The following is a 72,089-nucleotide window of genomic DNA, read 5'->3' on the forward strand; positions in this document are numbered from 1 at the left end:
ATCATATGAGCTGCCACCTATGTTCTGTTCATTATACCCTTAATTTTTTTGTTTTGAGACAACTGTAGATTCACATGCAATTGTAGAAAATAATACAAACAGATCACGTAGGCTTTTTCTCCATTTTCCCTCAAAATAACATTTTTTTCAAAATTCAGTACGATGTCACAACCAAGGGACTGACATTGGTCTTGTTCATGTTTCCGCTCTGATTTTTGAATATTAAATCAACCTTGCTTTCTTTATTCATGAAATATTATTTATTATTATATATTGCTAGATTCAATAAACTAATATTTTGTGAATGATTTTGCGTCTATATTCATGAGAGATACTGGCCTTTAATTTTCTTTTCCTGAAATGATGTTGCCAGCTTTTGATATTAGGATTATAGTGACCCCACAGAGTACTTTGGAAGTTGTTTTTTTCTCCATTCTCTCAAAGATTTTATGTATGTTTGATATTATGTCTTTCTGAAATGTTTGGAAAAATTCACCAGTAAAGCAAGCCAGCTGGCTTTGAAAAAATTTAAAATATAGATTTGATTTGTTAAAACAGATCAAGGCCTACTCAGAATTTTTATTTTGTCCTGTTTTTCAACAAATGTTTTCATTTAATGTAAATTGTCAAATTTATTGGGAAAGTTTTTTTTTCCATAATGTCTGTAATCCTGTAGTGATGTCTCTTTTTTTCCATTTATTTTCTCTATTTTTTGGTTAGTCTTACTGGTGGTTATCAATTTTAATTAACCCTTTTGGCTTTGTTAATTTTCTCTTTTATACATCCAATTTCTATATAATTAATTTCTGCCCTTTATTTCCTTTCTTCTACTTTCTTTAAGTTTATTGTTGCTGCTTTTTTTTTTTAAGATTTTTGAAATAGAGGATTCAAAGATTGAACTTTCAACCTTTCTTATTTTTAATATATAAACTTAAGCTCCAGGAGTTGGTGATAGACAGGGAAGCCTGGCGAGCTGCAGTCCATGGGGTTGCAAAGAGTCGGACATGACCGAGCGACTGAACTGACCTAAGGTTATAAATTTCCCTTTAAACAACACTTACCTGGTGTTACAAGTTTTGATGTCATATTTTTCATTATAATGAAAAGTATTTTTCCTTGTGATTTCTTCTTTAACCTATAGCTTTTTCAGAAGTATCTTGCTTACTTGAAAATTATAGTGTTTTGTTATTGTTGTTGTGTTATTTTCTACCGTGGTCAGAGAACTGTTCACGCATTTCAACTTTTTGAATATTTGTTGCCACTTACTTTATTTCCCAGGATACAGTCTATTTTTGTAAATATTTTATGTACATTTGAAAAATATGTGCATTCTACAGTTGTTCAACTTTTTACATCCTTCATGATTTAGGTGTTTTTTTATTTTGTTTTGTTTTTGTCTATTAGTTACTGAGAGAGGTGTGGTAAGATCTTCAAGTCTGACTTGGGATTTGTTTCTGCCTTTTTTGTTTTTTTTTATTTTGGTAAAATATACATAGCATAAGGTTTACCATATTGCTTTTTAGTTTGGTAAATTTGGCTTTATATATTTTGAGATTATGTTATTATTTAGAACTGTTATGTCATCCTGATAAATTAATCTGCTTATTATCATGACATATTTTGCTTCATTTTCTCTTTTTCTTAACACTTCTTACCTTAAAGTCTACTTTAATAGTTTAGTCATATGGCCTTCCTTTTGGTTAATGTTTGGTCAATCTATCTGTGGCCTTATATTTAAAATGTGTTTCTTGTAAAAAGTTTTACAAGTAGAACTAGCTTTAAAATGAAATGCCAGTGTCAAATTCAGGTACAGTCAGAGTGTCCTTGCCTTGTGGTACCAGTAACAGGGAAGTAATGATGGCCTTGGAAGGGGACTCAGAAGTTTAGATTTGATATCGCTGATGGGAGATGGACCTCTCTATTTTTTTAAATCCTTTTTTCTCTTTCTGTTTATTTTTGGCTGCATTGGTCTTGGTTGCTGGCTTTTCTTGGCTGGGGGCTGCTCTCTCGTGGCGGCGTGTTGGGCTTCTCGCTGCAGTGTCTTCTCGTTGCAGAGCACCGGCTCAGGCACACGGGCTTCAGTAGTTCTGGTCCAGGGCTCGAGAGCGCAAGCTCAGTGGTTGTGGCACACGGGCCCAATAGCTCCGCAGCCTGTGGGATCCTCCCCAGCCAAGGATCGAACTTGTGTCCCCTGCATTGTGAGGCAGATTCCTAACCACTGGACTACCAGGGAAGCCCTGGACCTCCCTACTGATGGACTATTTCTACAAAACAAACTACCACCCTCAAATGGGTTTCTAAAATGTTTGATATTCATTATAAATCGTGTCAGGGTAAAGAAGAGTGGACTTGAATTGTGGACTGGCTATCATCTAGCACCCTCAAAGGGAAAGATATATAGTCAGCGCTATGCAAACCTCTGAATTTTCCTCAGAAAATCTGTAAATGAACTATTTCATATGGGTATCCTAGATCAATTGGTAAATGTCTAAATGGTAAGCACCCTAGGGGACCACTGTTATGCTCCTGACACTTGAAATATGAAGTGTACTTTCATTTTTGTTTCTCGGGCCATGCAAGTAAATGAATAGCTGAATACTCAGAATTTTGATTTTAACTGTAAGTATGACCTTTAGAAATATTCACTGCTTTAAAAATGGACCAAAGTGTAAATAAAATGGGCAACTGATACATCTCAGTTCCCCAAAGAAAAGTACAGGAAGTTGTTTTTCACTTTTCAGTTTTAGAGAAAAGACTTCATCATTTTATACGTGATGTGGCTTTCTGGGCTCCTGACATCTTCATAGAATTTGACTGGAGTTTCCTTCTCTTGGAAGTGGATGGGCATTTTCTTGCTCTCCACAGTCATGAGCTTCACTTCCAGGGGGCCCAGGTTTACATAATCCTGCAGTGAACAGACACAGAGGAGACAGGAGAGGTTAGTTAGCAAGTTACCAGCCTTTGGGGGTCAGGTTTTATTTATTATAGTTGGCCTTTATCTGGCAGATTACACTGTATCCTAATTGTCTGAATGCTGTATAACACGTGAAAAATAGGAGCTACTGTAAATAAAAAACTCAGTAAACGCATACACCCACTGGGTCATGGTAGGCAAGATCCCCCAAAGAGCAGGCAGCAAGGCTGGCAGGCTTGTGTCTTGGGAACTTGGGCCGTGGGTCGGGGTGGCAGGGTGGGGGGAGTTGGGAGGCATCAATAGAGTAGGGAGATATATCCTCTGCAAGCTCTTTAATCGGTAAAATAAAGTATTGGCTGCATTTATATAGCCCTCTGCTGGCCAGGATATAACCACAGCAGAGTTTTATATATTATTCGCGATCAAAGGGAAAGATCTGCTAACATTTTTGACAATGAATATCTTAATACTGAGCAAATCCACATGAGTTTTACACATTTCACAGGATCTACTATAGCTATAAAGCTTACCACATTCTGCCAAACTAAATATAGTTTAACATATCAACAAACAGAATGGGAAGTCTAATTGATATGAAATCCCACAGCTAACCCCAAACTGGGTTGAAACAGCTCCAGCCCTGTTCAGTGCACACCTTCCTTTTGAAAGCTTCTCCAAGTCATACCTCCTCCTTTTGAACTCCTTCAACACTTCAGCAAACCTTTCCCAAGTGCCCACTATGTGCCAGGATGTGTACCAAGTGTTGGGGCACAAGACTGGTCACAGAGACAGATAACAGGTATACGTTCCTCCTGAACAGTAGTCAGTGATTGTCTTACCTGCTTTCTACTAGCAACACGTGATTTCGAGTAGGGCCTGCCACACGGGCATCTTGAGACTATACTTCTTCCTGTTCTCCCCCCTTTAAATTCTCAAGCATCTAACAAGTACCTGGCATGTTGTGAGGTTATCAATAGACATTTATAAGAATTTAGGAGAATCAAAGAATGGAAAAGGAAGGCGATGTTTTATTTCTCAAAAATGCATATAACTATATTTAACTTTTAAAATACACAATTCTAGAGCTGCAATAAATGCATGAGAGAAGAAAAGCAAATTAATGGAAATGTACCATATATTTCAGAACCATCTAGAGCAGGATTCTGAAGTGAAACCCTATATTAGTCTGCCTGAGCTGCCACAGCAAAATACCATAGGCTGACCGGCTGAAACAGCAGGACTTTATTTCTCACAGTCCTGGAGGCTGGAAGTCCAAGGTCAGGGGGCCAGCACGATTGGGTTCTGGTGAGAGCCCCTTTGCAGACGTCTGCCTTCTCACAGTGTCTCACAGAGCAAAGCCTCTTCTTATAAGGTCACAGTCCTATCAAATTAGGACCTTTATGACCTCACATAACCTTAATTACCTCCTAAAGCCCCAATCTCCAGATATAGTCACAATAGGTGTTAGGGTTTTCAACATATGAAATGGAGTGGGAGGCAGGAACACAGTTGAGTCCATAGCAATACAATGCCATTTCCACCACATCAAAAACTTCCATGGAAAGTAAGAAGGTCTTAGAAGAGAACATAAGCAAAACATTCCCTGACATAAATTGTACCACTGTTTTCTTAGGTCAGTCTCCCAAGGCAATAGAAATAAAGATGAAAATAAACAAATGGGACTTCAACTTACAAGCTTCTGCACAGCAAAGGAAGCCATAAACAAAACAAAGAGCCTGCAGAATGGGAGAAAATATTTGCAAATGATGTGACTGACAGGGGCTTAATTTCCAAAATATACAAACAGCTCATACAACACGACAACAAAAAAATGAAACAACCCAATCAAAAAGTGGGCAGAAGACCTAAAGAGACATTTCTCCAAAGAAAAAATACAGATGGTCAATAGACACACGAAAAGATACTCAACAATGTGAATTATTAGAGAAATGCAAATCAAAACTATAACAAGGTACCACCTCATACCAGTCAGAATGGCCATCGTTAAAAAGTCTACAAATAGCAAATGCTGGAGAAGGTGTGGAGAAAAGGGAACCCTCCTACACTGTTGGTAGGAATGCAAATTGGTGCAGCCAATGTGGAAAACAGTATGGAGGTTCCCCAGAAAACTAAAAATAGAATTATCATATGATCTAGCAAATCCCACTCCTGGGCATATATCCAGACAAAACTATAATTCAGAAAGATACATGCACCCCTATGTTCATGGCAGCAATATTAACAATAGTGGAAGACATGGAATCATCCTAAATGTCCATCAACAGAGAAATAGATATAGAAGATGTGGTACATGTATACAATGAAATACTACTCAGCCATGAAAAAGAACAAAATAATACCATTTGCAGCAACATGGATGCAACTAGAGATTATCACATTAACACTAAGTGAAGTAAGTCAGAAAGAGAAAGACAAGTAGCTTATGATGTCACTTATACATGGAATCTAAAATAGGACCCAAATGAACCCGCCTATGAAACAGAAACAAAACAAAATCAGGGACATAGAGAATAGACCGGTGGCTGCCAAGCGGGTGAGGGGTGGCAGAGAGGGCAGGAAGGGGAGTTTGGGGTTAGCACATGCAAACTGGTATGTATATATAGAATGAATAAAGAACAAGGTCCTACTGTATAGCAAAGGGAACTATATTAATATCCTGTGATAAGCCATAATGGAAAAGAATATGCAAAAGAACATATGTTGCAATTCAACTTTGCTTAAATAAAAAGTGAATTTAGAAAAATAAATTCAATGGATAAAGGCAAAAATAAAAGTAAAAAGGTCTTTCGCTCAACCAAATGGTGTGGAATTTTGGAATTTTGGAATTTTGGAATTTTGTAGACAGTTGTCCCCTAGCGTGAGGTCACTGTAGCATGCCAGGTGTTCTGATACCAAGATACGCATGTGGGTTTAAGTGCTATAGAGTCTGGAACCTTAGTCTTTAAATTGCCACTTGATGGCAGCAGGACTGAGTTGTACTTAGTTACAATGGTTTTTATTGACTTATTCAGTTTCTGCTGCTTTCTTAATCACTCTTTTCTCTTATCAGACTTTAAGTTCTAGGAGAACTTTTAAGGTTATCAGTAGTACCAAGAAGGAAAACAGCAAGAGGTGGATATGAAAGTGACTGGAAGGTACCAAGAAGGTTTTAAAATTCAAAGGCTTGTTAATCCAGGTTTTGCCTAATGGTATTATATGGCCATTTGCACTTTCCAAATGGTGACACTGATATACATCCTATCCCATGCTTTTCTTAAAATATGATGCTGACCACCTTCTTTCAAGATGCAGGAGCTATGTTATTTACCCTTTGGGTGGAAATTTGTAGCTACACCAACAGATGGAAAATGATGGACGTGCTGGCGTAAGCTTTCCATGTCATAGGAAACATTTGGTCTCTGGGACTGATGGCTTGGGGGAAGCCAGATACCGGAACAAAGGGACGATCAAGGAGACCCGCGTCTGTGAGGAGACCCGTGTGGAGAGGAACTGAGGCCTAAGCTCCGCCAGCATCACCTGGCCAGCCAGGTTGGTGAGCCTCCTCAGAGGTGGGTCTCCCTGCCCAAACCCAGCCTTCAGCTGACACGCGGGTGTGCCTGCTACGGAACTCAAGTGAAGACGGTCCATGGAAGACCTGGCCAAATTCCTAACCAACAGAAGCCTTGAAAGAGAATAAATGGTTATTGTTGTAAACCACTAAGTCTTGAGGTAGTTTATCACGTGGCCCTAGATGTTCTGCCTTATACCATATACTAGTGATGGAGTTCTATCAATACATAGATGTAGCAAGCTGGGCAAAGAGTGAAAATAGTATCTAGCGACTGGCGTGGATGGCGGGCCGCTTTAACTAATAACTTGCAAATAGAATTTTTCAGTATCAGTATTTTCGATTAATTTTCTCCACTAATTAATCAAACAACATTTTCTCTAGCAGTCAAGATGTCTTCTCATGAATCTTACCTTGAAATCCTGCTCATCCTCATACAGTAAGTATTTCATATCAGAGGCCCCAAACTCTATGCTTGAACTCTCTTCATCTATCTTCAGAAGCTGGCCAAATCTGCTGTCCTTATGACTAAGACGAAAACCACTGCTCCCAAATGAGATGCTTGACACGTCTCTGCTTTTTATGTCTACAGGTTGCGAGTCTGACTTTTCTGGGATGACTGCAAAGAAATTAATTATGTACAGCTTTTGGACAGATAAGAATATGGCGTATACTTTGTGACATTTTGAATTTGAAAGTCCTTTGAGAATCTCCAGGAGGAGACGAATTTGAGAATTAGAAATGTAGAATCAAAGTATCAGAGTGAGAGTGAGTCCCATTGTTTGCAACCATGTCTAAGGTGCATTTCCCTGTGTCAGCTAATAAGTTAACATGATCGTACGGGCTCTGTGGGTATGTTGGCATTTTGGTTGGTTGGCTGAACTGAACTGCAAATCGTGCTGGTGTAGACATCATCCTGTCCCTCTTCACCAGCTTCCAGTTCATTCACTGTGACACACGGTGACTTCGATTTGAAAACAGGGCTAGGGAAAGGAGATGGGTTGGGTCAGCTCTGCAAGGACAAGAGGAAAGTGGAGGAGCTGGCAGGTATCTACCCCCTGAATCACTCTCGGCTATGAGGTGCCTGTCCGTAATAAGAAGCTCAATAAGTGTTTGCCAAATTAAAAAAAAAAAAATCACCATAACAATAAAATAATACCTTTATGTGTTTCTGACAACTCCAAAGGCACTTCAGGTGGTACTTCCTGCCCAACAGCCTGGGTAAGATACAGTCGCCTAAAAACAAATAAGAAAAGTAGTCTATCAGCCAACAAATGTTGTAGCCCCTGCTCAGGAGTGTCTATCTCTCTGCTGGGAGCTGGAGATGCACAGATGAAAAAGGGGCATTGGGCCCAGTCGGGTGGCAGGCAAGACGACAGCGTTTTATGATGATGGTTGTACCAGGACGGTGATCAGCACAGTGTCAGGAGTGCTGTGGTCTTCCCACGTGGTACAGAAGTGAAGAATCTGCCTACAGATGCAGGAGGTGCAAGAGTGTGGGCTCGATCCCTGGGTCGGGAAGATCCCCTGGAGGAAGAAATGGCTACTGACTCCAGTACTCTTGCCTGGGAATTCCCATGGACAGAGGAACCCAGTGGGCTACAGTCCACGGGGTCAAAAAGACAAGACTGAGCACCTGCACGTGTGTGTGCGCGTGCACACACACACACCCACACACCCACAAGAAGTGAGAGAAGAAGCACCGGATTTAGTCTTAGGAGGTAAGGAAAGGTTTCCAGGAGGAGATGACACCTGAGTCGAGTCCTGAAACACCAAGAGATATTTGCCAAGGAAGAGCTTGGGGTAGGGGGTGCATCCCATGATAAGGGAATAAGAGACAAAGTCCAAGAAACGAGAGTGATCACAACAGCAGTTACATCACTGTTGCAGGAATCCAGATGAGGAATGACAGTGGCCAGCATGGGATGGATTTGAAAAAAAAAAAAAAAGGAAAAGACTCGACAGCGAGCAGTAGGAATCCAAGATGGCATCACGGTCCTGGCTTTCACTGGGTGGCGTGCTCCAGCTACAAGCTGGTGAGTTACACGTGTGCAGTCGCAGCTCTCTGTGCTGCAGAGGCCCGTGGAGTTTTCTGTCAGAAGACACGATACCTTGAAAGCTGTGTGTGGCATTTCCATGAAGTTTGCCTGAAGACAGCATGAACCAAGTGACCCTTGCAGATACGCTAACAACCTTTCATGCTCAGCCAGCCAGCATCCTGAGTGAATCCCCTGGATTACAGGCTGTTAGTTTCTTAAAGCACACAAAGTGTCATCCGAGATGCTTACAGCTCCAACAAATCATGTCACTACATATACTAGTTATCTCTTAAAACCTCCTTAAGACTTGGTGAAGGTGTGTCTCGGTGAAGCTCTGGTCTACAGGTGGTCAAGTCTGAGGCCACAGAGTTCTCTTCTTCCCTGGCTTTGGCCTCCTGCATGACTAAGATCTTACTAAACACTGTGACCTTCACGAGTCTGGCTTCTCTCTTAATCACGGGTTTCTCGTCACCTTTGGAACACCGCAGCGCAGCAGCGCTTGGTATTTGACGGTGTGGAAAACATTTTAAAGAAGGCCATCATATGAGACTGGTGTTAGATAGATTTGAGGTACTGGTTCCCCTAGACTCAGCTCTGTGGCACTGAGGTCCCTGGGCAGTCACCTCTAGCTTACTCATCTCATCTAATGTTGCAAACAAATCCTGCAATGCCTTATTGGAGTCATGAAGGAAAGCATTGAGGGAGGTCTGATGGGAAATAGAGGATTAATAACTCTATTAGCTAGAATACCCGATTCTTCATACAAATAGGAAAGAAGACAACTTTTTACACGTTCACTGGGTAGAGTTCATGTCTATTTCTCAACTAGAATAGACAGGACTCAATTCTCAACAAAGAAGTGGAATGGACAGTTGTCATAAATTACATGCTATTTATTATTTTGACTTGAAAACGGGTACAGTAAAAGTTCCTGAGGAACTCAACACTTTGCCTTCTGGATTAGCAGCGTAACAGATAACTAAGGGTTTGCACATATCTCTGTTTCTGTATGTGGTCTTTCTAAAATGTCCTAAACACTTGTCTAAAAGGAATTTACAGTCTAGGAGGGAAGCAGGTGTTAAGTAAGTAATCACTAGTGTGATAAATGCTGGTTACAAAGGAGAAGTTCAGGGTGTCCTGGAGGCATATACCAGGCACGTTTTAAAAACACAGTCTGTGTTGTTTCTTTCCCCTCAGATGGATTTTGACTTCATCTCTCCCAGCTCTGAAGCAAGACTAAGCGTTCATGTCTCCCACTAAAGAAAGCCAGCCCACAAAGCTTGGATGAACACTGTGGGTTTTACCGAAGATTTCCGTGAGGGAAGCTAGAGGACACGGCTAAATGACATCACAGCAAAGCACACAACTCCATGAAAGCCCTCTTTACAACTTTCTCTTCTCCCTTCCTGCCCTTGCCAAACTCTCTGTATCCCGGGAGGGAATTCCCTTTTATTATAATGAGCATTTCACCTGCACATCAGCACTGAATCAGGAACAACAGACCAAGCTGACCGAAGCAGGAAGTGAGGTCAGCAGTTTACAGGGTAGCTCTTTTTGGAGGTTTGTGTGGTTTGGAAGAGAGAAAAAGAGCACAGCGGGCAACAGGTGGAGCGGTGGTTAGAAGACCTGGCTGGCAGAGATGCGTGATTACAAAGAGATGAGGCAGCAGGTGCTATGCGGCAGAGGCCGTCTGGGTGTGGAACTGGAGAGGTGTCATTGGGAGGGATGCTGGCAAAAGACAGCATTGCCCCTGGGGGGACAGTGAGGCCCCCCCCCCCGCCCCCTAGGGACTCTTAAGGGCATCAGCTCAAGAGATGGATGTGCAAGAGTCCTGTAGGAAGCCAGTTCATTCAGCCCAATGGCCCACTTAGCCTACTGGTACCTGCTGCCCGGGGGCAGCACACAGATTGTGGAAGGGAGCAGGTGACTCTTCCTCTGTCCTGCCCACCCAGAGTTCAGGCTATAAAGTCAGCCTACTGTCTCCCAACTTCTCCAGTCTTGTATCTTGACACCCATCATTTAGCTCAGCAAAAACAAAACCAAAATCCCACAACTTACCCATATCCACCCTTCCTGGAACACATTAGGAAGTTTGCCATCAATAAATACTTTACTGGGGCTCAAACAGTACTTTTTCCATGCCACACAAACAACAGAACCACTTGGATGTAAATGTTTTCCTGGGCCTTCCACCGTGTTGAACTTCTCTGCCCAGACCCAGATATTTTTCTCCCATCTTGCACATATACACCCTACATTTGAGTGGTTTAATTCCTCTATCTTTCTAAGCATGTTTTTGTTCAAATTATGAATGCCACTTTGCTTTAATTCCATATTGTATGTGTGCTCAGTCACTCAGTTATGTCCGACTCCTTGAGGCCCCACAGGCTGTAGACTGCCAGGCTCCTCTGCCCATGGAATTTTTCAGGCAAGAATACTGGAGTGCGTTGCCATTTCCTCCTCCAGGGGATCTTCCCAATTCAGGGACTGAACCCACATCTCTTGCGTCTCCTGCATTGGCAGGTGGAGTCTTGACCACAAACACCACCTGGGAAGTCCAATTCCATATTCCAGGGCTCTGATTTTCCATCAAGATTGGTATATTAAGACTTACTTTGTCAGATAAGAAAAAGCGGTAATCTAAAATGCAAAGCCATATATATACACATTTGATTTCACTTATGCAGGAATAAATGTGACTTGGAATGCCAGGCTATTTTCTACACCCAGAAAGTAGTTTGGCTCTTTCACTAACTGTCAGAGGAAACCGTTCTATAGTCTACAAGGTAACCTGAAGTCCCAGACACCTCCAGAAAGCGCCCACAAGCTTGATCACTCCCTCCTCCTGTGCTCCGGCTTTGCACCCGTACTTCTTCTGCTGCATTATTATGCATTTATTTTTATGCCCAATTCCCCTGCTGGCCCAGAGGTTTCTGAAGGACAGCAGTTGTGATATTCATATTAAGTGTTTGCTATTATGAACACAGTGCAGTGTTAGAAAAAGCAAGTCAAAGTTTGCCTTGTAGCAACGGTCAATTGTGATAAACTTATAGTTTCCCCATGGCCATTTTGTGAGTGTCTTTCTTTTCAACTGTTAAAGAACTGTCATCTTAAAAAAAATAACTTTTTACAGATCCAGATGTTTAAAAAAATATTTCTAGCTACGTAATGACTCTCACCTGGGTATCTTGAGATCCACAAGTCTGCAGTTGAATAGCTGATCAATAAGCACCAAATTTTCTTCTTCCAGCTCATGAATAGCATTTTCCAGTTCTTCCACTTCCTTCCTGTGATTTGCAATCTATTCTCAGGAAAAGGAGAATGGATGTTAGTTTTCCACAAGAAATTTAACTTTAAAAAATGTTGATGGAGAGGAAGATCTATCCTGTATTATTTATTACTGTGTTTGCTCTAAGAAGGAAGGGATGGGACGGACTTCATTCCAAGTCATTTTAGGCAGAACTTGGTTTCCTGGTTAGGCAGTTATTAGTGAATGGCAAGAATTTCCTTTCCTACTCTTCAGGAACATCACTGGATTTATGTGCACTGGAGGCAGAGATAAATAAGAAAATAAGACTAATTTATCAGTCTTGCATTAGTACTTAAATGAGGCTCTATCAAAGGTTAATGATAAACAACAGAATGAAAATTAATAGCACTGGAAAGAAATATTATGGCATTTAAAAAAGAGAAGTACAAGCCAAGGAGTCCTTTCTATCAACCTCTGTATGACAACTATATTCTCTCTGAATGTGCTGGAGTCATTCTGAGAAATATCAGATAGCTGAGATGTTAATCATTCACTCATGAAATTGTACTGTATACCTACAATGCATCAAAACTATAGTGCACTTTGGGAACAAAGGATCAACAAGACACAATAACCTTCAGGGGTCTCTTAGCTTAATGGGAAGGAGAGTGACAGCAACAGAAGACAGCATGATGAAATCTAATAATGGAAGCCATCCAGGTGCGGTGGGAGGAGGGCAAGTTTCACCCTACGTCTGCCAGGTGTCGGGGGGTGAAGGAGAATTAATGGAAGAGATGACCTCCATTCTGGATCTTGAAGGCAAAGAAGGGATTCTCTAGCCAGACGAGAGAGGATATATTCTAGGCAGAAGGAACCACACGTATTAGGCACCACTGTTTTGCTGTGAATAGAAACAAAATGGGTATGGGGACAAGTAGGAGAGGAACTGCACAAATACGGGAGCCAAATAATGTGAAGAGGTCTGATTTTTATCTTGCAGGTTAGACAGTAGGTCCATTCACAGACATAGCAGGGTTAATTAACTTTAACTGCAGAAATGTGGCCAACTCAAACACGAACACAACTTGCTGGTTCTGTTGATAGAGTTCCCATCAATCTTTAGGAAATGTATTTTGATAATTTTTTGTCTAAAGAAGGCTTGATCATGGGGAGAATATATAGAAGAATGTTACTAGATAGAACCCCCAACTTACCTCTCTGCCCCCCAAAACTTCATGAGCTATGCAGGTGCTGGATTGAGTGGTGCTAATGGGTAGAAGTCAGGGTAATACCAGAATTAAGAGTATAAAATATAAAGTGATCAGCTGGTAAGAATGATAGAAAGATAGCTGGGAAAGGTACTGTGTCTCTTGAGGGAACATGATGAAATAAGAAAGGCACAGGGGAGGGATATGCATTATCTCTTATTAGGAGTTGCCAAGAGTGTAACTGAGATGAATACTTAGAAAGAGATGACTAACACATTTTTGATTTGCAGTTGAAGTTACTATATTTTGGAAGCATTCAGTATATTACCACATGCATATCTCTTTCACATAAGTCATTTATTAAATGCCTGAATTCTTACTAGGGGTAAATTCTTGCTTGAGGTAGATGGATACAAAATTCAATAAAGCATGGTTTCTTCCCTCAAAATAGGAAAGAAATCTACAAATCCAGTGAACAAATACATAAACAATTATAAAACAATACCAGTGTCATAGAAAAGGCTTAAAGTGAAAAGAACAGCATCCTGACCAATTTCACGAGACAATTTAAGTCCATAACTCTACATTACCAAGTTAGCGGTTGGTGTTTTAGGATCTCATATTTTATGAGATTATCAGCTTGATTACAAGCCTGAATGCCTTAAGGAAAAATTTATAATTTTCAAATGTCAAAGGATGAGAAAGAAATTAGAGGTTGTAAAAGAAGGAATGAATAGAATGTTTGGAAAAATTTGACCTCAGGGCTTGGCATAGCTGGGAGGCAGCATGCAGTTCTCGGTCTTCTGGCAAGCAGGGAATGAGGGCCCTCTGGGGGAGTTAAGTCCAATCTTTCAAGCTACAGATAACCTGTGATATCCCTTATGCCTTTAGAGTACTAAGTAAGTTTCTCAATTGTTGTCTCCCTCTCAATCTTCTGAAATGTTAGGGAAATGAAAACAAATTCCCTTTTTACAGCCATGTCAATACCTTTAGATTCGGCAGTAAGGGTCTTAACTGGTGGCTCAGATGGTAAAGAATCCACCTGCAAAGCAGGAGAGCCAGGTTTCATTCCTGGGTTGGAAAGATTCTCTGGAGAAGGAAATGGCAACCCACTCCAGTACTCTTGCCTGCAGAATCCCATGGATGGAGGAGCCTGGTGGGCTACAGTCCATGGGGTGGCAAAGAGTAAGACACAACTGAACGACTAACACTATCACACTTTTTCTGGGGTAAGAAGCCCCTGCTTCTCCCCAGATACCCAAGAAATGTACTTAAGAAATCGGAAAGGAATAACTCAGGCGCCTAGGATCCTGATTAAAATGTCTGCTCTTAAAATTTTCCCCTGCAAGAACCAAGTTAGCTTTACGCCTCCTCACATTTGAAACTTCGATTACTAACCTCTTTGAATCTGTCTAGTGTTTCCAGCTTTCCATTTGTTAAGTTAGTTCAAGTTATTTGGAAATTTGAATTTTCTTCATTTTTCTAATAAGCATGCTAAATAAACCTGGATAATAAAAGCCATTTAATGAGACCTAATATCCCTCCCAGAGATCTAAGCTTTTTGGTTATTGTTGAAGAATAACATGTTGAAATAATAATATATTTCAACAATAATATTGTTGAAAATGGAGAAATATTTGGGGGAGTTCCAGTGTTAAATATCCCTTGTTATTCATTCTTAACTTTCTTCAAAGTAATTAGCATACATTGTTCTATTTCCAGGCAATTTTTAATTCCTGTGATAGTACTTATAATCAGAAATGGTTTTAATTAATTTTGTGAGTAAATTTAATAACAGTATAATGAATATTTATTGAGATAAGGAGAAATTAAATATATTGAATTTCTTTAAAATGATTTTGTTCTTGATTAATGAGCTCTTTTTGCTCATGATTAAATTAAACTTGACATCTTTCTGTCTTTTATTTCCACTGAATTATGAAAATTAAAAAATAAAACAAAACAAAATGTAATTTGTGGCTTTAGTAGAAAGGACCAAGGCACCAGTCTTTCTTATCAGTCATATATAAATTTTTGTAGTCATTTTCTCTGAACCTAATGTCTATGGTATCTTAACAGAATTTAAGATCTGAATTGTTAAATTATTATTACTGGGATCATACTGTTATATTTAATAAAAGTATAAGAACTAAGTTCCTCTATAATATTCTTTAACTGTTGAGCTCACCTTGAGTTTGTTTAAATTAATACTTATTTTTTTTAAATTGAGGATTCATCTTGATTAGTTTTGGAAATAGTATGAATTCCTACTCACCATGACTTTATAAAGGCAACTTTAAGATAATTGTCAATATCACAGAAAGCATATTTATTTAAAAATTTTTTGTTTGTTAGACTCACCAACTCTATTCAGTCAAATTAGAGCAAGGAAAATAGAAATGAAGCTGATGGTGACAATTTTACCTTGGGTGTCTGAGCAGATGGTGAAAAAGGAAATGCAGGAAAAGACGATCTAAGAAGAAATTTAATAAATTTCAGGTGCGTTGAGTTTGAAGTACCTATGTGACATCCATGTGGAAATATTCGGTTATTGAATTGTATGAACTATTTGTATATTTTGGAAATTAAGTCCTTGATGTTTGTATCATTTGCAAATACTTTTCTCTCAGTCCATAGGTTGTTCTTTCATTTTGTTTGTGGTTTCCTTTACTGTGTGAAAGTTTTTAGGTTTGATTAGATCTCATTTGTTCATTTTTGCTTTAATTTTTATTGTCTTGGCAGACTGACCTAAGAAAATATTGCTATGATTTATGTCAGAGAACATTTCATCTGTGTTCTCTCCTAGGAGTTTTAGGGCATCATATTTAGTCTTACATTTAGCTATTTTGAGTTTAATTTTGTGTATGGTATGAGGGAGTGTTCTAACTTCATTGATTCACGTGCAGCTGCCCAGCTTTTACAACACCGCTTGAAGAGACTCTCTTTTCCCCAATGTATATCTTGCCTTTGTTGAAGATTAATTGACCATAGGTATGCAGGTTTATTTCTGGGCTCTCTACTCTGCTGCATCAATTCACATGTCTGATTTTGCCCTAGCCATGCTATTTTGATTACTGTAGCTTTGTAGAATTCTCTGAAGTCTGGGAGGGTTATGCCTCCTGCTTTGCTCTTTTTCCTCAGGACTGTTTTGGCAAGTCTGGGTCTCTTATATAATTTTAGGATTATTTGTTCCAGTTGTGTGAAAAATGTCATGGGTAAGTTGATAGGGATGGCATTAAGTTTGTAGATTGCTTTGGGTACTATGGCCATTTTAACAATATTAATTCTTCTAATCCAAGAGCATATAGGACATCTTTCCATTTCTCTGAATCATCTTCAGTTTCCTTTATCAATGTTTTGTAGTTCTCAGCATGTCTTCCACCTCCTTTATGAAGTTTATTCCTATGAGCTATTTTAAAAATGTGATTCTAAAAGACATTGACTGTTTGCGTTCCCTTTCTGATATTTCATTGCTAGTGTAAAGAAATACAACTTTGTTATAAAGAAATACAACATTGTTGTAAAGAAATACAACATTGTTAGTGTAAAGAAATCCCTGTGTGTTAATTCTTGTATCCCACTACCTTGTTGAATTAGTCTATCAATTCTAGCAGTTTCTGTGTGTAGTCTTTAGGGTTTTCTATATACAGTGTCATGTCATCTGCATATAATGACAGTTTTACCTCTTCCATACCAGTTTGAATACCTGAAGAGAGAATTTAAAACCGGAGAGAATGAGGTTAGAATGATCCTTCAGCCTTGCTTCCATCAGTTGGGAGCAAATAGGGTTCAGAGGAAGGCCGGGTCAGTTTTAGAATGTCAAGAAGTTTTAGACACTTGAGTGTATTGTATGAAAATTGTGACACCAAAAATGACTTCTGGTTATTACTGAAAACATTTATGGTGTTCATTGAGTGACAGCTTGTAATAAGATTAGGGCTCCACTTGAATTTCACTTTACCTCGGTGACTCACATATCCATGATTTCCCCATGACTTCAGCTTATAAATAAAAGTCATTTCCGGTTCAGAAAAATGAGAAAGAAGAAATTGTTTTCCTTTTTTAAAATTCCACTTACCTCTTTTTTGAGCCAGTCATTCTCCCAGATCTCTCGATAGCTGCCCTTGTCAATGAACCTTAGAGCATTCTAAAAAAAAAAAAGATTTTTTTCCCTGTATTAAAGAAGTGCTGCCACAAAGCATTTCACATTTTTTTTAGCAATGATGATATGCAATCAACTTATCTGAACATTTAAAATCATGGTTTACAGTAACTTTGGAAATATGCCTAAAAACATTGGGTCCCATTGTTCTTTATTATCCTATTGTGCTATTTTTCCTGATTTAGATTGCCTAACACGACTGAGCGACTTCACTTTCACTTTCCACTTCCAGGCACTGAAGGAAATGGCAACCCACTTCAGTGTTCTTGCCTGGAGAATCCCAGGGACAGGGGAGCCTGGTGGGCTTCCGTCTATGGGGTTGCACAGAGTCGGACACGACTGAAGCAACTTAGTAGTAGTAGTAACATAGATGATTGAAAGAACTGGATGGACGGTGGTTGTCCAATCAATTTGGCCGCTAGTGTGACTAAATCTGACTGCCGTGATGAAATCAATCATGAAGTGACCTGCTTCACTGTTAAAATGTTTGAATTAATTTTATGTATTCATTTTGGCTGTGCCGGGTCTTCGTCGCTGCTGGGGCTCTCCTCTGGTTGTGGCCTGTAAGCTTCTCACTGTCGTGGCTTCTCTGGTCGTGGAGACAGGCTCCAGAACGTGCCGACTTCAGTAGCAGCAGCGCCGGGCTGTGGAGCACAGGCTCAGGCATAGTTGCTCCACCGCACATGGGATCTTCTCAGATCAAGGATCGAACCCACGTTTCCTGCATTGGCGGGTGGACTTTTCACCAACAGGGAAGCCCTGTTCCACCATTAAGATGGCTAAACTGCAGTGATCAAACTTTCTTCAAGTTTATGGTCACAGGCATAACTTAACATGTAGCAAGAGCAAAGATAGATGATATAACTGCCTTCTAAATCTGAAACATTTATGCAGGTCAATAACAACAATTTACCTATTTATAAACCTAATAGCAAATAGTTGCAGGTTAGCAGGCAATAGCACCCCACTCCAGAACTCTTGCCTGAAGAGTCCCATGGACGGAGGAGCCTGGTGGGCTGCAGTCCATGGGGTTGCTGAAAGTCCGATACAACTGAGTGACTTGAGTGACTTCACTTTCACTTTTCACTTTCATGCATTGGAGAAGGAAATGGCAACCCACTCCAGTGTTCCAATCTAGAGAATCCCAGGGACAGGGGAGCCTGGTGGGCTGTCGTCTATGGGGTCACACAGAGTCAGACACGACTGAAGCAACTTAGCAGCAGTAGCAGCAGGCTGTAGCTAGGTCATCTCCTGGAGAAAACCATTTTAAATGAAGCAAACAGGGAAAGCCTTACTTTATAAGTAGGATCATAAGATGTAATTTCATTTCAGTTACTAAAATATTTACAGTTTCACCCAAAGGAATTTTATAGTGGACAACAGTTCACGTTTATATGTGAGGTACTTTTATATGGATGAAAGTGAAAGTGTTAGTTGCTCAGTCGTGTCTGACTCTTTGCGACCCCATGGACTATAGCCCACCAGGCTCCTCTGTCCATGGGATTCTCCAGGCAAGAATACTGGAATGGGTTGCCATTCCCTTCTCCAGGGGATCTTCCTGACCCAGGGATTGAACCCCAGTCTCTCCCACATTGCAGGCAGATTCTTTACCGTCTGAACCACCAGGATACCACACGACAAAGTAACTGAAGGATACAACCAAAAGAAGAGAAACTGAGAAAAATATTCTGCCTCATAAACATGCATTGAAAGAATTTAAAACTATCAGATCAGATCAGTCGCTCAGTCGTGTGTGACTCTTTGTGGCCTCATGAATCGCAGCATGCCAGGGCTCCCTGTCCATCACCAACTCCCAGAGTTCACTGAGACTCACGTCCATCGAGTCAGTGATGCCATCCAGCCATCTCATCCTCTGTCGTCCCCTTCTCCTCCTGCCCCCAATCCCTCCCAGCATCAGAGTCTTTTCCAATGAGTCAACTCTTTGCATGAGGTGGCCAAAGTACTGGAGTTTCAGCTTTAGCATCATTCCTTCCAAAGAAATCCCAGGGCTGATCTCCTTCAGAATGGACTGGTTGGATCTCCTTGCAGTCCAAGGGACTCTCAAGAGTCTTCTCCAACACCACAGTTCAAAAGCATCAATTCTTCGGCACACAGCCTTCTTCACAGTCCAACTCTCACATCCATACATGACCACAGGAAAAACCATAGCCTTGACTAGATGAACCTTTGTTGGCAAACTATATTAAAGGTAAATTTTAGTATGTGTTTTGAGTAGGAAGATTTGCAATAAATTCCTTTTTTTAAATCATGTTAATCAAACAAGAGTGAACCTCCGTTTCCCAGGAACCATATAAAGGTTCAGCTCCAAATGGTAAGACTAAAGTTTATTTTAGACATAGAATTTTCCTTGAACAAAAGTAGGAAGTAGCTCATAAATGAATTTAGTTAGTTAATGACTTACTTCACTAACAATAGAGTAGTGTTTTCAGCTTTGACTACATATTAGAATCTCCTGGATATTTTGAAAAATTCAAAAGCCCAGGCAAAATCTCAGGCCAATTACAAGAGCATCTTTCTGGGTGGGACCCAGGACCCACATGGGTTAAACAAATTTTCCAAGTGACTCTAATAAGCAGCTGTGTATTAATTGCTCAGTCATGTCCGACTCTTTTCGATCTCATGGACTGTAGCTTGCCAGGATTCCCCATCCCTGGGATTCTCCAGGCAAGAATACTGGAGTCGGTTGCCATTTCCTTCTCCAATGCATGAAAGTGAAAAGTGAAAGTGAAGTCACTCAGTCGTGTCTGACTCCTAGCAACCCCATGGACTGCAGCCCTCCAGGCTCCTCCGTCCATGGGATTTTCCAGGCAAGAGTACTGGAGTGGGGTGCCGTTGCCTTCTCCAGGGCCACAGTCTATGGGGATGCAAAGAGTTGGACACGACTTAGTGAATACACCACCACCACCATCCACATAAGATGGCCAGAAAAAAAATGAGACAAATTCATTCACTTATGCGGGTGTTTGGCATTATGTGGAGAAAAGAAAATGTACAGTGTAATGATTAAGAGTAGTGATCTGAAAAAGACTTCTTAAATGTCTATTCTGCCACATGCTCTGGGCAAGTCACAAGGTTTCTCTGTGTCTCTGTCTTCTTATTAGCAAGTCTCCCCCTTATAGGATTGTTGAGAGATTTTAATGTAAAATACTAGGAACGGTATTGAGGGCAGTCTTCATTACATACTGAATGTACATCCTGAGAGGATATTTGATTGACATATGCATTTTTAACCATCTTAACTATGATCAGATCACTTATTGATTTCACCATTTAATCATATTCAGTCACAAAGGGGCTGAATTGCATGGGTAAGCAAAACCATTGATCAGTTCCCTCCACATCCTCTGTATTTGTGAAAATCAGTAAAAACTGTGCAATGGCATAGGAATACTGAAAGAACAGTTGAACAAAAAGGGAAGCAAGAAACAATAGCAACTGAAATTCAGTGAAGAACTCTAGAAAAGGCCAGATGCTTATCACTCCAAAGAAAGGATGTTCCGGATAGACAATCCCAGCTAGGATCTCACAGATTTAGGACACAGTCTGGAGCAAGATGATAATGAAAGTGAAAGGCGCTCAGTTGTGTCCGACTCTTTGCGACCCCATGCACTAATACAGTCCATGGAATTCTCCAGGCCAGAGTACTGGAGTGGGTATCCTTTCCCTTCTCCATGTGACCTTCCCAACCCAGGGATCAAACCCAGGTCTCCCGAATTGCAGGCAGATCCCTGGGTTGAAAAGATCCTCTGGAGAAGGGCATCCAGTACTCAAACTCCTGTCCATTGAGTCAGTGATATCATCCAGCCATCTCATCTTCTGTCGTCCCCATCTTCTCCTGCCCTCAATATTTCCCAGCATCAGGGTCTTTTCCAATGAGTCAGTTCTTCACATCAGGTGGCCGGCATATTGGAGTTTCAGCTTCAGCATCAGTCCTTCCAATGAATATTCAGGACTGATTTCCTTTAGGATGGACTGGTTGGATCTCCTTGCAGTCCAAGGGACTCTCAAGAATCTTCTCCAATACCACAGTTCAAAAGCATCAATTCTTCAGCACTCAGCTTTCTCTATAGTTCAACTCTCACATCCATACACGACTACTGGAAAAACCATAGCTTTGACTAGACGGACCTTTTTTGGCAAAGTAATGCCTCTGCTTTTTAATATGCTGTCTAGGTTGGTCATAACTTTTCTTCCAAGGAGCAAGAGTCTTTTAATATAATTTAAATTTATAACATAATAGTATACATCAACTATATTTCACTTAAAATTTTGAAGTTCTGTGTGAGAAGAATAAAAATCTACTATAAAAAGAAAAGAAAATTGACATATACCTCTGTGGCCCATTCCTTCTTTTGGTTCAGTTGCAACAAAGTTTCTCTGATTATTCTCTTTCTAGCATCTTCCAGGGTGATTTTATACTGTTCTTTAAACAGAAAATTAGAAAGCTTGAGATCCAAGGTAAAACTATTAAGTTGTAAAGTTTATCTTCCATGATCCCCACCTCTCCTTTCTTCATGTTTTTCCCCCCTGAATTTTCAAAGTATCGTCTTACTGAAGAATCTAATACCTCTAATTAGCCAAAATGCTCCAATAATTTACTAATGCCTTAATGGGAATTCATTGGAGATGATATCTCTCATGAATGTCTGTATTTTTAAAGGATTTCAAATGCTTTAGTACCTCTGAAGCTGTATACCCTTCATATGAGACAACTTCTGATTCCACAACATAAATATGAAGAGAGTTGATTATACACTCAAGTAGCATCCTGTACATCTAATGCCATCTAACTAAATTTCCAATATTCTTGGCACACGTTTCCTGGGACAGGAAAGACAGAATGAGGAGAGGAGAGGGAGGTGGAGAGGGGCTGGGAAAGTCAGCAGGCCTGATCTGAGTTGGGCTCAGAGCAAGTGGGGAGAACAGAGATGCAAAGAGCAGGATGCACTGTCCTCTGCAGATTTTCTTACATTATAAATGTCAGAACTGAGAGAGCAAAGGATCACAAAATTTTGGGTCTTGAAGGATGCTGAGAGATCATATAATCAATACTTTTGTTTAAGGAAAGCAAGATAAAATGACCTAAGGGCTGCTTTATGGAGTGGAGAGAAATGAATCTGGATAAATGAGTCTCGTTTGTTCATTCTTTTAGTCAACAAATCATCATCGAGTTCTTTTGCTGTGCATGACACTATTTAAGACACTGGGAATATTACCAAATGAGAGACAAAACCCCTGCCCTTATGACACATACACCCTAGTGGGGAAGCCAGGGAATAATATTTTAGGTGGTGAGGCATGTGATGAAGAAAAACAAAAATTCTCAGACTTCCCTGGTGATGCAGTAGATAAGAATCTGCCTGCCATTGTAGGGGACACTGGTTTGATCCCTGGTCTGAGAAGATTCCACATGCCGCGGAGCAGCTAAGCATGTGTGCCACAACCACTGAGCCTGTGCTCTAGACTATGGGGACCACAGATACCAAGCCCACGCAGCCACCGCAATGAGAAGCCTGACCACTGTGACAAAGAGTAGCCCCAGCTTGCTGCAACTAGAGAATGCCATGCAAAGCAAAGAAGACCCAGCACAGCCAAAAGTAAAAGGGAAAAACAATCGAAAAGCTAAGATTTTCTATTTTAGATAGAGTGAGCAGAGAAAGCTTTTTTGAGGAGGTAATATCTGAGTAAGGACTGAATACAGTGATGCAGTTAGCCGTGTGCAACAGGAGGGCAGTGTACCCTCCAAATCAGAATCGTCGGAGTTGTGCTCTATGATGACATCAGTGTTACATGTCCCCATTAGATGTGTTTTATTTATAACAGTTGGAAGATAATTATTTGGAAGTCAGAGAGTATCGTCTCCTACAAATAATGTTGACAGTTATGGTTGTAGCCTTTCCCTCCTCCAGGGGATCTTCCCAACCCAGGGATCAAACCCAGGTCTCCTGAATTGCAGGCGGATTCTTTACCAGCTGAACCACAAGGAAAGCCCTAGATTTCTAGGCTGGTCCACAGCGACTCATTTAACTTATTCTGTAATGAAACAATACTATTCTATTGAGACAGTTGTGGGACATAGCATCCATTTAGGACATTATTTCAAAGGGAAAAATTTCCCCACAGACCAAGTCAGCCAAAGCTGACTCTAAGAACTCTTGGGGGTCTTAGGCTACAGGGAAGAAGATGTGCAGGTCTGGTCTTTCAGTTGTTTGGAGGCAAACTAAGGCTCTGGAAATGGGCACGGGGAGTTAGGCTAGAGCCACTCAGCCCTCATTGTGTTTCATACTGGCATAACCGCTTCCTCTATTCAAGGAAATCTCTGAGAGCAGAGAGTAAAGACTTCTGTTCCATATCCTTCTATTATTGCAATCCTAGGTGACTGTAGCCATGAAATTAAAAGACGCGTGCTCCTTGGAAGAAAAGCTATGACCAACCTAGACTGCATATTAAAAAGCAGAGACATGACTTTGCTGACAAAGGCCCATCTAGCCAAAGCTATGGTTTTCCCAGTAGTCATGTATAGATGTGAGAGTTGGACCATAAAGAAAGCTAAATACCGAATTGATGCTTTTGAACTGTGGTGTTAGAGAAGACTCTTGAGAGTTCCTTGGACTTCAAGGAGATCCAACCAGTCCATTCTAAAGGAAATCAGTCCTGAATATTCACTGGAAGGACTGATGCTGAAGCTGAAACTCCAACACTTTGGCCACCTGATGTGAAGAGCTGATTTATTAGAAAAGATCCTGATGCCGGGAAAGATTGAAGGCAGGAGGAGAAAGACACGACAGAGGATGAGATGGTTAGATGGCATCACCGACTCAATGGACATGAGTTTGAGCAAGCTCAGGGAGTTGGTGATGGACAGGGAAGCCTGGCGTGCTGCAGTCCATGGGGCCACAGAGTTGAACACGACTGAGCTACTGAACTGAACTGATTAACCCTGCAATTGCGAATACTCCCAGAGAAACTGGGAATATGTAAAAGTCTCCTCCCCAGAAAAGTCTGGGACCCTGCAAATGGGAGATTACGACTTTGTGCTTTTAGACTCCTGGCTGCTCAGATGCCTGGTCCAATGTGGTCGCTTCTCAGAAGCTGAAGTTTGCCTTCCATTACTTGCCTTTCCTTGTCGTGTCTGGCTGTGCTTCAGCTCCACCCCACAAGCTTTGGGGAGTCGGTTGTTCGCTCTTGACCCACTTCCAGCGTCACACTCGTCACTGGGCTCATCCTCCTCTGTGCCGCTGGCTTCCTGTGACCCCTCTCTAGACAGGACTGAGCAGGGGTGGATGGTAACACTGGCCACACAGCCCTTCCTTCAGGCAGAGTGGGTGTTAGGTGAGTCACGGAGTGGGGAGGACTACTGGACGCTTATAGGCTTGGGTCTGACACACCTGGGTTCACCTCCCATTTCCACTACCTCATACGTCTGTGAGTCTAAAGCCGTGAACTCTTCCAGGCCTCTGTTCCCTCATCTTTACACTGGGCACAGTGGTATCTAACTCAAAGGGACTTGTGAGATGAGACAAGGTGTAGGAAAGCAGGTCCTGGGGCCGTGAGTTCTCGTGGAGGTCCCTGAGGTGATCAGATGAAGAAACTGGCATTCAAAGAGGTGGACTTGAACCCACGCCTTTTAACTCACTTAGTGCCCGGAGAGACTTTTAAGGATCCTTGTCCCACGCACCTGGTCAAGGATGAAAGGAAAAACTCTGTGACTCTAATATCTGCTGTTTTGTAATAACTCCATACTTTCTCTATTCCTGGGGCTCATCTAAAGGTTTAATAAAACCCCAAAATTTTTTAAATAAATTAAAGCATTTCTTAATTGTTTTAAAAATTTTAAAATTTTAAATTAAAACAATTTAAAAAGAAGTTTAAAAAAATCTAAAATTTCCTTTTACTGAGAGCAAGAGTCCTGTCCTGGATATGTCAGTGAGTGTGTTCTCTGCACCCAGTGTCCTGACATCTCCTTCAAACTGAAGTCCGGGGAGGCAGGCCCAGGTGCCCCCTCCCCAGGCCCCCAGGGCTCAGGGCAGCTGCTGAATCGGGATGCTGGATAGCCAACCAGAACTTGGTTTGTGCTGGGGTCAGCTGACCGCCCGCGAGGAGCCATGGGCGGAGGTCTTTGGTCATCCTTGACTAGGTAGTGATCACGATGATGCTCTTCAGAATTAGTCTGCGGGGAGCAAGGACGGAGTGGGGACAGGCCGAGAGAGCAGAGCAGAGGTGCCCTGAGGGGACAGTCACAGACCACGGCGAAAAGTACAGGCAGGAACCCCATCCCTGGAGCCAGCACTGATCTAAGGGCCGTCTGTCTCCATCCCCCGTCCTCCCGTCCTTCACAGAAAGTCCTTGCCCACCAAACGTGACCACGGGGCACCGACAAACCTTGTTTTTCTCTTCCCCCCATTTTTTGTGTGTGTTTGTTTTTGCTTTGGCCATACTGGGTCTTCATTGCAGCATGCAGGCTTTCTCTAGGAGTGGCACATGGCACAGCATGTGGGATCTTAGTCCCCTGACTAGGGATCGAACCTGTGTCCTCCATACTGGAAGGCAAATCCTTAACCATGGGACCATCCAGGGACATTCCTTCTCTCTTCCCTTCAAAATTCATACTGTGAGGCTATTAGCCCTCTCTCAACAACATGCATGGCAATCCTATGACTTTTTCTGGTTCTTCTGTGATAACTGAAGATCTTCCAATCTGAAATTAAGATATCTAGTCTTTGTAATAATCAAAACTTTAAGCTTCATTCAAAGTTATGGCTATTCCCTTCCTAGCTTGAACCTACTACTGTTTCCTCTGCCTTGAGCTGGCATGCCTCCTTCCCCCTCAGGGCTGGAGGGGAGCCTTGGAAGGACAAGAAAGCCCTCACCTGACTGATCTCAAGCTTTGGCCTTGACTATCTCACTTGACTCACTATTCCACTTGACTATCTCAAGCTAAGGCCTCACTTTCTGGGTCCAGCTGGCATTTGAGATTGAGGCTCCTCTCTCGGGGATGTTTGTGCAGGTTCCCCGGAGGACCACCTTCCCCATCGCTGGGTACATTTCACCGCATGCCCTTGTGCAGGGGATGTGCTGTTACTGGAGGTTGGCTGATGACTGCCCCTTTGGCCTCTGGTTCTGTCTCCTCCTCCCTCCCACATGTACAGGCGCCTATTTCTCTTTGGAGTGGGTTGACCCCTCTAGTCAACCCACAGGTAAAATTTAACAGGACTGTGTACCAGCGCGCTCTCAGATAACAGGTCCACAGGAAACACCCCACTCTTTGCTACAACCTACTCCGAGAGTGCATGCTGCTACAGACTGAATGTCTGTGACCCCGCCCCCTTGCTCAAATCATTAGGTTGCAGCCTGAACCCCTGGTACTGGTATTTGGCAGGCCATTAGGTCAGGAGGCTAGAGCCCTCATGAGTGGGATTAGTGCCCTTATAACAGAGACCCCTTATAACAGAGAGCTCTCTTGCCCCTTCCACTCTGTCAGGTTACAGCAAAGAGACAGTGTCTCTGAACCAAGAAGCAAGCTCTCCCTAGGCACCCCATCTGTCAGTCCCTTGACCTTGAACTTCACAGCCTCCAGAGCTGTGAAAAACCAATTTGTATTATATACAGGCCGCCTAGTCTATGGTATTTCACTATAGGGGCCCGAATAGACTGAGACACAGGCCCAGCCCAGGGGGCAGCTACATGCCTCTTACACGCTCTGCTGTTAGAACAGTTACCTAGTCAGTCACTTATCCTGTAGATTTTACAGGGTGAGTCATAAACTAGATCTCAGTGTCCCCCCAACTGGGGGGATACATGTTGAACAGTCTGAAGAATTTCCTTAAAGACCTTCCATCTAGATTTGAGGGGAAGGAAGAATTACACTTTACCTGCCCTTTGGGGAATAGTGTACAACTTGCTGCACCCACGAGCTCTTTCCAAAAATTGTCCCCTAATTTTTAAGTTTTTTCATGGTCTCCTCAATGTCTTTTTATAAACTGGAATTCAGTGCTTGAAGGTATGAAACCTGTTTTCTGCCTCATCATACTGGCAGTCTGCATAGCAGATTCTCGCTTTATTTTGGAATGAGGTATCCATTATATAGGGGGCTTCCCAGGTGGCTCAGGGATTACAAAAATCCACCTGCCAAGCAGGAGGCATGGGTTCGATTCCTGGGTCAGGAAGATCCCTTGGAGAAGGAAATGGCAACTCACTCCAGTATTCTTGCCTGGATAATTCCATGGACAGAGGAGCCTGGCAGATAGTCCATGGAGTCACAAAAGAATTGGACACTACTTAGTGACTAACAACAACCACCACCCATTGTATAGACACCCAAGTTTAAACAGATTTTAGAAGTTTCATTTTAATATCCCATTTCACTTACAATAAAAACCCTTTCTTCTAAAGTACTTATTCCTTGCAATTAAAGCTGTCTAGCTAATTGGAGAAGGAAATGGCAACCCACTCCAGCACTCTTACCTGGAGAATCCCGGGGACGGAGGAGCCTGGTAGGCTGCCGTCTATGGGGTCACACAGAGTCAGACACGACTGAAGCGACTTAGTAGCAGCAGCAGCAGCAGCTAACACAAACTCCATGGTCATGGGTGTGGGAGAAGAATTTCAGAGAAGTCATGGAAGAAGGGGGAAGGTGGGGAAAAAGGGGATGGTAGGAGTAAGATTTCAGACAAGTTGATTTAGGCATTCTGTTCATATTCATTGTGTCCAATGAGTGGCCCCCAAAGTGGTTTAATTGTCCCCAGGCAGAATTGCTGCTGCATGCTTGAAAGTGAAAGTGAAGTTGCTCAGTCATGCCTGACTCTTTTTGACCCCATGGACTGTAGCCTACCACGCTCCTCCGTCCCAGGGATTTTCCAGGCAAGAGTACTGGAGAAGTGCCTAAAACTAATAGCAAATAAGATAAGCCTATAACAGCCACTTTCTCATGATACCTAAAGTTGGCCATACACCAGGATTCAACCAGCAGCATAAAAATTTTATTACCACCACCCCCAAGTTAGATACAACAGCATGAAAATTTTCAGCTCAAAGAAATCATCCAAATTTCTAATCAGGATAATGGATTAAGTTAATATGAGGAATGCTAGAAAATTATTAAATGAATGCTGGAAAACTATTAAAATTTTTAAAAATACACTTGAACAGTAACATTTTCTTTTGGCCATGCTGCATGTCTTATGGAATCTTAGTTCCCCAACTGGGGATTGAACCTGGGCCTATAGCAGTGAAAGCATCAAGTCTTAACCACTGGACTGGCAGGGACTTCCCTCTATGGCGTTGTTGTACAAATACATAGATCCATGGAACAGAATAGAAAATGTAGAAAGAGAGCCAAACACACATGGGAAATGAAAGTGTGATAAAGTCATCATTGTGGATCATAGGGTAAAAATGGCTCATTTAATAGATGATGTTGAGACAATTGGAAAGCCATCTGGCAAAAAAGAAAGTTGGTTTCCTACTTCACACACAAAAAATCAGAGATTTAAATATAAAGATGAAGATATAATAAATTCTAGAAGAAAATATTAGAGAACATATTTGTAATTTCAATAAAATCAAAGACTGATAAATTGGGTACTATAAAACTATAAATTTTCCTCATGCAAACACCACACAGACAGAAGACTGATAATGAAGGGGGAAATATTTGTACCTTAAATCACATTTAAAGAGCTAATTTCCTTGGAAAGTACAGAGTTCCACAACACAATGGAAAAATGAACAAAGGATGAGAACAGAAAGGAAATCCACATGGTTCTTGAGTTTATGAAAAGATATTCGCTGTTGCTTATAGGAAGAGAAATGGAAATTAAAGCTATAGTGAGTTACCACTGTCTGCCTATGAGACTGTCAAAGAACAGAAAGGCGGATCACATCCCTTGTTGTTGAAGCGGGAAAACAGACACCCTCACCACACCAGCAGGAATACACTTGGGACAGCATCTACAGAGGGCCATGCCTATCAAAATAAAAATGAATGGGCTGTTTGGGCCAGCTGTTTCCCTTTAGAGATACACATAAATGAAATTACATATATACAAGGATATTTGTCACAGTAAAATGAGATTGTGTAAGGACAGTCATGGCAGAATTCTTTGTAATAGTAAGACAGGAAATAACCTAAATGCTTATGAATAGGGGAGTAGTTAAAAAAATTATAGTACAATAAAACAAAGGAGACATTGGGAGGATGAGGCAGTATTAACATGTACCAGTCTGTAAGGACGTCCATATTGTTCCTTGAATGAATAAGTGAAAAACTGCATCTGTAGCATGCTGTTTTGTAACATACATGTATATTCTGAGACATGAACAGGATCTTTCTGAAAGGTTACATAAGGAACTAACAATGGTGTTTCTATCTAGAAAGGGGATCTCAGTGGCTGGGGGAACAGACAAGCGTAGGAGGGTGTCTCTTCTTTTGGGGGAGAAGAACCTTTTGAAATATTTTAACTCCAACTGCAGACTGATTTAGGGCCAAATTTATACCACCGATGTGGTGCAGAGGCCCTGAATTGAGAAACACACTGGAAAATTGGTCCAGAAGCGGGGTGACCAGGCAGAGCCTCAGAGGGCATATTGGGATACCCACATAAACCCTCCTCCCACAGAACAAGCCTCCAGGACCAGCTGGGTTTAGAACTGCCATCCACCCACACTGCTCTTTGAGGCCAGATTTCTCCCGTTTGTCCTACCCTATGACCTCTGTGTCTCTGGGTCTCTGGTGTTCTTTGAAGGCACTCTGCTCAGCCTCAGGGACAGACAGGTGGCCTCCAGTAAGGTCTGTCCCCTGATGCCTTCCTGCTCCACCCTCTTCCTTTCCTGTCCCGTGTTTGTGCTCCGGTTTTCTCCCGACTACAACTTAGCATTTACTTGGCCATTTTTCTATAATGATTCTGGTTGTCCAGCCTGGGTAGGTTGCCCTAGCTGGCCTCAGGTGAATTTCTTCTCTAATACGACCCCTTTCCAGGACCCTCCTTCCGCGGTGGAATTGACTCAGAGCCAGGTATGAGAGCATGCAGACCCCACCCACTGAATGCAGCTTCTTTCTCAAAGTCAGTGGCAGGGTTTCTGCCCACACACCCATCCCTTCACTTCCCCTCCTCAGTTCAACAGGTAGTTCTGGGATAGTTTCTTTACTTCCTCCACTGTATCCTTACTCGTAGTGCTCATGCTGACAGCAGAGCGTGATGGATGATTCCAGAGCACCTCGTTCTTCCTTTCACTAAACGTCTGCCCCCTAAAGATTTTTTTTAATTGAATCTGAACCAGTTTTCTTGCAACTGACCTGACATTTTCTCGGCATTCTCCTTAACTCTGTTGATGTCGTTCTGTAAGGAGGTAATGAGTTTACCATGCTGTTCACTCCCTACATTCTTGTATTCCTCCCAATATTCTTTCTCACTGAGTTTCTCAAGAAATAGCTTCTCAGCATTACTTATTTGGATGCGCATATCTGTTGAAAGAACATCAAGATTTGGGGTCATTTCTGTTGTCCTTGCAACCGTCATTATGTGGCACTCTGATTTTGTGAAGTTAAAGTCTGATATGAAAATATCAACTCTTAAATACAATTTTATATCTACAATTTAGGGAAATCTAAACTATTCAAACTATTGTTTATCTATCCCTCATGATTCAAAAATCTCAGTAAAAATAAACTTCCAATTTTAAAGTAGATGGTGTGGTTTGGGGCTGTGACCGAGAATGACAATATGCAATCAACCTATATGCCTAGGGACCCACAAGTTTAAATTATGCCTGTGATAGCTTGATAAGCATCCTGTTTTGTACAATGTATTATTTCACATACACTTTTTATTGTAAATTGTCATTTTTCTGGTCATTATGTCTCTGGGCAAAATAATTCCAACTTACATCCTTCTTCTGTCCTTGGTGACCTTTTTTTGTTAAGTACATTGTTTGATTCCGTCATTTACAGATCAACTCTTTGAGCTTTCCTTGTGTGAAATGACAGCATATGATAGTCATAATCACCGCTCTTCCCAGTCGCCACCGAGTTAAGACTTCAGAGTGAAAGCTAAGTTCCTCAGTTAAATGTGTACAAATTTGGAGCTGTCTCATCATATAAACTTCCAATTCGCCCCCAGTGTACTTAGGCTTCAGGCTGAGTATCAGTCTTTAGGCTGAGTATCAAGCTGCTGAACATTCTGGAAAAGGAAGCATCACCAAAACCAGGTACAATGAACTTAATGGCTGTTTGACTCACTGCCCTGCCCCATCTTGTTTGAGAGCTCCTGAGGACAAGACATTTTATTCATCTCGGTCAACCCAGCACTTGGCAGAGAATTTGGCCATTAGTTGAGGCTCAATAAGTATTTACAAAATGAATAAAGCATTCTTTCAGGCCAGAGAGATGCTCTTCAGCTCAAACATCCAGAAGGACTCCAGACATGTCTTTGTCGAAGGCGTGATAATAATACATTTTTAATACATACTTAACATATTAGTATTCAAAATATAAGATTATACATTTTTTAATTCCCTTAACAAGTGGTTCTTGTTATTAAACAATTAAGAACACTAGGCGCCAGTGATCAGCTGTCCTCTGTGAGCAGACTGCCCGGACTCAGCCCTGCACCACATTCAGTCTTTGCGGGGAGGGTTGGTTGATGTCACTGAAGCTTTTGAAAGACAGATGGGGGCAGCAGCTGCTGTTCTGCTTTCTTAGCACCCCTCTCTCCCTTCTCGTCTAGTAACACATGTCTCCTATCCCTCGTCATGTAAATACACTGACTACAGACGTCCCTTTTCCTGGCCAGAGGGATTGGTCCAAGGCTGAGCGTGCACCCCAAGCTAGGCCTCGGCTCAGAGTCCTTCCCTAGAGATGCTTTCACTGAAACTGGTAGAAAACATATCTTTTTTTGTCTCCACTCCACTTTGAGGTTATAAGGATGTACGTTCAGAGGTGTCTGTGGTCAGAGTTCTAGACTCACAGGGAGAACATTCTCAGGAAAAGGAGCCAGCTTTCCAGGGGAAGACAGAGAGAGAAGAGGGATGAGAGGGGCAATGTGTGGAGGGAGAGGGTGGGCTAGAAAGAGGGGGTGATGGGGGGGAGGAGCAAGAGAGGGAGACAAATAAAAGGAAGCTGAGCTCTGACAGCATGTGAGGCTCTGGAGTCAGCTCAGTAGCGCCCTGCCTTTTCTGTCTGGTTACTTGAAGAGATTAACATCTTCTTTATGCTTGGACTAGTCTGGGTTGGATTTTTATCCTTGCAACTGAAAGCATCCCAGGTAAACGTTGGAAGAGGGGAGTTTCGTCAGCACTTCTCAAACTTGACTGTGCACAGAAACCCCCTGTGACCTTGTCCAAATGTAGACTCTGACTCAGCAGGTCCAGATGGCTCAGAGGCTCTGCACTGTCCCAGGCTGCTGGCGGAGCTGCAGCCGCTGTTCCATGAACTCAACTGAGTTGCAGGTGACTGCCTGGTGCCGACCGTGACAGCCTCAGAGACCCCTTGTAGACACATCTGTTCCCTCCCTTTCCCTCTCTTCATCAGCATCCATGGGCTTCTTTCTCCCTTGGACCACCGCACATGCCCAGCCCTCCAATTCTTAGTCACCCAGCACGTCCCCAGTCTTGGGTGCCACACACCCCAGCCCCAGCCCAGACCGCAGACAGGCACACCTCCACTAACCGGACCATTCCCTGCAAAGGCAGCTTAGTGAGCACGTCTGAGCATCAGCTGAGGTCTCACACCTGTCTCTAGAGAGTTTGTAAAGCATCCCTTGCAGGATTCTCCCGGAGACGGGCCCGGCCAGGAAACACATCCACCACCTCATGCCGTCACGTCACTGCTGTCACTACAGGGGCTCAGCCGGAGCAAGCTTATGGAACAGTGGTGGAGAGCCCCTAAAAATGAAGCTTGCTGACTGACCAGGGGCCTTGGTAACTATTTCACCCAAAACAACAACTCTCTACGAATGGAGGGCCTCTCCCGGCCAAGTGCTTGAGTAAGTGGGCTCTCTAGAGAGTTTGGGGAAATCCAAGAACATCTACCCCTCGTTTTTGCCTCTCAGGTTCTCACACTGCTTTCTGGTACTACTCCAGTCTCTCCCCTGTTTTCCAGGTTCCTGGCAGGGATGGTATTTATAGAGGTTCTGGCAAAAAAAAAAAAAAAATCTAGAAATCTGAGCAGCAAGCTCAAGATGAAGGAATAGGAATTTTTTTTCAGTGCTTGTGTCAACACTGAGGGTCCAGCTCTCAGGACCCTGGTACCTCCTGAGCCCGTGGCAAGACTATGTCCTGCGTCTTTTACCTTCTGTACCAGCATCATTTCTATCCACGTCCTGTAAACGTCCCCTTTTCCAAATCCAATCCCTCTTTCCCCATCTAAATACGGGGTTTAGCTTCCTTAGAGATACTGGGGCTGGGGAGGAAGCTTTATACTCCCCTTACATTCCCAAGTCTGAACGGAGGCTGAAGCCATTGAAGACACCAAACAAGACAATTTCCCCGCAAAAGAGCAGATCACCGCTGCCTGGAGTTCGGGGTGGCGCCTCACAGGATGCGGGCTGGTGTTAAAGGCCAGAGGGCTTCGGTCTGTGTTTCTGACCACTGCTCTTCCTCCTCCTCACTTGGCTTCATTATCTCCACCCACTTTGCTATTTCCTTCTCTCATCCACTTACCTACATTTGTGGGTTTGTGGTTGTGGCGGTAATGATGCCCTTTGAAGTATGTCCACGGCATTTTGAACATATTAGGAGACAAAAGCATTGATACATTCAAGAAACAACTTGATATGGCTTTATGATAATTTTCTAAGTTCCTAAATCACCTTTCAAGTTTTGTTCCTGGTCTCTTTCAAACTTCCATTTTTCCTTCATTGCGTTTTCAACCTCCTCTCTTGTTACAACTACGGATCCCTCTGACTTCTCTTCACTGAGTTCCTTCAGTAGGTTCCGTATGTGCCAAATTTGTTCATCCTTTAAGCGTTTATTCTGTCGTGAATATCAAAGAGTTGTTAATTACCTCTGCTGAAATATCTCCATTGTTTTCCCTCAAAACAGAATCTCATGCTGAGGCTTGCAAAATAAGAAATAGTTAATGAAATAATTTATTCAATAGTATCTCCAAAGAGCATGTGGAAGATGGAAGACTCAAAATTAAATCCATCAAATCAGTAATCACTGAAGAGACAGTTTCATTTTAAAACCTGGGTTAATAATCTGCCAGTCTATCGCCCTATCATAGGATCAATGAACATTAAAATTCGACTTCAGAGGTCAATTTCTTCAACTCCCACAAATTATCTTTCTTTTCTAGGAAACATCATTCATTTATTCAATATTTATGGAGTTATCTACCATATGCCAGGAGTATCTAGACACTAGGCATATATCCATGAACAAAATAGACAAAAGTACTGCTCTTGTGGGATTTACATTATTTTTTGCTTTTCTCACAAGTGACCCTAATTCTCTTCTTCTGGGGTGATGATCACTCACCATTCCAATACTCCACACTTGAAACATGAACTGTGTTCTTCTTGTGAATATCCCGCCCATGTTTCTTATTTAATCGACTTAGAGTTTATTTTTGCCCTTGCTAGTTTATTATGTATATGTAGAGATATTTTATTGTGTGTCAATATTTCTTGTACTTTTCTTAGCCTTCCTTTTTTTTTTTTTTCTCCCTTTAAGTTTTAATACTCACTTCCCTGGGGTCTTTCCTTCAATTTCTTAAACCTAACAAAATGTATATATTTAAAATATTCTAATACTACTTTTAAAAATTACTTATTTTCCTATAATTTAACATTCTCTTTACTATAGTTTTTCAACATTATATTTTATTTCTGACATTCATGTTTTTATTCTCTTAACCTTCATAGGCAATGGCACCCCACTCCAGTACTCTTGCCTGGAAAATCCCATGGATGGAGGAGCCTGGTAGGCTGCAGTCCACGGGGTCGCTAAGAGTCGGACATGACTGAGCAACTTCACTTTCACTTTTCACTTTCACGCATTGGAGAAGGAAATGGCAAACCACTCCAGTGTTCTTGCCTGGAGAATCCCAGGGACGGGGGAGGCTGGTGGGCTGCCATCTATGCGGCTGCACAGAGTCAGACACGACTGAAGTGACTTAGCAGCAGCAACCTTCATAGATACTCTACTGTAAGAATATTTTCTTTCTTAAAATTGATTCTCTAAGCCAATACTTCTGAAACTTCAATGTGTATACCCAGCACTTGGGGACCTTGTTAAAAATGCAGATGCTGATTAAGTTTGGTACGATGCCTGTAATTCTGCATTTCTCATACATTACAGATGATGCCAAACCTGCTGGCCCACAGCCCACACTTTGGGTAGCCAAATTCTTTCTGATAATCTAAATATCTGTGATTTATTGATAGTGCTGCAACCTACTAAAACTCAGGTCTTTAATATTGAATCCAACAAACTTTAAAGTTGATGGCTGAAAAATTTGATTTCTTAAAATTGTTTAGCAAAATAGACACTAGTTTAATAAACTCCTGAGAGGATTTTAACGTAACCTTAATGCTCTTTAAGTCATTCCACAGGCTGTATGACATGATTGTCATATCAATGCTTTAGAATTTTAATTTAAAACTTTGATAAACTGAACAAAAGCAACAAACAATTAACTTTATGATGCTCAATATTGATAAATATAGCCAAAAACCAAAAAGACAGACTGGACAGGCTTTGAGTGATTTTAAAAAATAGAAATAAAGATGAAAAATATATGGTATTCAAAATCCTGCAGTTTAACTTCTCTGATTTTTTGTTTGCAATATTCTAAAGTATCTGAATTCTATCTCTGAAGAATTTTTAGTACCAAAGAATTCATGATATGATATATATCTGAAAACTGAATTTCTTTCCTTCTAATTTTGTAAAATCTTGTAGAGAATGACATAAACAGAAGTGGTGGAGTAAGACTGCTGAAAATCCGCTTCTTCATAAAGGCAATGAGAAAAAATTGGCAAAAATTGGCAAAATTAACTTTTCAGAACTCTGGAAATTAAAGGCTTTGCAGTAAGTTCCAGGGAGTGTTTATTCAAGAAAAATGGTTGAATCTTAGTAAGAACAGTGAGTTTCGTGGCATTTCAAACTTACCCTAAAAACCAATAGCCCCACAATTATGGCAAAACCCAGCAATCTAGCAGCCTGTGGCTGAGGGTGGGGGAGAGAAGTAAGAGAGGCAGAACTCTTGCAAAGCCAAGTTCCTAAATAAGGGCCATTATTTGACTTATCTGGTAATTCCCTGGAAGATCCCACTGGCAAGCCTTGTCTTTATTTGACCTGACTCAGAGCTTACCCAGTGTCTTAACAGCCTTTTCCCAGATTGGCTTGTCAAAAACAATCAACAGTTGTTGAACATTACAGCTCCATGTGTGTGTGTGTGTGTGTGCGTGTGTGAATGTGTGTGTGCGTGTGTGAATGTGTGTGTGTGTGTGTGCACTCAGTTGTGTCCGGCTCTTTGAAGCCCTATGGACTGTAGCCTGCCAGGCTCCTCTGTCCATGGACTTTTCTCGACACGAATACTGGAGTAGCTAGCCATCTCCTCCTTCAGAGGATCTTCCTGACCAGGGACTGAACCCTCATCGCTTGTGTCTCCGGCATTGGCAGGCGGATTCCTTACCACTCTGCCACCTGGGAAGCCCACAGCTCCCTGAGGTGTTGATAAAAGTTGGGGTAAACAACAAGCTGACCAAAAAAAACAAACTTCAGAATAAAACTGAAGATGAGATGTCCATAGGGAGTTTTGACAGCTCTTATGTATTCCTAAGAATCTAAAAGGCCATAAGCATTTAATAACATCTATATTAAACTTCCCAAACCCTGTATGAATTTCAAATAGAAAAGAAAGGTGTCTGACAGTGTTACAAAGTTCACTATATCTGAAAAATTATTTTGAGTGATATACTGAAAAATAAATTTAAATATATCCACCAATATGCTTAAAAAGAAGACATTTATCTTATGAAGTAAATTTATTATTTGAGGTAAGACTAATTATCATATTATAAATAGAAGAAAGGAGATTTAGTATCTAAGCTACAAAGGAAGGATTATTTTTGTTTTGTTATAAGGCCATCTCATGGCCTTTTAAAAATTTTGGACTCACAAGAACAAGAATAGAAGTTGCCAAAATAGGACACACAATTCCCTTCTACTGTCCACCCAGCTTTCCCAAATGGTAACATCTTATCTAATGAGAGCACAGCATCAAAGCCAGGAAACTGACATTGGTACAATGTTACTAATCGAACTAGAGATTTTATTTCTATTGCACCAGTTTTTACATTTTTTTCTTTTTAGTGTATGGTTGTGATACTGTCATTTATAAGAAATATATGTATGTATATCTTTGGTCACTCAGGTGACTAAAATGTATTTCTTTTTTGTTCAGTCACTAAGTTGTGTCCAACTCTTTGCGACCCCAAGGACTACAGCACGCCAGGCTCCTCTGTCTTTCACTGTCTCCTGATAGTGAAACTCGTGTCCATTGAGTCAGTGATGCCACCCAACCATCTCATCCTCTGTTGTCCACTTTCTCCTCCTGCCCTCAATCTTTCCCAACATCGGTGTCTTTCCAGTGAGTCAGCTCTTCGCATCAGGTGGTCAAAGTATTGGAGCTTCAGCATCAGTCCTTCCAATGAATATTCAGGGTTGATTTTCTTTACGATTGACTGGTTTTATCTCCTTGCTGTCCAAGGGTCAGCAAGAGTCTTCTTGCTCAAGAACAGTCTTGAGAGTCTTGCTCAAGAGTCTTCTCCAGCACCACGATTTGAAAGCATCAATTTCTTGGCACTCAGCCTTTACGGTCCAGCTCTCATATCTGTACATGACTACTGGAAAAACCATAGCTTTGACTAGATGGACCTTTGTTGCAAAGTGATGTCTCTGCTTTTTAATACACTGTCTAGGTTTGTCATAGCTTTCCTTCCAAAGAGCATAAATAGATATGATAAATTTATGATATAAATATATATACATAGATATATAAATATATATCTGTATTTCTTAGATATATTCTTATGGGTTTTTTAAAAATGATTTTCAACCATAGTTCCTGGCCCACAGTGACCAAAACCCATGGAATTTTCTGCCATCATAATTGGGTTTATGTTAATGAAAGTGACTTTTGAATCTGGGAGAGAGAAAGGGAGGGGGCCTGATTGCCAGGAGAACTGATCAAGTTATTAGAGGATTGCAGTCCCTCACGTTGATTCCCAGGGACAGGAGAGGGACTTGAGGTGGAATCAACTGCTACTGGCCAAGGATCTAGTCAATCACGATTATGTAATGAAGCCTCCATTAAAACCTGGAAAAGGAGCATCTTTTGGTCCTTTCCCAGAGAGCTTCCAAGTGCTGCTGGGCCAGACCCCAAGCTCCGCAAGGGCAGAAGCTCTTTTGTTTGGTACTTTGCTCTCTAGGGGCTTCCTGATGGCTCAGCCGGTAAAGAATCCACGTGCAAAGTCGGAGACCTGGGTTTGATCCCTGGGTTGAGAAAGGAATAGCTACCCACTCCAGTATTCTGGCCTGGAGAACTCCATGAAGTTGCAAAGAGTTGGACACGACTGAGCAACTTTCACTTCACTCTGCTCTCTGTATCTCTTCATCTGACTGTCGATTCATAGCCTTTAATACCTTTTTAATGATCTAGTGAGTAAATGGGTTTTCCTGGTTATGTGAGCCATCCTAGCAAGTTAATCGAACCTGAGGAGGATGGGGTTGTGAAAGCCCCTGATTTATAGCCAGTCAACCATATGTACAAGTAACACCCTGGACTGGTAACTGGCATCTGAAGTGCAGGGTGGTCTTGTGGGACTGAGCCCTTTACCTGTGGAATGTGATTCTATCTCCAGGTAGGTAAGTGTCAGAGAGAATCACTTGTTGGTGAGGGGAAGCCTCCACACACACAAGTTGGAATTGGGTCAGGAACCCTTTCAGTAGGATTATAAATTCTGTCACATATGCATATGAGACATATCACCACAAAGATGGCATTTGAAGCCATGATGTTAAATAAGATGATCCAGAGAGAGTTTAGAGTGAAAGAGTACATTTAATATCAGAACATTGATAAATACTCTAATTAAAGGGTGGGAATAAACACTCTAATTTAAGGGTAGTTTCTTTCCTATTTGAGGGGGAAAAAACAATGAAAAAAAAAGAAAAAGAAGAAATATCAGAGAAGTAGAAGTAAATTCAAGAAAGAGTGATGTCCTGGAGCCCAAAGGAAAAAGAGTTTAAGGACGCCAGGAGTGACTGCCGGAGGAGTGAGGTGTAAGGTTAGGCCTCGAAGAGTACATTCATGTAATGCTAGTCACTCAATCATGTCCGACTCTGCGATCCCACAGACTGTGGCCTGCCAGGCTCCTCTGTCTGTGGGATTCTCCAGGCAAGAATACTGGAGTGGGTTGCCATGCCCTTCTCCAAAAGAGTACACTGGGCCTGGCTGATTGGTCAGCACAACTTTCGCTGAAGCGGTTGTAGGGGAACAGTAGGAGTGAAGTGTGTCCTGGGAAGTAAGGACGTGGGCACAGTGAGCTGTGAGATGGCTAGTGCTGCAGAGGAGCAATGAACGCAGACAGAGAAGGAAAGAAAGATCGGGGTAATCATCTAAACAAAGTTAAACGCATAGGAAGAAACGATGAAAGAAGAGGGCATAACTTGTCCGATCTGGACATTTCTGATTTGGACTAACTGCAGAGAAAAATGTATCTTGCTAACGAGTCATGTTAAACTTAGCAATTTAAATATCTGTGACCTCAAAATTTTTTCCTCCCACTGGTATTTGTGGATCAACCCAACAAATATTTATTGAACAGCTACTCATGCTGGGCCCTTTGGAGAAACAAAGATAAGATTTGATTGCTGCTACCTAAAGGGCTTTTATTTAAATAACAGAGAAATATTTTTATGCAACATCCCAGCTAAGATGGGGGGAATAAAGAGGAGCTACCCAAGAGAAGAGCATTCTGGGAAGAGGAAACGGCCTCTTTGTTGTAAAGGTACCATAGTGAGAAAAAGATGGGCTTCATAATATTTAAAAGAAGCTGCTAAGTCACTTCAGTCGTGTCTGACTCTGTGTGACCCCATAGATGGCAGCCCACCAGGCTCCCCTGTCCCTGGGATTCTCCAGGCAAGAACACTGGAGTGGGTTGCCATTTCCTTCTCCAATGCATGAAAGTGAAAAGTGAAAGTGAAGTCGCTCAGTCGTGTCTGACTCTAGCGACCCCATGGACTTCAGCCTACCAGGCTCCTTCGTCCATGGATTTTCCAGGCAAGAGTACTGGAGTGGGGTGCCAACACCTTCTCCGATTTAAAAGAAACAGGGGTAAGCAAAGGATGGGATGGCTGCAGATGAATTGGAGAGGTGAGTAGAGGTCAAATTTTGAAGGACCTTGAAGGCTTCAGGAAGATCTATGGATTTTATTTTCTGTGCAGCAGGAAGCCACTGTGGGATTTTAAGCACTGAAAGGTTTGCCATATTCCAAGGGCCATTCTGGTTGCTTTGTGGAAAATGTGCTGGTTAGAGAAAGGATGGGTAAGAGATGATGCTGGCTTAAACTGTCGCAACAGCAGTGCACATGGAAATAAATAGATAAATACAGTTGAGCTAGTCTGTCTTCCTATGCTCCTCACTGCTGGGTCCACCGATAACTCTAAGAGCCAACTTAGACCTATCACAGTCTTGAGCTAATCCTCCTGGAAACAAGAACATTGTCTCTGGCTCCATTTGATGGGTTATGGGAAAGTGGTTCCTCAGTCCTGATTCATTGTCCTTTCCACAACCAAACAGAAGTCCCAAAGCTAGCTGGGGTTCCAGTGCTGACCACTTTGGGGTGTGCATGGGCCTCCTGGTGGCAGCTCACTCTCCTGTGCCCTGGGACCTCTCTAAGTGGGACCTGTCTCCAAGTGCTGCAGCCAGACTTCCCCTTCCACTCTCATCCATCGCCCTCAGTTTCTTAGTTCCTGCTGCAAGTGCCTGGTCCTTCAGAATCACGACAACATCAGGGTTGTCTTGCCCAGCACGTATTTGCTGAACAAATGGACAAATTTGCCCCATGAGGAAGACAGGAATCCTCGTTTCCCAAGGGGTTGATATTTCTCCTGGCAATCTTGATTCCAGCTTGTGCTTCTTCCAGCCCAGCGTTTCTCATGATGTACTCTGCATAGAAGTTAAATAAGCAGGGGGACAATATACAGCCTTGACGTACTCCTTTTCCTATTTGGAACCAGTCTGTTGTTCCATGTCCAGTTCTAACTGTTGCTTCCTGACCTGCATATAGGTTTCTCAAGAGGCAGGTCAGGTGGTCTGGTATTCCCATCTCTTGAAGAATTTTCCACAGTTTCTTGTGATCCACACAATCAAAGGCTTTGGCATAGTCAATAAAGCAGAAGTAGATTTTTTTCTAGAACTCTCTTGCTTTTTCGATGATCCAGCAGATGTTGGCAATTTGATCTCAGGTTCCTCTGCCTTTTCTAAAACCAGCTTGAACATCTGGAAGTTCACGGTTCACATATTGCTGAAGCCTGGCTTGGAGAATTTTGAGCATTACTATACTAGCGTGTGAGATAAGTGCAATTGTGCAGTAGTTTGAGCATTCTTTGGCATTGCCTTTCTTTTGGATTGGAATGAAAACTGACCTTTTCCAGTCCTGTGGCCACTGCTGAGTCTTCCAAATTTGCTGGCATATTGAGTGCAGCACTTTCATAGCATCATCTTTCAGGATTATAGTTTGGTTAAATAAGAAATTAAAAAGTAAATGGGGTTGCAGAGCTTTACATTTTTTAACATAAGATTCAGTGTCCTCATGATCTAAATAACACAATTCAAGGTGACTTCCTTTGGCATTATAATTAATAAATAGAAACAGCAGTACCCTCTTGCGTCGCATGTACAAAAATACATTTAAATATATTGTAAATTAATCAGCTCTAAGCACTAAAGAAGATAATTTCCTAGAGTTCATTATAACTCAAAAAATTTTTAAGCATTTGCATAAATGTTCAATGACTAGATATCGGCTTTATATTTTATACTCACTCTTTCATGATACTTTTGATTCTTTTCTCTAAGTTTCTTTATTCGAGCCATAAATCGTTCTAGTGCATTTTCCTTTATTTGACAGCTAATAACAGAAATAATGTGTTACAATTATTTCCTTTAGGAAAAATTAATGAAAGAAAAATTTTAAATTATACTATTTGACTTGAAATAAAGTATTAAATATACTATAAAACCCTGTTTAGGGATGAGAATCTTTACTGATGTTGTAAATAGTATATTTTACTCACTAAAATATGTATTAGAGAGATAACTTCAAGTTTTAAAAAATATCAATCCCCATTTTTATTTCATAGTCGTAACTTTTATACTTTCTCATTATCTATAAATAATTCAGCATAAAAAGAACCCAGGAAAGGGCATACAGAAAAGATGCTTCCTGGAAGTCCAAAAACATTCAGACAAAAATGACAAGACAAAGACTTTACAGGGACAAGCACAGCTTCTTGGAACAGTAGGGTAAGCCAGGCTGACCTATTGGTCAAGTTCATTAGGATACCATCTTGTCCATAAACAGTAAAAGGTTTCTTTCTTGACACAAGCACATTTTTAAAATACCAAACAAGTATTTGTTGAATGTCTGTTAGGTATAAAGTATAGAAAGCATGGGAAGACTCTGGTATAGGCAATTTGATATGTATTTGAAGAGTTAAGGGTATCTCTATTACCTCATAAATCTTACCACTTTAAATCTGAGACCAAAATAAAGGAACAGAACTAGCCCAATGTAAATCCCTTGCCTCTATTAAATATATATATATATATATAAATATAAATATATATATATAGCACCTCTGTGGTGTAGTGAACAGAGGAGTATTTACAGAATGAGAAACTCTGCTTTTCAATCTTGTCTCTTCCACTTCTTACCTACATGACCTCAACAAGTCAATTCTCTGAACTTCAGTTTCCAAGCTGTCAAGAGAGAGATAACAACACCCACCCAGCTCTATGTATTTTATAAAGATGAAAATAAGAAATCATATGTGCATGTTTCTAGCATAAAGTAAGTGCTCAGTAAATTTCAGGTGAATTTTAATGTTATGTCCTCAGTCCTTCCCCTGGAATATCATTTATATTTGTTATATTGTAAACTTTGTTGATTTTGCCAACAAAGGTCAGTCTAGTCAAGGCTACAGTTTTTCCAGTGGTCATGTATGGGTGTAAGAGTTGGACTGTGAAGAAAGCTGAGCGCCATAGAATTGATGCTTTTGAACTGTGGTATTGGAGAAGACTCTTGAGAGTCCCTTGGACTGCAAGGAGATCCAACCAGTCCATTCTGAAGGAGATCAGTCCTGGGATTTCTTTGGAAGGACTGATGCTAAAGCTGAAACTCCAGTACTTTGGCCACCTCATGCGAAGAGTTGACTCATTGGAAAAGTCTCTGATGCTGGGAGGGATTGGGGGCAGGAGGAGAAGGGGATGACAGAGGATGAGATGGCTGGATGGCATCACCGACTCGATGGACGTGAGTGAGTTTGAGTGAACTCCGGGAGTTGGTGACGGACAGGGAGGCCTGGCGTGCTGCGATTCATGGGGTTGCAAAGAGTCGGATACAACTGAGCGACTGAACTGAACTGAATTGAAATTTAGTAGAGAGAAAAATAAAGCTCTTTCTTTCCAAATGAAGGGGAAAAGCATTTTTAAAATGAGTAAATCCTTTAGGCTTTGCCTTGAGTTGCTTCTGCAGGGGGCAGTTTGGAGAGGTCTGAGTGGCATCAGCAAGCCTGGGGGTGGGGCGGATTCTAAGATGCCCTGAATGTTTGGCTGCTTCAACGGCCCCCTTGTGGACTGTTCAGTAGTTGCAGGCTTAACTTCACCTAGCCTATCCTGGGAATTCACTTCAGCCTCCGCAGGCCTCAGAGATGATGAATTTATCAGGAAGCAGGGCTTCCTTGGTGGCTCAGACGGTAAAGAATCCGCCTGTAATGCAGGAGATCTGGCTTTGATCCCTGGGTCGGGAAGACTCCCTGCAAAAGGGAAAGGCTACCCGCTCCAGTATTCCGGCCTGGAGAATTCCATGGACAGAGGAGCCTGGTGTGGGCTACCGTCCATGGGGTCACAGAGTAGGACTGAATGACTAACACTTTCAGAGGAAGCTAAGCCTCAGGGCTCCCCACCATTAGCCACTGTGGGAACTCAAGCCTCCCTGTTCTCTGAACACTTCTTCTTTTCCCATCTCCCTTATCTACTCAGTGCCCTAGTAACCCACATGTCACACTAAATGCTAAAGCAAGTGGGAAAATAAACCAATGAGATTTATACTGAGCACTTAATATACACTGAAGTGCTTTGAAAAGGGCATTGCGCTGTTTTGAAGCACAGTGATATGGAATTAACACCAATGCAGTCGTCTGTCACCTTGTCCCTTCCCTCCTTATTAAAATGTTAGTTGATGGAAGGAATTTTCACATATTGAGGTATGAGGAAGTCATCCTGGCTTATTCCTGATTTGGCTTGAACTTTATGCTGACTAAAACAACCTGAGGCCTGTCAAACATCTATTGTTCATCTGCTTTAACCGTGACAGAAAAGAATGCATTTAAACATGAAAATGGAGTAACTGTGGTTCAGGCATTCAAAAAGGAGCTGGGCGGCCACACTGGATGCAGTTTCAGACACACTTCTGTATCACTGAGAACTCTGTTTTGAACTGTATCAAACTCAAAGATGCCACCGGCCATTTTCAAAACAATATTTTTGCCAGGGGCTGCCAGCTGCAATTTTATGGCCCCAAAGTCCTTACTTTGAGCCCTTACTTCTCACCGATTCCAACCCTAATTCTTGACAAACATGTAACTGTGGTTTGGGCCTGTATGTTGCTGTCGTTGTTAAGTCACTAATTCGTGTCCGACTCTTGGGCCCACGGACTGCAGCTCACCAGACTCCTCTGTCCCTGGGATTTTCCAGGCAAGAATCCTGGACTGGGTTGCCATTTCCTTCTCCAGAGGATCTTCCCAACCCAGGGAATCGAATCTGCATCTCCTGCATTGGCAAGTGGATTCTTTACCACTGAGGCACCAAGGAAGCCCTTTTGCCTACATAAGCCTCCCCATTCTGCAGTCAGTGGAACACAGTTCAGCTGCTTCTTGCATCTGTGTCTCCTGGGCTACAGCCCTAAGTTTGGCTTGAATAAAACTCTTTCCTATTTTTATTATAGGTTGTTTATTGAGTATTAACATAGTAATGTGTCAACTTCCTTCCTCCATGCAATTTTGTTAAAAATTCTGAGAAGGAACACAAATGTGGGTTTCAAAAAAGAATCTATACTCTTACTTATTATACTTTTAAAACCTGTAACTATATCTGTACCTATTGCTATGCCTATGTCCATACTCATTGTCGAAAACTGGGTTGAGGGCGGGGAATAAATATAAAGGAGGGAATAAATATAAAGGAGAAAATAAAAACCACCGTCACCTAAAGATTTAGTATTATGCAATAAGATATTTTGCTAAAGGGAAAGAGAGAGGAAGACCACATTCACATAACTTTAATATAGTTATGTTAGAACTGTTCTATTTTATTATTATTTATTATTAACCTCTTACTGTGCCTAATTTAGAAATTAAACTCTATCATAGGTGCATATGTGAAGAAAAGACATAGTATATAAAGGGTTCGGTACCATCCATGATTTCAGGCATCCCTTGGGAGTCTTGGAACAAATTCCCTGAGGAAAAAGGCTAAGATGTGATCACTCTGCAGATTCAACATTGGCAGTCTCAGTTCTTCGCCAACAACCACAGAGGTCTATGGCCTTATTTTCTTGAGAGAGATTAAGAAAAGTTCAGTTGTTCAGAAGTCATGGATGACCTACTCTGGGCCCTGAGCTCTTTGTTAGGGGCTGAGGTTGTATAAGAGAAACGTAAGATGGTGCCGGGGACCCTTGGATGATCCTTCCTCAGATGGTGAGGGGGGCGTCTTGACTATTCATCGTGTGACGAAAAGTCCCGTCACCTGGGACCTCAGGGAACAGCTGAAGTGTCGCCAGAAGGGCGTGGGAAGGCCCAGGCTGTTCCACTCCACGAGGCTATTTATTTAGTTTCAACAAAGGAAGAGAACGGAAAGCATGGGAATGCTCAACTTACGTCTTGTACTAGATCATGAGAATTTTTAAATGTTCGCCTGTTTGGAAACCTCTGTTGAAGAAGAGAAAGACTGGCCTCTGGCTGACCCAGAGGAGAGAGAAGGAGCCATAGCTGGATGCCATCCCTGTGGGCCGTGGGGAAAAGGTGAGAAATCAGACTGCAGTCACGGAGCTGGACTTCCTGCCCACCTCTCAGAAGCCACGGTGCGCCAAGTCTTCAGTTACGCTGCGAAACGAGCGCAGGGAGAATCTGGCCGTCGCTGAATGTTACCTCCAGTGTTAAATAAAAGGGCACTTGGTGAAAAGTCCCTTCCCGTGGGTGCTGTCAGTGTTCTGACCCTCTCACTCACCATCTTCTAAAAAGAACATACAGACTCGGAGTCTCACAAGAAGGACATTGGATTTTCCCCGAATGTCGTTGAGACCTGGTCTCCAGCATTGCTCCCCAGTTTCAACCTTGTCCCCCTCCAATAGACGGCCTCCTACTCCCAAGACCCACGTGTCCACGGGGGTCTGCTAATCTGACCCTGCCCTTGCCCTCTCTCGCTCCCTCTGCCTTCTCTCTGTTCCTGGACTGCGACACGCCCTTCCTCACCCGCCCTCTTTTACATGAGCCTTTCCGGCCCTCATGCTCTGGCTCTGTAACATACATCTGTTCCTCCTCTTTCTGAGATCAGCTCCCACATCGCCCCCTCAGACGAGCTCTTCCTGCTCCCTGCGACTGAAATGACCGAGCATGTACGCACTGAGTCTGTCCCATCCTTCGGTTATGCTGTTGCGGAGCACCCTACACTGTTCTTCCGTAGCATCTTCTTTAGAGGTATGCAATTTTTCAGGAAAGACCGGACTGTGTGTTTAATGTCCATCTCCCGTGCTTCGTTAGGAATGGACCATGTGGGCCTGTTAACTGTTGTCCTCTAGTGATCAGGATTTGCCTGTATTTGGTTAACATTCAAATACTTGCTCAACAGGCATGAAGTGCCTTCTTATTTGAAAAAAAAAAACTGACATGTATTCATTCACTGCCTAAGTGTTACACATTAAAACACCTACCCGGGACCCAAAGTTGAAGTTCAAAAGCTATCGAAGGGCTTACTCTCCATCAGTTAGATAAAACATAAACAAACAACAGGTATCACCTCTAGTCTCGTCTCTAGCTCCTGGGATAGAAATATTAAGATATTCTTATTAAAGTGAAAGTCGCTCAGTCATGTCCGACTCTTTGTGACCTCAGGGACTATCCAGTCCGTGGAATTCTCCAGGCCAGAATACTGGAGTGGGTAGCCTTTCCCTCCTCCAGGGGATCTTCCCAACCCAGGGATGGAATCCAGGTCTCCTGCATTGCAGGCAGATTCTTTACCAGCTGAGTCACCAGGGAAGCCCGTTCTTATGAAAAATAATTATAAATCATTTGGTTTTCATTTGTAGGCATTTAAGGACAATGCAAATTGGAATGTCTAGAAATAAAAAGTTAAATGAAGAAGAGAAGTGTGTGTACATTTACTCTTTTGTAAACGGACACTGAGGTGTGCTCTATTTGAAGAGGTAAGCCAGCAAGTTGCTGTGCATTTGAGGGAGGGTGACCAATAATTCAATGGAGGGGGCGAGGGAGCCAAGACCCATTCATGAATGCTGTTTCATAGCTTGGCTTGTGTTACTGCCAACGTGCCAAAACCTAAAAAAAAAAATTGCACATAGCACGAGAGTGAAATTATGCCTCTAATCCAGCTTCCTTGACAGCTTTGGAGCGCTTCACGTTCCGCTGGAGTTATGCGAGTGTTAGCAGTGCTTGCCACTTATGTATGAGAACTTTTGGATTCCATAATCTAAACTTACTGATAGTCTAGAAGTGCTTCACTGATAGGCAATTTGACTTCTTTTGGCGGCCCATCTTGAATATCCCTTTTATTTGTTTTCGCCGCGGTTTCCATTGTGTTGCTTAGCTAGTAAGAAGAATACCTGCTTGAAAAAAGAGACACAGGAAAAATAAATAAATCCTTTGTTCCTTTACTTGTGTTTATCATATAAAGCACTACTGGGACTTAACTTTAAACTGGCTCTTCCATCCAGATTGCTCCCGTATCCCCAGAGCTGACATCATCCATAATGCTGGGTCATCAGGAATCAACTGGATTCTTGAGTCTGAGTTCTATGCTTAGAGCAGGTCCAGACCAGTACCCCAAACTTTCTGAGACTCACTCTCTTAAACGATCCATCAACAACTGTTGCCCCCATCGAGCTTCATTAAGAGCAAGAATTTAACTTTTTCAATCATTTCATGTCTCCACAGTGTTTGGCAGAGTGCCCTGCCTATAACAGCAGCTCAATAAATGTCTTTTAGTTATTAAAAATTAAGATGAAACAAAAGCACAACCTTTTATGAGGATCAGGAAACTTGGCTCCAAAAGAGTCAGAACAGGGATCCAAAGAAACTAGGTTTGGCCAGGGTTGCTATAAAGAGCAAATATAAGGACTTTAATAAAAATGTCTTTTAAATGGTTAAGAGATTTATAAATGCAAAATAACAAGAGTGATAAAAATAATGTATTCTCATTACCAGTGACTGTTTATCAGCTATTAATTGCTTTTGTATCTTATAATAAGAAACATCAAAAATAATATTTTTTAAAAGGGAAAATCAGACTCACTGTTTTTAGTTTTTATGGTAAAGAGGAACACTTTGAGAATTTGGTATAAGTACTAATGCACATCTTTTAAGATCATAGTTTTTCTTGACAGATTTTTATCTTTGGATTTTTATTAATGTATATTGTCACTCTGCTTATTAACTTATATGTAGAGTATATCATGTGAAATATTGGGCTGGATGACTCACAAACTGGAATCAAAATTCTGGGAGAAATAACAGCAACCTCAGATATGAAAATGATACCCCTTTAATGGCAGAAAGTGAAGAGGAACTAAAGAGCCTCTTGATGAAGGTGAAAGAGAAGAGTGGAAAAGCTGGCTTAAAACTCAACATTGAAAAGACTAAGATCAAGGCATCTAGTCCCAGCACTTCATGGCAAATAGATGGGGAAACAATGGAAACAGTGACAGACTTTATTTTCTTGGGCTCCAAAATCACTATGGATGGTGACTGCGGCCATGAAATTAAAAGATGCTTGCTCCTTGGAAGACCTAGGAGTGTATTAAAAAGCAGAGACATCACTTTACTAACAAAGGTCCATATAGTCAAAGCTATGGTTTTTCCAGTAGTCATGTATGGATGTGAGAGTTGGACTATAAAGAAGGCTGAGTGAAGAACTGATGCTTTTGAACTGTGGTGCTGAACTCTTGAGAGTCTCTTGGACTGCAAGGAGATCAAACCAGTCCATCGTAAAGGAGATCAGTCCTGGGTGTTCATTGGAAGGACTGATGCTGAAGCTGAAGCTCCAATACTTTGGCCACCTGATGCGAAGTTCTGACTCATTGAAAAAGACCCTGATGCTGGGCAAGATTGAGGGCAAGAGAAGGGGATGACAGAGGATTAGATGGTTGGATGGCATCACTGACTCAATGGACATGAATTTGAGCAAACGTAAGGAGATGATGAAGGACAGGGAAGCCTGGCGTGCTGCAATTCATGGGGTTGCAGAGAGTTGGACATGACTTGGCAGCTGAACAACAACAACAGATCTCAAGAAGGTAAGTACCTAACCTGCATTCAATGTATTACTAGGTGGGTGTGGGTGGGTGTGGTAGGAAAAACAACCTTTGTAGTTATTTGTTAAAATGGCTGGAAACTCCATGAGAGTGGGGGTGATGTAATTCTTGTACATTACTATATTACCCCTCCTAGCACAGTAGATCTGGTCCTTGTCAAATGAACAATTAGATGGATGAATCAGGTAGACATATTTTAATCCTAGATCTACCACCTACTATCTAGGTGACCTTGAGTAGGCTACTTAATCTTTTTGAGCTTCAGTTCCATCATCTGTAAAGTGAGAACAAAATTCTTATTTTAAACACTGGTAAGGATGAAACGGGTTAGTATTTAAAGCACCTGGCATAGTGTCTGCCATACAGAAAGAACTGAGGAAGTATTTTTGCCCCTTTAGTTATGGCTCCAGAAGCATAATCTGGTAAATTTCGGGTAACTAAAGCAGAGGACTGTCTGCCTGCTACCAAGTAAGAGGTGAGATGTAAAGACGAATCCATGTGGTTTTCGACCATCAGCCTTCATCACCGATTTGGATCACCGAATAGGCAATCTACACAAATCATTCAGATCCACAATGGAAACACTCTCTGAAATAAAAACACACTTTTCCCCTACAGACTTGCTGTTTGCATAACCAGACCTCTAGCGAGGTTCAGTCTTGGTGCCTAAGACTTTTCTAGCCAAGTGTGTTCATCTCTGTATCCTAATAGATTCTAGGATTTGTGAATGTAAATATACTACAATACTTTTTAACTGAAAACCACAAAGGTAACATATCAGAAAGATTCAATTCAGTAAGACAGGTTAATATATTGTGTTATCGTCTCAGATGTGGAAGTATTGAGAATGATTCCATAGGCTGCATACTGGCACAGTTCACAGAAACATCACTAGGAAAACAAAATTGCTATCTTTTGTTTCAGGAAAACTGAATTTTTATATTACTTTCTATTTTAAAATTAGGATTTTTAACTTAACAGCTACACAAAACCATAGCATGCTGTCAAGGGTTGCTTTTTACAAGAACTTAGTGTTTAACAAAAACTTTTACTATAAAATATTTTATTTAAAAGCTGAAGCAAATAACATTAATCTCTAATTTTCTTTCTGAGTCATATGGAAGAGATCAAGTGTTATAGTTCCCACCTGTGGTACCCATCTGGTGCTGGAGGAAAAATGACCTCATTTTGCTCAATTACTTCAGTTACCTGGCTCTTATGTTTCTGACTCTCTGACCAATTTACAGTTAGTTACCTAATTGCAGCTCAAGGCAAAAGATTTTAATAAAATATGAGTGAAAATGTGGATCCATTAAGCATAAGTGGTTTGTGCATAAACTATATTAAGATTCATTGTTTCACATACTTTACAGAAAATTAGAAAGCCATTTGGGTCACCTGCTTAACAGTTGCTTTTTTGCAGTGAGCTAATGACATTCCGTCAGAATGTACTTTTGCATCAGATAATGTCCTACAAACAATGGGGATTTTAATAAACATTGACAAGGATTTACAGTTCCTGACCACCTAGAGGATTCCTCGGGAAAAGGGGAGAAGTCTAGAAAAAACAGCTACAAAATAACTATCCTCCAAGAAGATTTCACTTAAAATAATTCCTGACAAACGAATACTTGCCCGGATTTGTCAGTAACTTCAAACATCTATTAAGGGCCTGTTCGTCTGTGGCAATTTTTCTGGCCTGTAGTTATAAAATATAAAAGAGGTGAGACTTCTACTTAGACTGATAGGAAGAAAGAAGCATACTCCAATGGAACTTAAAAAAAGAAGAGAGAGAGAGAGAGCAACTCTAAAAGGCTTTAGAAAACCATACAAGTAATAAATGCTAGAGAGCTACTTCCCCAGGGCATGATCTTTTGTGCTTGTTTTTCCTCTCCCAACTCTGTTGGGGCATCAATAACATACATTACGGGTGGCACTAGTGGAAAGAACCCACGTGCCAGTTCAGGAGACGTAAGAGACACCAGTTCGATCAGTGGATCAGGAGGAGGAAATGGGAACCCACTGCAGTATTCTTGCCTGGAAATTTCCATGGAAACAGGAGCCTTGTGGGCTACAGTCTATGGGGTCACAAAGAGTTGGACAGTACTGAGTGCATGCATGTGCACACCCACACACAAATACACACACCCAGTGAGGGCAGGAGAAGAGGCTGGGTTTTAAGGACTTGGGTATCCATCATTTTCAGAGACTATTCCATAATCATTTTCTATCAGGAAATGTTTCAAAAAGTATTCCCCAAATGCTTCTCAGTGAAAAGTAAGAAGTCTATTTAGTAAAAAGCAATATATAGTAAGCCATCTTCTTCAAATATCCTCTCATCCCATAATGCTTTGACTCTGTAAAGTGTGTTAGTCACTCAGTTGCGTCCAACTCTTTGTGACCCCATGGACTGTAGCCCACCAGGCTCCTCTGTCCATGGGATTTCCCAGGCAGGAATACTGGAGTTGGCAGCCATTCTCTTCTCCAGGGAATCTTCCTGACCCAGGGGCCAAACTCAGGTCTCCTGCACTGCAGGTGGATTCTTTACGTTCTGCATTATCCCCCAAACAAGGGTCCTTTCCTGCACTGTCTCAGGGTCCTGGCTCAATACCTAGAAAGTTCCTCATGACTTTGTGGAGCCATGAATATCCAGAAGCTTCCTAATGACTCCTTTCATAGTTCTATGGAGGCTGGGAGTGGCAATTCTGCCCTCATGCCTTTCTAGACGTTTGAAGTAGATCCTGATGTTTGCTAGCTAATGTTTCATAGATTGAAATGGTGGATATTTACTTAATAGCATCAGTAATGATAAAAGTTCCGAATAAGATTCCATCAGGGGTTGAGACCATGATTTATTTAAAAAAAGATCTCTCTATGAGTATTGGAAGTCTTGAAGTCTAGACATGGCTTTGCCATTAACAAGCTATAAAATTATGTCAGTCTAACAACAGCTGTAATAATGCAGTACTTCCAAAAGCCTTTGTTAACGAACAATCTGACATCTAACCATTAAGGCACTCATCTTCAACAAGGCATAACTCCTCAAATACTGAAAGGTAACTACTTCAGCAACTCATTTTGGGAATTCAAAAACAGATATTAACATATAGGTCACCATCTCCCATAGGCACAAACTGGGTGTTCAGACCTGATTCAAATGCCCGACTGGCAAATAACATGCACAGTCACTTTCTTTCCTGATGGTCCTATATATTTGCTCATAATATTGTATATACCCTGATTGGAAAGTAAAATGACTTTTAAATTCAAATTCTCAGTTTAGGCTAGGATACTATTTTTAATACAATCTAAAATGTTGTGGAAATGCTCTCCAGCATATATTTAAAAAAAAAAAACAAACCTGAATGCATTTAAAGGCTCTTAGTAGTGATGATATCACCTAAATTTAGTCTCACAAAATTTCAGACCCACCTCATTTGTATAGATCATGTACATATAGCCTCAAACAACTTTAAAATGTAAGATACAGCCAATTTGGAAAAGAAACATAACCATGAAGAGAATATGGTGAGAATAATGGACATATATACATGCAGGACTTTCCACACTCTGATGGCGAAGGACAATGAAAAGACCTCTCTCCTTTAACAGTGAATAAAGCGTGCCAACTGGGGCTCGGTCTTGGGGGTGGTGGAAAGAAAACAATGAGCAATTATTACACATGTTGATAAATACCTAATCTTATTCTTTTCCTTCTCTGCCTTCACAGGAAGCTTTCTCTCTTTTTTTGTCATCAGATGTGACATGTTCTCTCACCTCCCAACTGCTTTCTCAACTCTCTCCACCCAGCAGAGAATTATGGGGTAAGAAGGGGAATGAGGAGACAAACAAGCTGCGATACAAATCTAACAGATTAATAAAAGAAAGAAGCCAAACGTCCTATTTAGAAGGATGCTGCCAGCGGCCAGGGCAAGAAGCTGAGGGTGAAGAGCCACCAACGCCACACCCAGAGCTTATAAAGCTCCTGCAGCGGGAGGGCTCCATGCTGGTACTAAGGACCCAAGGATTTGCGGGGTCCGTCATCTAAAGCCTTTCACCAGATTGAGGATTCAGCGAAAAGAGCACTAAGGAGATTGGAGTCTAGACCTAGCTCCTCCATGAAGGAGTTTTATAACCTCGGACAGGTCTCTAGACATCTCTGACCCTCACTTTCTCTTCCATCTTTCCTACCTGTCAGGAGTATTAATGAGGCTCAAATGCTTTGGGAAAACTGCCAAGCGATAAAGCCCCATACGAACAGAAGGCAGTTGTGTGCCAGAGGCTGAGGGCATCACGAAGGTTACAAACCTGAGATAAAGTCAGATCCTGCTCTCCGGAACTGAGATCTCAGAAAGGCAAATGAGCAACGTATCCAGGGGTTCTACTGTGAGGCGGAAAGAGAGATGCGTTAGTATTCTGATCGGATCCAAAAAGTTCTTCCTCCCTTTGTGTCTCCTGAGTGAAAGGTTAGAAGGTTAGCGGCTCCTAACCGCCCAGCACTTCACTCGATGTTGGACCCCCAGAAAGTCGGAACCCCAGGCCCGTTTTGTGGCGGAGCCAGCTGCAGGGCCAGTGGGTACCGGGCGGAGATGCTCATAAAACGTCTTAAGAGTCAGACTTGAAGGAGCCGGGGCCGAGCAAGGAGGCTAGGCGGTGTCCTGACCTCCCCTGGACGGCTTCCGGGTGCGGATACACAGCAGTGGACCCGAAGGCAGCGCGCACGGCCGGCGGGCGGACCAGGCCAGTTCACTCCAGTGCAGCCGCCGCGCCCCCCGTTTCCAAGGCGACCGGCGCGCGCGGGCCTCCCCAGTCCACCACCGCAAGCCGCGAGCGGCGGGCCGGGCCCGCCCCCTGGTGGCCGCAGCGGGGAACAGTCAGGTCGCGGGTCCGCGCTCCCGTTGCCTCCCTACCCGGTTCTCACCGTCTCAACTCGCGCAGCTGCACCCAGACTCCCTCAGTTCAGTTCAGTCGCTCAATCGTGTCCAACTCTTTGCAACCCCATGGGATGCAGCACGCCAGGCTTCCCTGTCCATCACCAACTCCTGGAGTTTACTCAAGCTCATGTCCATTGAGTCGGTGATGCCATCCAGCCGTCGCATCCTCTGTCGTCCCCTTCTCCTCCCGCCTTCAATCTTTCCCAGCATCAGGGTATTTTCCAATGAGTCAGCTCTTCGCATCAGGTGACCAAAGTACTGGAGTTTCAGCTTCAACATCAGTCCTTCCAATGAACACCCAGAACTGATCTCTCCTTTAGGATGGACTGGTTGGATCTCCTTGCAGTTCAGGGGACTCTCCACAGTCTTCTCCCAACACCAGAGTTCAAAAGCATCAGTTCTTTGGCGCTCATCTTTCTTCACAGTCCAACTCTCACATCCATACACGACCACTGGAAAAACCATAGCCTTGACTAGACGGACCTTTGTTGGCAAAGTAATGTCTCTGCTTTTTAATATGCTGTCTAGCATATTAGGTTGGTCATAACTAACCTAGGTTGGTCTAGGTCTGGATTGGTCATAACTTTTCTTCCAAGACTCCCTCGCCCACTTTTAACTCCCTCGCGAGGCGAACTGGGAGGCCGCGAGTGGTGTAGAGGCTTGAGATCTAGGCTCTGTGTTGTGACTGTAAGCTACTCGCTGTTTCTTCCGTTGTAAAGTTAGACATCAGGATTGGACCGTGGTTTTCCGACAGCTTGTAGGATGGGAAAGGGATGTGCGTTCTGCTTGCCTCTCCGCACCCCACCCCTTCCACCACGGAGGCCTCTCTCCTGCCTGCTTTCATTTTGTATAAGCATTTTCTCGGGTTTAACTCCAAGGAGAACTGCAGACCCCTGGACTAAATGCTTTTAAGGTAACTGGAAATGGCAACCCACTCCAGTATTCTTGCCTGGAGAATCCCAGGGACGGAGGGGCCTGGTGGGCTTCCGTCTATGGGGTCGCACAGAGTCGGACACGACTGAAGCGACTTAGCAGCAGCACAGCTCTAAAAGCCCCTGATACTGCTTATGTTCCTTCTCGTTTTATCTTTTTTTTTTTTTTTTGGCTCCAAAACCTCAAGAAAACCAGTATAGATTTCGTCTTTCCCTCTCTTTCCACTTTTGGCAGCTCTGGTTTTGGAGAAGACTCTTGAGAGTCCCTGGGGCTACAAGGAGATCCAACCAGTCCATCCTAAAGGAGATCAGTCCTGAATATTCATTGGAAGGACTAATACTGAAGCTGAAACTCCAATACTTTGGCCACTTGATGTGAAGAACTGACTCACTGGAAAAGAACCTGATTCTGACAACTGAGCGACTGAACTGAACTCCTAATTTCAAGGGGGAAAAATATACACCTACAACCTGTGAATTTCCCCTTTTCCTCACCTGGATTCATTCTCATTTCCTGCCTCAAGACAATTTCTTATATTCTGAGAGCACTTAGTTACATTTGAGTCAAGTGGGCATCCTTTTTGTCTTGGAAGTCTAACATTTGGCATCCTTGAATTTGATTTTTTAAAAATACATTTTCATGTATTTCATGATTAATGCTGTTACGTGAATACATATTAAGAGCTTATGGAGGAGAACTGAAGCAGCGAATAAAAATATTAATTACCTTTGGTTAAGGTAATTTTTCTAAGTAAAAAGCCACCTGAAGCCTAGCTAGTTTGAGGTCAGTTATGTCTTCTACCTTGTTCAAACTACCCTTTATTCTACTAGGGTTTTATATTTGTTCAGTGTTAATTTGCTGTGTTCTACACATCTGATAAAGTGTTTTTAGTTCCTTGGTCTTCTCTAGAAGAGCAGCAACAGGTTGGGGAGTAAAATAATTGAATAGAGTACAGGTGTAAAAGGACAAAAGTTACCACCATCCTAATTTTTAAAGCATGAGGATTTTTTGTTGTTTTTAAACGGAAAAACAATTTTGTGATTCTTCAGGACTTTGAATTCCTTCCCAAATCACGTTCTATAAATCCCAGGCCAGCTTCTTTTGCTAGAGGCTGGGCCCATGGTCAAAATGTACTTTTACCCTATCGTTTATTTCCTATGCAGTTTTTCTTATGGTGTTTGCCAGTTGGTGGTCAAACAGTGAAGCCGGATAAAAACCATTTGCTGAGTTTCTTCATTTGGCTTTGATTTTCTGTGAGCCTTGCCATGTTGAATGATGCAGAAATAGAGGTAGGAGAGTGTCTGTGGTAGAAAAAGCCAAATGTTGTCTGATTTTGGCAGAAACACAAAAAATTTGTTTGGTATTTCTGTGGCTAAACATTTTTATACTTTTAAACTTATTTTCATTACCTCTGCAAATAAACCATAAGGCAGTCAACCAAATGTATTAAGTCTCACAATAATTTTTAGAAATATGAGCTAGTGATTAACCCACTGATTTTGTAAAACAGTTCAGACTTCTGGTAAATCAGAGCTTTAACTGACAACAAAATTACTTTTAAGCACTGGAAAAGCCCTGCTGTAACTTCTTATCCAAAAACTTGGTTCCCGAAAAATTGGAAGCAGTCAAATTGGTGTTTTGCAAAAAAGTCATGAAGTAAAATGCTCTCTTGAGAGGGAAAGTTTACATCACCTTTAAGCAGGCATGGTGACAAGCTCATTGAAGGGATAATGTTTTGACCTGTCATCCACTGGTATGATTATAAAATGGGGTTGTTTCCACTTTATTTATGCGTGCTTAGCCGCTCAGTCATGTCTGATTCTTTGCTACCCTTTGGACTGTAGTCTGCCAGGCACCTCTGTCCATGGGATTTTTCAGACACGAATACTGGAGGGGGTTGCCATTTCCTCCTCCAGGGGTTAAAGGTTGCATTTTTTTTTCCCCTTCAGGCTGGAGGTATGGCTCTTCAGCCTATGTCTCTTCATCTCTTCAAACCAAGTTTAAGTTGAATGAAGAGTGCGCTGGCAAAAAAGAAGTCACTTCTCTTCTCTCCCACTGATCTCCTCTGAGTAAGTTTGGAAATGTGTGATCTCTGTTCACTCTGGAGAAGAGGAGCCCAGGATGCTAAGTTGGAGACAGAAGGTCATGTCCCAGGAGCTTGAGCCAGGTGCTGCCCATGGTGCTTGAAGGCTTCAGTGTGTGGTGACACGAGAGCAATTCAGCTTTCAGGCCATTTTCAAACATGACCACATAGGATAAACATTCAGGTAAATGTGTGCATGCATGCTAAGTCACTGCAGTCATGTCCGACTCTTTGCAACCCTGTAAACCACAGCTGGTCAGGCTCTTTTGTCCATGGGATTTTCTCCAGGCAAGAATACTGGAGTGGGTTGCCATGCCTTCCTCCAGGGATCTTCCCCCCCCAGGGATCAAACCCTCGTTTCTTGTGTCTCCTGCATTAGCAAGGGGGTTCTTTACACACTAGTACTGCCTGGGAAACCCCATTCAAGTAAATAGAACATGATAAAAAAAATCTGGAAATACATATAGCCAGTTGCTTTAGACAAAAATGCCAAGGTAATTAACAAAAGGATACTATTTTCAACAAATGCTACTGTAGCAATTGCATATCTGGGGAGAAAAAAGTGAGACTTACCTTGACCATACAGAAGAAAATTAAAATGAATCATAGATCTGAACATAAAAGCTGAAGCTATAGAACTTTTAGAGTAAAACATAGAAGAAAATCTTTGTGACCTTAGGTAGGCAAAGAGCTTGAATCTAAAGAGAAAGAGAGAGAATAATAATTTGGACTTAATCAAAATTAAATATTTCTGCTCTTTAGTTAGTTTCTTTAAAAAGAAAATGGAATTTTAATCACTCACTTGGTATGTTTTTAAGGTCAACAGGCAGGAATTCTTAAGAAACAGTTACATGAGTTTCAAAACAAAGAGTCATCATGTACAGTATTTTTGTCTTCTGGTTCCTTGAAGTCAAGTCAAATGCAAGAATGTTCTAGGCAATCATGGAACATTTCATTGGCACTGTAAGAAAATCCCCTGATTTGTGTCCAGAAGTTATCTTGGGGCCCCCATGCATTGAAAAAGAATAAATTTTATGGCAGAAGAGGAATATACATTTGAGAGAAGGGGACTAGGGAAGAAAAGAACTTTGAGTGCAGTCCTCAGGGATGAAGAGGAAGTGAGAGCGGAGGGATTTTCAGTGCTCAGTGCATTATTCTGGGAAGTCTCTCAAGGGTTCAGACAAGCTCCCTCTTTCACCTAGGTTGCTGCAGCCCAGTGTCAATCACACAAGCTCAGTTTTAGGTATCAGGCTCTTCCTGCTCGAGGTTTCATTTGGAGATGGATCTGCATGCCTGAAGACTGTATGATCACTGCTGCCCAGACTGAGAAAGACTTTAGGAACCTTAGTTTAGGGACCACATACTTATTTACTCGATTTTGCAAAATTGTTCTGTTTCCAAATATGAGCGACTTTATGTTTAGCAGTAAAATTCCCAGGTGTTTAGTCTTTAATTAGTTTTAAGAAGATGAAAAGGCAAACCACAATCTGGAAAAATATTTTCAATTTATATACTTGACTAAAGGCTGGTATCCATAATTTATAAATAACTTCTAAAGCTCAGTAATGAGAAAATAGAATAGTTGGATATAAATGCCAAACGATTTGAACAGACACTCTGCAAAAGAAAATATATCATTGGCCAACTGGTATATAAAAACATGCTCAACATCATTAGTCTATAAGGGAAATACAAAATAAACCCCAATGAGATATCACTATTTACCCATTAGAATGGCTAAACTTAAAAAGACTGATAATACTATGTGTTGACAAGGATGTGGAGCGGTTAGAACTTTCTTGTATTACTGGTGGAAGAGGAAGATGACACAACCATTTTGGAAAACAATTTGGCAATCTCTTATAAAGTTAAGCATATCTACTGTATGACCCAGCTACCACACCCTTGTTTTCCCTCGTAGCTCAGTCGGTAAAGAATCCACCTGCAGTGCAGGAATCTGCCTGCAATGCAGGAAACCCAGGCTTGATTTCTGGGTCCAGAAGATCTGCTATAGAAGGAAATGGCAACCCACTCCAGTGCTGCATGGGAAATCCCATGGACAGAGGAGCCTGGTGGGCTATAGTCCATGAGGTCGCAAGAGCTGGACACAACTTAGCAACTAAACCATCACCATACCAGTAGATATTTATCCAAAAGAAATGAAAATGAATGTCCAAGCAGCTTTATCATGATAATGTAAATCTGGAAACAACTCAGATGTCCATTAGGAAGTAATTGCATAAGCAAAAAGTTTACATTCATACAATAGAATCTACTTAGTAATAAACAAAGAAATTAACTATCCATACATCCAACAGCATGATGGTCACAAAAGCATTTAGCTAAGTGAAAAAGTCAAGCGTGAAAAGTTATATACCGTATCACAGAAAATTCTAGAAAATTCTGAAAGCAGATCACTGGTTACTGAATGCTGATGGGGGTGGGGGTGGGGGGGATGAAGGGATTGACTATAACAGGACAGGAGGGAACTTTTCAGGAGGAAGGAAATGTTCTAGAGCTCGATTGTGGTGATGGTTACAAGGGTGTATGTATTTGTTAAAACTCATCAAATTATCTTTAAATGGGTGCGTTCTATCGTATGTAGATTACGTGTTTAAAGTTAATTTAAAAATGGCTACACGTTATTTGATAACTCCTCTCATCAAGAAATGGGATCTGTTTCCTCTCCTTGAATATGGGTGGTCTTATGCCTTGCTTCAACTAACAGAATGTGGCAGAAATGACTCTATGTTGCTTCCAAAGCTGGATCATAAACACGCAGGCAGCTTCTTCCAGGTTCTTTTGGGATACTTGCTGTGGGGGAGGTCAGCTGCCTGTAGAAAGTCCACTCTGAGATGACCATACTAGATAGACCAAGTGTATGCTCCGTGGTCAACCAGCTGAGTTCTGCCTTCCAGCCCGAAAAGTGCCAGGCATGTGAGTGAAACCAACTTGGATCTTCCCAACCAGCCCATCTGTCAGCTGTGTATTGCTGAGTTGATTTCAGTTGATGCCACAAGCGGATCATCAGTTACTAACCTACGGAGTCTAGGATATGGTTGTTTAAAACCATCGAGTTTTGATAGTGCATTAATGGTCCATTACTACATAACAGATTACCCCACATTTAATGATTCAGACAACAATAATCACTTACTATCTCACAGTTTTTTTATGGCTCAGGAATTTAGGAGCAAGTTGACTGGGCAGTTCTAACTTGGGGTATCTCATGAGGTCAGATGTTGGACAGATTCTGACTCTTGCCTGGAGGAGGTTTCAGTCTAGGGAGAGGAAGGGGCAGTAGAAGCAGGGTTGGGTAACCCCTGGAACAGGGGTGAAAGCAGAGTGTTAAGGGAAAACCCAGCCCAGTCTTGAGACTCAGGGAAAAAATTCCCAGAGGAAGTGAGGTCTAAACCCAGACTTGACAGTGAGCAGGAATGAGTCGTTTTGGAGGCTGGGGCGTGAGAGGGGCTGGGACAGAGACACGGGCGTGTCCCAGGGCCTAGAGGTGGAAATGAGCATGATGAGTCAGCTCCTTATGGAGCTGAGAGAAATGGTTAGGGTCTCAGAGAGAGGAACGGAGAGAGAGGGGAGGCTGGGTGAGCCAGCAGGGACACCCTTGTACGATCAGAAGCGTTCACGCTGGCTCCAGTGTGAAGGAGGATGGGGGAAGTCAGATGGAGACAGTTTCCAGGATGAACTCCACTGACCACGTCTTTTTCTGCCTCAGCGCCTCTCACCTAAGGTCTAGTTTCTCAGGCTCTGCCTTTTGCCAGAGGGCAGTGACTGGCAGAAAGAATGAGCTCATCTCCTGGGCTCAAGTTATCAGCTTGCCCAATCTCTGGAGCCTTCTCTGAGCCTCAGGTGGGATGCCCACCCCCGCACCAGAAAGTCATCTATGAAACTCTGCCTCTAACAAACGTATTAAAGGAATCAGAACATGTGGAGTGACACTGCCTCCATATGGAGAATGGGGCCTTACAGATAATAGCTTCCATCTTTTAGAAGCTGTATTGTATAATTGGTTTTCACTTGGTTTTCTTATTATTGAGGTAAAAACACGTGAGATATACCCTCTTAAAATCTCAGGTGTTTAATAACAATATTGTTAACAACAGGCACTCTGTTTTACAGCAGACCTCTAACATTTATGCAGCTGCATAACTGAAACTTCATTCCTGTTGAACAGCAGCTCCCTATTTCCCCTTCCTATGAGTCTGAGTATTTTAGGTATTTCCTATAAGTGGAATCGTAGAGTATTTGTCCTTCTGTGACTGGCTTATTTCACTTAGCATAATGTCCTTCTGGTTCATTCATGTTGTTGCAAGCGGTAGTATTTCCTCCTCCTATTAAAGGTACGTAACAGTCCATTGAATGAATATACCATGTTTTGTTTATCCATTCATCCATCAATGGACACTGACGCTGTTTCCATATTTTGGTTATTGTAATACTCCAGTGAACTTACAAGTGCAGATGTCTCTTTGAGATCCTAATTTCAGTTCTTTTGGATAAATACTCAGAAATGGGATTTCTGGATCATATGGTAGTTCTATTTTGAATTTTTTGAAGAACCTCTATACTGTTTTCCAAAATTTTAATTCACAATTCAATAGCTTTCCTATCAGAAACAATGATTTAGAACAGACTATGGGAAAATATGCCATATAAAAATATCACAGAGTTTATAATACTGATAATATATAGTCAAAACCTAAATTATATATATATATATATATATATATTAAAGCTCTTAAAACTTTTGACTTAGCATATTTCATTGGAAAGGAAATACTATGTACCTAAAGAGAAAATACATAACATTGAAGAATGTCAATGTCAGTCCTTTCCAAATAAATGTTTAAGTTTAATGCAGATCTACAAAAAAATATTTATTTGCAGAAGAGAAAATAGTTGGGGCATTTTCAGGACTATATATTAAAATTAGCAAATCCAAGGTAGTGTGCTCTATTTTTAAATAAAAAGAAACAATGAGGCTTTGGATTGTTCCCTACATTTCATAGGGTGTTGAAGAAATACTAAATATTTTACCTTTTATACAACGCACTAAGAACACCTCGCAAAAAACCACATGATGTGATTTCTTTTAGATGCTACATCCAGAAAAAGCAAGTCTACAAACAGACAGAAATTGAGGCCTCAGTTTGAATTGTACACAATAGGGTCACCAGCAGGGGGACCACTTGGAGAGAGAACTGTCCAGATGGCTGCTGAGTCGCTCAACAGGGCTCTGCAGAGAGCCTTTGGGCCCTGAAATGGAAAGATCCTTCTAGTGAATGCACCTGACTTTGGAAATTGCTCACTGTGGGGTGCAGTGAGGCTGAGAGAGACGTAGGATACAGAACCACTCTTTGCTGATGCTTATTTTCTTTAAGACCATGAAATTTGAAGTAAGATAGTTCAGGATTTTTCTGAAGCTGCTTCCCAGCTGTGTGACCTTGAGTAAGTTACTTCACTTTTCTGCACCTCAATTCCTCATCTATAAGTGGGGATAATGCTTCATACTGTTCTGATGATTAAATAGACACCTGGTACAATTCCTGGCACATAGTAGCTTCTCCATCATGGTGGTGGTTTAGTCACTAAGTCGTGTCTGACTCATTGAGTGCAGGCTCCTCTGTCCATGGGATTTCCCAGGCAAGAATACTGGAATGGGTTGCCATTTCCTTCTCCAGAGGATCTTCCCAACCCAGGAATACTCTTTCACACTCCATCATAGTCCTTCTAAAATGTTACTTTAGAGAGAACTCCAGAAAGTTGGGGAAGTGGAGATCTTCTGGGTCATATTTGGCTGATCTGGTGGGACCCAAACAGGCATCTCTGATATTATCGCTGAGTCGTGTCTGACTCTTTGCGACCCCGTGGTCTGCAGCATGCCAGGCTTCTCTGTCCTTCACTATCTCCTGGAGTTTGCTCAGATTCACGTCCATTGAGTCCATGATGCCATCCAACCGTCTCATCCTCTGCCACCTCCTTCTCATTTTGCCTCTAGTCTTTCCCAGCATCAGGGTCTTTTCCAACGAGTCAGCTCTTCGCATTGGGTGGCATTAAGTATCGGAACGTCAGCTTCGGCAACAGTCCTTCAATGAATATTCAGGTTGATTTCCTACCCAGCTCCAAACCTCTATAGTCAACTGCCTACTCAACATCAGTGAGATGTCTCACATGTATATCATGCATCAAACTCATCTCCTACCCCCTGTAATCTGCCCCTGCTCCTTGAAGCTATATCCATATTCAGCAAATAGAACCAGAATCCACTTAGCTGTTTAATTCTGCGGACGGGGAGCATTTTCAATTCCTTCCTTTCCACCCCCCCGCCCCAGATCTAATCAGTCTTTGAGTTCTGTCAGTCTACCCTGAGATTGGGTCAATTGAGCCCATTCATTAATTTTCATCCAAAAATATTTGTTGAGTGGCTCGCTATGGACCAGGCACCAAGCCAGCCTCTGTCTTCACTGCCTCCTTTCTAATATGGCTCACAATTTAGTCCTAATTTGACTAAAGAAATAGATTCCCAACTATTTGCCTGAATTGACTTTTCACCTCCTCTAATCCTTTCTTTACATCCTTCCAGAGATACAGTCCTTTGCTTAAGACCTTAAGTGGCTTCCTACAGAGCCTTTAGGAAAGAATTCCTGACACAGTTGGTAAGGCTTTCTAAAATCCCATCAGGTCTAGGGCAGGTCCACCATTATGTCATAGGTTGGGTTCTCCTAGAAGGATACCTTGAGATTGAAATTTGAGTGCAAACTGTCCATTTGGGAGGTAGTCTCAGGACACTCTGGTGGGAAGACGGGAAAATGAAGAGGGAAGGAAAAGAAACCAATTCAGCGTGCATTAGTGAGCAGGTTACTGGGAGATGGGTAACTGGGGCTCAGCCTCACTGGAGAACTCTGGAAGATGGTATATGCTGTGGGCTGAATTGTGTTCCCCAAGAATGTGTATGTTGGAGCCCTGACCTCAACTGTGACTGTGTCTGGAGACAGGGCCTGGTGGTGGTGGTGGTTTAGTCGCTAAGTTGTGTCTGACTATTTCGACCCCATGGACTGTAGCCTGCCAGGCTTCTCTGTGCATGGGATTCTCAGGCAAGAATACTGGAGTGGGTTGTTTTTGGTCCTTCTCCGAGATAGGGCATATAAGGAGGTAATTAAAAATCAAGAAGGTCCTACAGTGGGATCGTAAAGGTGGGGCCTAGATATAGTAGGATTAGTGTCTTTATGAAAAGAAGCACCGTATTTGCAGAGACGTGGATGGACCTAGAGATGTCATTGAGAGTGAAGTAAGTCAGAGAAAACCAAATATCGTCTATTAACGCATATGTGTGGAATTTATAAAAATAGTATAGATGAACTTATTTGCAAAGCATAAATAGAGACAGACATAGAGAACAAACGTATGGCTAGTTATCAAGGCTGGAAGGGAGAGCTGGGTGAGCTGGGAGATTGGGGTTGACCTTTACTAACTGCTGCGGCTGCTGCTTAGTCGCTCAGTTGTGTCTGACTCTGTGCGACTGTATGGACTGCAGCTGCTTTGTCCATGGGATTCTCCAGGCAAGTGTACTGGAGTGGGCTGCTGTGCCCTCCTCCAGGGCATCTTCTCGACCCAAAGATCAAACCTGGGTCTCCTTCTTTGCAGGCAGATTCCTTACCACTGAGCCACCAGGGAAGCCCCTGACATATACACACTGCTATGCATAAAATAGATAACTAATGAGAACCTAACTCCACTCATTACTCTGTGGTGACTAAATGGGAAGGAAATTCCAAGGAAGAGGCAATATATGTATATAAATATATTAAAAATCAATATAATAAACATATTTTATATTTAAATAAATATTTTATATATATATATGAGGTAAAAGTTGCTCAGTCGTGTGTGACTCTTTAAGACCCCATGGGCTATACAGTCCATGAAATTCTCCAGGCCAGAATACTGGGTAGCCTTTCCCTTCTCCAGGGGATCTTCCCAACCCAGGAATTGAACCCAGGTCTCCCACATTGCAGGTGGATACCAGCTGAGCCACCAGGAAAGCCATTTCCTTCTCCAGGGGATCTTCCCGACCCAGGGATCGAACCTCGGTCCTCCCCCATTGTAGGCAGACACTTTTACCGTCTGAGCCACTGGGGAAGTCCTATATATATATATATATATATATATATATACATGTGGCCAGTTCACTTTACAGAAGAAAGTAATACAACATTGTAAAGCAACTATACTTAAAAAATAAAAGGAAGACGCTGGAGACCTCTCTCTCTGTCTCCTCTGGGGTCACACAAGAGGTCACGTGTGCACACACAGATCTGGTGGCTGCCCACAAGCCAGGAAGAGAGGCTTCACCGGAAACCAGCCATGCTGGCAGCCTAATCTCAGCCACCCAGCCTCTCAGAGCTGTGAGAAAAAATGCTGCTGTTTTTGGCATTTTGTTACTGGCAGCTCCAGCTAAGGCGGCAGAGAAGAGCCTCAGAGTTGTCGGAGGGCGCCCCGGGGGGCGTGGGGTGATTAATTCTCAGTCCTCTTTTGCCGTTGGTTCAGGGCGGCCCCAGGGGGCCCTGACTCTCCCGCGGTTAAGCCTGCGCCATGGGAGGGCCGAGCTCCTGTTCACTGTGGTCAGAGGCGCTCCTGCGGGGAAGGAGCCTTCCGTCTGCCTGGTGGGTGCTGAGCGGACGCGGGCGGGCCAGCCGTGTCCCCACAGCTCCCGGAAGGCGTCTCATCTCCTCATGGCTCTCCTTGCCCTGGCCTGAGTCATCGACTCATCTGTTAGCTCTGTAAGGCTGTAACACGGCACTGCTCTGCTTCCCCAGGGTACCACCAGCGCTTAGCACAGAGCCAGATATGTGATAGGTGCCCAAGAGATATTTAGTGAATGTTTGGATAAATGAAATATGATCCTTTCAGAAAGGAACCCAGTCACGTCATGCTTTGTATTTGACAAAAAAATAATAATAATAATAATAAATTAACACAGCCAGCAACAAAAGCTCTAACTACTGTTAAGTCTGAATCCCACACTCATAAATCACTGACATTTCTTAATAATGCCAACAAAAGGCCTAATTAGACTTCCTAAGTAAAACTTCCCAGGTGGTAAGGAATCTGCCTGCCAAACAGGAGATGCAGGTTTGATCCCTGGGTCAGGAAGATCCCCTAGAGTAAAGAAACAGCAACCCACTCCAGTACTCTGGCCTGGAAAATTCCATGGACAGAGGAGCCTGGTGGGCTATAGTCTGTGGGGGTGCAAAAGAGTCAAACACGACTGAGTGACTAAACAACAACAACAGACAAAGCTTAGGGTGTGCATTTTTATCCCTTTGCGACCAATATGGTCCCAATGTCTTTCGTCTAGTCCCCAGTCACTCCACACACTGTGCCGGGGCCAGGGAACCTGAAATGCCCAGAGTCCATGCGGGAGAGCCGGGCTCAGCCCTGGAAGCTAGCTCCCAGCTGCTCCTCAGCAGCAGGACGAGCAGGTGGAGCCTACGAAGGCGGCCTCCTGGAGCGTGGACTTTCTCCTGCGGGCACTGTCGAGCCCTGAGGAGAGACTTCCCAGCAAGCTGAAAGCCCGACTGCAGAGAGAGATGTGGAACGGTGATGTTTAGACGGAATGGTGTGGGAAGAGGCTGGAGGCTGGGGAAGAGAGAGAGAGGAAAGAGACTGAGATGGCGTGACTGACGGACGCTGGGGCCGTGTGAAGCTCTCCACTGCAGGTGACTGGGCTGGCTGGCGACCGAGAAATCGCTGCGGTGAATAAATCAAAGTCTGCCCCTTCCTGTTACATTCTCTTTGAAGTTGTTTCCTAAAGCACCGAAGGGGTGTTTCAAAGAAGAGTAAGATGTGTGCACGTGTTCAGTTGCTCAGTCGTGTCCAACTCTTTGCGACCCCATGGACTGTAGCCCAACGAGCTCCTCTGTCCACGGAATTTTCCAGGCAAGAATACTGGAGTGGGTTGCCATTTCCTTCTCCAGGGGATCTTTCTGACCCAGGGATCGAACCTGCGTCTCTTGCATCCCTTGCATTGGCAGGTGGTTTCTTTACCACTGGCACCACCTGAGAATTGCAGTAACAAAGGTTTCCCACAAACAATAAGAATGCAAGTTCCCAAAATGGTGCAGGTTTAAAAAGGAGGCAAGTTCAGTTTAGTCGCTCAGTCGTGTCCGACTCTTTGTGACCCCATGAACCCCAGCACACCAGGCCTCCCTGTCCATCACCAACGCCCCAGGTTCACTGAAACTCACGTCCATCGAGTCGGTGATGCCATGCAGCCATCTCATCCTCTGTCATCCCCTTCTCCTCCTGCCCCCAATCCGTCCCAGCATCAGAGTCTTTTCCGATGAGTCAACTCTTTGCATGAGGTGGCCAAAGTACTGGAGTTTCAGCTTTAGCATCATTCCTTCCAAAGAACACCCAGGACTCATCTCCTTTAGAATGGACTGGTTGGATCTCCTTGCAGTCCAAGGGACTCTCAAGAGTCTTCTCCAGCACCACAGTTCAAAAGCATCAATTCTTCGGCGCTCAGCTTTATTCAACTGATAATAGTCCAACTCTCACATCCATACGTAACCACTGGAAAAACCATAGCCTTGACTAGATGGACCTTTGTTGGCAAAGTAATGTCTCTGCTTTTGAATATGCTATCTAGGTTGGTCATAACTTTCCTTCCAAGGAGTGTCTTTTAATTTCATGGCTGCAATCACCATCTGCAGTGATTTTGGAGCCCAAAAAATAAATTCTGACACTGTTTCCACTGTTTCCCCATCTATTTCTCATGAAGTGATGGGACCAGATGCCATCATCTTCATTTTCTGAATGTTGAGCTTTAAGCCAACTTTTTCACTTTCCTCTTTCACTTTCATCAAGAGGCTTTTTAGTTCCTCTTCACTTTCTACCATAAGGGTGGTGTCATCTGCATATCTGAGGTTACTGATATTTCTCCCGGCAATCTTGATTCCAGCTTGTGCTTCTTCCAGCCCAGCGTTTCCCATGATGTACTCTGCATAGAAGTTAAATAAGCAGGGGGACAATATACAGCCTTGACGTACTCCTTTCCCTATTTGGAACCAGTCTGTTGTTCCATGTCCTGTTCTAACTGTTGCTTCCTGATCTGCATATAGGTTTCTCAGGAGGCAGGTCAGGTGGTCTGGTATTCCCATCTCTTGAAGAATTTTCCACAGTTTCTTGTGATCCATACAGTCAAAGGCTTTGGCATAGTCAATAAAGCAGAAATAGATGTTTTTCTGAAACTCTATTGCTTTTTCAATGATCCAACGGATGTTGGCAATTTGATCTCTGGTTCGTCTGCCTTTTCTAAAACCAGCTTGAACATCTGGAAGTTCATGGTTCATGTATTGCTGAAGCCTGGCTTGGAGAATTTTGAGCATTACTTTACTAGCGTGTGAGATGAGAGCAATTGTGCAGTAGTTTGAGCATTCTTTGGCATTGCCTTTCTTTGGGATTGGAATGAAAACTGACCTTTTCCAGTCCTGTGGCCACTGCTGAGTTTTCCAAATTTTATGGCATATTGAGGGCAGCACTTTCACAGCATCATCTTTCAGGATTTGGAATAGCTCAACTGGAATTTCATCACCTCCACCAGCTTTGTTTGTAGTGATGCTTTCTAAGGCCCACTTGACTTCACATTCCAGGATGTCTGGCTCTAGGTGAGTGATCACACCATCGTGATTATCTTGGTCGTGAAGATCTTTTTTGTACAGTTCTTCTGTGTATTCTTGCCACCTCTTCTTAATATCTTCTGCTTCTGTTAGGTCCACACCATTTCTGTCCTTTATCGAACCCATCTTTGTATGAAATGTTCCCTTGGTATCTCTGATTTTCTTGAAGAGATCCCTAGTCTTTCCCATTCTGTTGTTTTCCTCTATATCTTTGCATTGATCGCTGTGAAAGGCTTTCTTATCTCTTCTTGCTATTCTTTGAAACTCTCCATTCAGATGTTTATATCTTTCCTTTTCTCCTTTGCTTTTCGCTTCTCTTCTTTTCATAGCTATTTGTAAGGCCTCCCCAGACAGCCATTTTGCTTTTTTGCATTTCTTTTCCATGGGGATGGTCTTGATACCTGTCTCCTGTACAATGTCACGAACCTCATTCCATAGTCCATCAGGCACTCTATCTATCAGATCTAGGCCCTTAAATCTATTTCTCACTTCCACTCTATAATCATAAGGGATTTGATTTAGGTCATACCTGAATGGTCTAGTGGTTTTCCCTACTTTCTTCAATTTAGGTCTTCATAGAACCATTCAACTTCAGCTTCTTCAGCGTTACTGGTTAGGGCATAGGCTTGGATTACTGTAATATTGAATGGTTTGCCTTGCAAACGAACAGAGATCATTCTGTTGTTTTTGAGATTGCATTCGGACTCTTTTGTTGACCATGATGGCTACTCCATTTCTTCTAAGGGATTCCTGCCCACAGTAGTAGATATAATGGTCATCTGAGTTACATTCACCCATTCCAGTCCATTTTAGTTTGCTGATTCCTAGAATGTTGACGTTCACTCTTGCCATCTCCTGGTTGACCACTTCCAATTTGCCTTGATTCATGGACTTAACACTCCAGGTTCCTATGCAATATTGCTCTTTATAGCATTGGACCTTGCTTCTATCATCAGTCACATCCACAACTGGGTATTGTTTTTGCTTTGGCTCCATCCCTTCCTTCTTTCTGGAGTTGTTTCTCCACTGATCTCCAGAAGCATATTTGGCACCTACTGACCTGGGGAGTTCCTCTTTCAATATCCTATCATTTTGCCTTTTCATACTGTTCATGGGGTTCTCCAGGCAAGAATACTGAGGTGGTTTGCCATTCCCTTCTCCAGTGGACCACATCCTGTCATACCTCTCCACCATGACCTGCCCGTCTTGGGTGGCCCCACAGGGCATGGCTTAGTTTCATTGAGTTAGACAAGGCTGTGGTCTGTGTGATCAGATTGACTAGTTTTCTGTAATTATGGTTTCAGTGTGTCTGCCCTCTGATGCCCTCTTGCAACACCTACTGTCTTACTTGGGTTTCTCTTACCTTGGACATGGGGTATCTCTTCACGACTGCTCCAGCAAAGAGCAGCCTCTGCTCCTTACCTTGACGAGGGGTATCTCCTCACCACGCCCCTCCTGACCTTGAACGTCAAAGTGGCATTGATTTTGGTGTGCTCCCAGGATAATGCATGAATGTCCCATGTGTAGCACACTTGGCTTTTTCTGAAACTAATAAATTTTGTGCTTTTAAGGGTAAAACTTGGCTTAAACTTAAAATATCCCTCTTCACATGTTCTGTATCTTGATTTAGTTGTGATTACATTGATATTCTTGTATCAAAACTCATCAAATTCTACACTTTAAATTAGTGAGTTTGTATGTAAGTTATGCTTCAATAAAGCTGGTTTTAAAAAATTGAATAAAGGTCAAATATATCCAGAGGTGAATCAGGCAAATAATACGTATGTGTGATTCCATCTGGGATTCCCAGGTGGCACAGTGATAAAGAATCCTCCTGCCAATGCAGAAGATGCAAGAGACAAGGGTCAGGAAGATCCCCTGGAGGAGGAAATGGCAACACACTCCAGTGTTCTTGCCTGGGAAATCACATGGACAGAGGAGCCTGGTGGCCTACAGACTATGGAGTTGCAGAGCATACGACTAACACACACACATGTACACACACGATTCCATCTATATAAAACTCCAGAAAATGCAAACTGATCACAGCACAAGAAAGCAGATCAGTGGTTGCTTTGTTACAGGTAGGGTAGTGAGTCTGAGCAAGCTCTGGGGGTTGGTGATGGACAGGGAAGCCTGGTGTGCCATAGTTCATGGGGTTGCAAGGAGTTGGACACGACTGAGTGACTGAACTGAACTGAGGGTTAGGAGACAGGAATTAGACAGGATCATGAAGAATCTTATAGCAGTGATGGATATGTTCATAGTCTTTATCATGGTGTTGGTTTCAAAGGTGTATACATATGTTAAAACGTATTTCAATGAAATGGCCAATCTGTACCCCTGATTATTAAGTTGATGATGCTGGAAACCATGAAGCAACCATAGCAGTTGCTTCACTGCTATAATCTCCAACATCTAACCTAGAGCCTGGCATATATTTGTTGAAT

At 42.3% G+C, this 72,089-nt stretch overlaps 1 protein-coding gene across 6 annotated transcripts; it reads right to left on the reverse strand.

Annotated features, from left to right (window-relative positions):
- Positions 1-2,605: 2,605 nt before the first annotated feature.
- On the reverse strand, positions 2,606-54,779 carry CCDC83 (coiled-coil domain containing 83). 6 transcript variants are annotated; one of them, XM_061406063.1, is made up of 14 exons: positions 54,657-54,778; positions 54,302-54,377; positions 51,629-51,692; positions 48,702-48,778; positions 48,164-48,286; positions 42,217-42,301; positions 33,968-34,130; positions 30,457-30,624; positions 21,494-21,585; positions 17,058-17,126; positions 11,701-11,822; positions 7,642-7,718; positions 6,896-7,101; positions 2,606-2,905 (listed from the first exon to the last, which is right to left on the reverse strand). In XM_061406063.1, the coding sequence occupies exons 5-14, from the start codon at positions 48,256-48,258 to the stop codon at positions 2,744-2,746; spliced, it is 1,239 nt and encodes a 412-aa protein (XP_061262047.1). In that variant the 5' UTR covers positions 48,259-48,286; positions 48,702-48,778; positions 51,629-51,692; positions 54,302-54,377; positions 54,657-54,778; the 3' UTR covers positions 2,606-2,743. The 6 variants fall into 6 exon arrangements, with proteins under 6 accessions (XP_061262047.1, XP_061262051.1, XP_061262050.1 ...); XM_061406067.1 differs by lacking the exon at positions 48,702-48,778 and having other exon boundaries at positions 54,302-54,374; XM_061406066.1 differs by lacking the exon at positions 51,629-51,692.
- Positions 54,780-72,089: the final 17,310 nt, after the last annotated feature.

Source organism: Bos javanicus, chromosome 29, assembly GCF_032452875.1.
Source record: "Bos javanicus breed banteng chromosome 29, ARS-OSU_banteng_1.0, whole genome shotgun sequence".
NCBI lineage: Eukaryota > Metazoa > Chordata > Mammalia > Artiodactyla > Bovidae > Bos > Bos javanicus.

Bases quoted from the DNA above. Each gene is read 5' to 3' on its own strand.
- CCDC83 (XM_061406065.1), bottom strand. From the start codon at position 48,258: ATGGAAACCGCGGCGAAAACAAATAAAAGGGATATTCAAGATGGGCCG. The intron at 30,625-33,967 runs GTGATTTAGGAA...TTCTTTCAACAG, and splicing joins CCAGGAACAAAACTTGAAAG to ATATGCGCATCCAAATAAGT. The intron at 17,127-21,493 runs GTATATGTCAAT...TTTTTTTTTTAG, and splicing joins AGAAGGAATGGGCCACAGAG to AATGCTCTAAGGTTCATTGA.